The 72,089-nt window shown below is 33.9% G+C and overlaps 5 protein-coding genes and 1 non-coding gene across 6 annotated transcripts; 3 read left to right on the top strand and 3 right to left on the bottom strand.

The window, feature by feature from the left end:
- Positions 1-2,105: 2,105 nt before the first annotated feature.
- On the top strand, positions 2,106-2,178 carry TRNAK-CUU (transfer RNA lysine (anticodon CUU)). The gene has a single exon. It is a non-coding gene; the product is annotated as a tRNA-Lys (tRNA).
- Positions 2,179-4,671: 2,493 nt separating this feature from the next.
- LOC107891053 (transcription factor MYB3R-3) lies at positions 4,672-8,202 on the top strand. Its single transcript, XM_016815697.2, has 8 exons — positions 4,672-4,870; positions 5,268-5,419; positions 5,695-5,746; positions 5,882-5,939; positions 6,190-6,284; positions 6,372-6,475; positions 6,616-6,744; positions 6,880-8,202. Exons 2-8 carry the CDS (start codon positions 5,274-5,276, stop codon positions 7,949-7,951), a joined length of 1,656 nt encoding a protein of 551 aa, XP_016671186.1. The 5' UTR covers positions 4,672-4,870; positions 5,268-5,273; the 3' UTR covers positions 7,952-8,202.
- Positions 8,203-27,842: 19,640 nt separating this feature from the next.
- Positions 27,843-40,388, bottom strand: LOC107891054 (E3 ubiquitin-protein ligase PRT6). The gene is made up of 17 exons (XM_016815698.2): positions 39,828-40,388; positions 38,562-39,671; positions 36,430-37,616; positions 36,184-36,324; positions 35,392-35,635; positions 34,589-35,311; positions 33,747-33,938; positions 32,985-33,661; positions 32,135-32,186; positions 31,414-32,053; positions 30,921-31,129; positions 30,037-30,572; positions 29,842-29,946; positions 29,637-29,703; positions 29,480-29,557; positions 28,438-28,506; positions 27,843-28,335 (listed from the first exon to the last, which is right to left on the bottom strand). Exons 1-17 carry the CDS (start codon positions 39,879-39,881, stop codon positions 28,261-28,263), a joined length of 6,159 nt encoding a protein of 2,052 aa, XP_016671187.2. The 5' UTR covers positions 39,882-40,388; the 3' UTR covers positions 27,843-28,260.
- A 3,593-nt stretch (positions 40,389-43,981) lies between these two features.
- On the top strand, positions 43,982-46,345 carry LOC107891055 (receptor-like cytoplasmic kinase 176). Its single transcript, XM_016815699.2, has 6 exons — positions 43,982-44,248; positions 44,419-44,744; positions 44,864-44,999; positions 45,084-45,226; positions 45,314-45,437; positions 45,576-46,345. Exons 1-6 carry the CDS (start codon positions 44,200-44,202, stop codon positions 45,989-45,991), a joined length of 1,194 nt encoding a protein of 397 aa, XP_016671188.1. The 5' UTR covers positions 43,982-44,199; the 3' UTR covers positions 45,992-46,345.
- Positions 46,346-61,654: 15,309 nt separating this feature from the next.
- Positions 61,655-64,100, bottom strand: LOC107891057 (trafficking protein particle complex subunit 4). Its single transcript, XM_016815701.2, has 3 exons — positions 63,077-64,100; positions 62,837-63,005; positions 61,655-62,089 (listed from the first exon to the last, which is right to left on the bottom strand). The coding sequence occupies exons 1-3, from the start codon at positions 63,134-63,136 to the stop codon at positions 61,893-61,895; spliced, it is 426 nt and encodes a 141-aa protein (XP_016671190.1). The 5' UTR covers positions 63,137-64,100; the 3' UTR covers positions 61,655-61,892.
- A 2,459-nt stretch (positions 64,101-66,559) lies between these two features.
- LOC107891056 (expansin-A6-like) lies at positions 66,560-67,884 on the bottom strand. Its single transcript, NM_001398431.1, has 3 exons — positions 67,665-67,884; positions 67,174-67,492; positions 66,560-67,018 (listed from the first exon to the last, which is right to left on the bottom strand). The coding sequence occupies exons 1-3, from the start codon at positions 67,828-67,830 to the stop codon at positions 66,709-66,711; spliced, it is 795 nt and encodes a 264-aa protein (NP_001385360.1). The 5' UTR covers positions 67,831-67,884; the 3' UTR covers positions 66,560-66,708.
- Positions 67,885-72,089: the final 4,205 nt, after the last annotated feature.

Below are 72,089 nucleotides of genomic sequence, written 5' to 3'. Positions count from 1 at the left end.
ATATTTTTATAAAATTTAAAGTATTCATTGGCGTCTCATATAGATAAATAATGTCATGTTAGCATAAAATACATATAGACTGCCACATGTGTTGTCACAGTAACATCATTTAGAATTTAATATTTCAGTCAGTATTTCTATTAAAAGAGTCTATTTGACTTTTTTTTCTATAATATTGAGGGTTAAATTTAACTCTAAAAAAGATTAAGATTCAAATTTAAAATATATATAAATATCAAGGGCTAAACTTGATATTACGCCTAATATAAATTTTGAAAAGCTTTATGGTTGGCCCACCGTCCACATTAGGTGGTGAGGGATGGCCTGCCTTTAAGTGGACCAGATATTTAGAATGTTCTTGCCTTCCACTTGGAAATCATTTGCTACGGATCCAGCCCATAATTTATATATTACATATTTATTCTCAAAACTCAATTTTCAAGTTTTACAAAGAGTTTTTTTTCCTTCAAAAAGAGTTTATGTACATTTTAACCTTTGAATTTGGTAATTTGTATTTGTTTAATATTTATTTTTTATTTAAAAATTTAATTTGGAAATAGTTAATCAATTTAATATTTTTAAGTATATGGTCGACGGACATTAACTTTTGTATTAAAAGCCAAAAAAATATTATCTATTTTCTTAAAATTAAAAATATATAGAGAATTTTAGAATTTTTTTATATGCATAACCAACCTAGACCAATTAACGTTCATCTTCAATATCCAATATCTAAATGTTTATTTGTTCAGATTCATTTTGAATGTGTATATTTTAATAATTTTATATATTTTTATAATTTTAAAAATAATAATATAAAAATTATATTTTTAGAGAAAAACTCATATTAAAAAAAAACTTTTGGATTTTTTTATTTTTTTTTATTTTACGACATTTTCAAAATTTCTTTGCTTTTATAGTTTTTTTCTTTTATATTCTTATGAGTTTGTTTATAACTTTATATTTTTTAAAAGATCTTTATTTTCCATTTCCAATATTGCCCCAAATCTATGGATTGGGTCCAAATTGAAACTTCTTGAAATTTAAAGTCCAATTTATGACTGAAATTGAAACGATTAATGAAATTGACTCTTATCTCATAGGTTATCCTATTGTCTTGATTGTTAATTCTCCTTATCCACTCTCAATCCCCTGAACGGTGGCGAGAATAATGAAAATGGACTACATCCAACCTCTTTAAAATTCCACAACAATGTAATATTTTCTCTTATATGTATGTTTCCTTCATCTAGTCATAACCCATGTCTTCTAATCATTTTAGAGTAAATGCTAAACTTGTTGTAACCTTAACAATTACTAGATCCATTACATCCATAATGGAATTTGCCCTAATAATCTCACATATTTCATCTTTATCAACCTTGTTAAAATCATTTGCAAACTCATTAACCAAAAGGACACTCATTTTTTGAATGGTCCTTAACTATATATTTCATAAACTTAATGTTGATATTTCTTTATACCTTGAAATTCCCCTTTCGAACCAAAACCTTATTGGCATTAACTCAATAAAAAAGGGTGGCTATCACAAGGATTCCAAAAGTTTCAATAATTGGGTTAAAGATACTCATCAAGATTTGGCATAATAGCAACATAATGATGATGATCCAAACGCATTATCCTTACTTAAGTCGTTCAAGACTCGAGCCTTTCTCACTGCTATTGAAGCTTTGCAAACTCACATCGGTACTTGCATCGACTCATTGCAAACTTTTATTATGAGTGAGGGCTTTAACACCATTGACACATGTCTTACTAGCTTGGAGGATGAAGTTCATACTTTATGACTTCATGCCGCTACTTCCTACTCAATTTCATCCTCCTTCACTACTACCACTGCAACCTCTGTGGATACTCTTTGAAGAAAAAAACGATCGACCATGAAATGTGCTCTTTTTTCATGAGTAAGATTGAACCTCTGATCATATTGTTAAGATATGAGATAAGAAAACACTACATCATACCTCATGGTTGATTTACATGCATTAATTTATATAGGTTTTTAGCTCTCCTTATTGTATGGCTCCTTTTCATGGTAACTAAACGGAATAAGTACTGGGCTGTAGAAACGCATTACAAGCAAAGCCCGTCTAGCTCAGTCGGTAGAGCGCAAGGCTCTTAACCTTGTGGTCGTGGGTTCGAGCCCCACGGTGGGCGTTTGTTTTTCCTTCTCAGGTCTACCGCCACCTGCAAACAGCAAACCCTCGCAACGGTAAATGAGAGATTTTTTTTGTTTGTTTTGAAAGAACAAAGATGTTTACTTAAATGAGAGTAAAAGGCTGGAAATTCAGTTCTCGCACACCTGTCTTTTGCAGAATTTTCGATTTCATAAATGGTAGTCCCATTCTTTCTTCACTCTTAATTTGGGATTGCCAGGCTTGCAGTTTTGCTTTCATATAAAGTTTCTAGCTTTTGAGATGATGGAAGAAACAACATTAAAATATGAGCAGCCAAGTTTAATTAACAATGTGAAGAGATTCTTGGTGCTCTCTAGGATTCTGTTCATAGAACAAAGTGAACATTGAATAAAATCTCAATATTGGGTAAAAAAAGAAGAAGTCACAAAATGATCAAGCAACCATCAAGGTACTTCAGATTTGGTGTTATGTAAGTTACATTTGACAAAGGAAATAAGCACTGGTTTACTATCTTAGCACCCTCTTGGAGACCAATGCCTTCATTACCTGCAAATTAATGATTCAAAATCTGCAGAAATCAACAACCTGGTAGTCTATGAGGTTCAGTTTTCCCATCAAACACAACCCCACAACCATCATTACTAACTCTGTAAACTGCAACCACCATGGGTCCATGCCTTCCTCTCACAATTCCTCAAACATGGATTCCAGACATGGAAAATAGATCTGCTCCTTAATTAGTCGCTTCAATCTCCCCATATTTGTCATCAAATATCGAAATTCCTTTTGTTACATCACGTTTAACATACCTCAAACTATGAAAATCTCAGCTCTGAAACCTCTACTTTGGCATATAGACAAACTTGTGCACAAGGCCTAAGGCATTTTAACCATTCACAGAATGGACTTGGCCAAGGCCTTGTGGTGAAACTTAATTTTAGTAAAAACAGAAAAAAAAAAAAAGGTCATTGTTGAAATACCTAATGATTTAAACACTATACCATTACCATCTAGCTAAAAAGCTGAGAAACTTTTAAAAGAAAGAAAGAAAAGAAGTAAATCATGCAAACAAAAGCTTGTCTTTTTCACCATACCTGCATATGTTATAAGCTTTTCCACTACCAGTAGCCCCGAAAGCAAACATAGTAGCATTGAAGCCATGAAAGAACCCTGGAGTCAAGGAATTCACAACATTCGTTTGAGATTATCGTCTAGCTCTCTCGATCGTGATTTATCAAGGGCTATTATAACAACAGGATAACTTGCTTAAATCAATAGATAAATCCTAAATAAATCTGATATTCATCTCTAAAAAATAGTTCTTTAATCATCAATATATAATAAGACTTTTATACTAATCACATCACTTCAAGGAAGTGGATTGGAAGGGTTAATTTCAAGTCAACCCATACTTTTACTTTTGTCAACTATATCACGTCTAAATAAATCGAACTCGGAACAAACAAATTTATTTAAGGACGAAAAAAAAAATCGTTATAATAGGAAGCAGCAGCTTTTCCAACACCTTTCCTTTCATCAAAGATGAAATATCGGCCGATATTTTTATTATTTTTAAATAGTTTACTTGCCAACTATTTATCTCCCCTAACCAAAGATGATGCTCCCAGTCAACATTGAAATAATCGGTTGAAACGTATCTTTCCATTATCCTCTCCTTTTTAAAGCTCGAACACCATTGGCCCAATCCAACGGTGTAGAAAATACCCGCGAAACCTCATCGACTGAAACTCGCCGAACGTGTTCGATATGTAATCACTATATGGGCCCGCTTTCTGTCAAACCTTAGAGTGCCGTTTGAGGTTTCAAACATTTTGCCAATTGCGACCACGCCACCCCTACGGATTCCTTTAGGACCGTTAACTGCCGTTAACCTATAGGATTTTTGAAGAAAACCTTTAAAAAGCTTAATTCTGCCTTCAGTCCCTATACCCTTCACACATTTAAAATTTAATCCCTTTACTTGTAATTTCAATAATTTAATTTTTCTCCTCTTTTGATTTCATAATTGATGTTCCAAATAATAAGTCTGTCAAAGAATTTTTAATAAAGTGGATTATATGGTACTTTTAAAGTAAAAGATTTACTTATATGGCCAATTTAAACCTGCATAAAAAATCATGCAAGTAAAAAGAAAAAGTATTGGCATTCTGCTTCTCTTAGATAGTGCTGATCGTATTTAAAATAAAAAAACTTGCAATCCCATATTTAGTGACATTTTCATGTGTAATACTAATCATGTAAATAATTTTTTATTTTAAAATTCCACAAAATCTAATTTAATGAAAGTACTTCGCTGATGTCATCAATTAGACTTTACTTATTAAGCAAAAAGAACTAAATTTTAAATATACAAAAACTACATGAACTGAAAGCATAATTTGACAAAACAAAGCACGTCAATTCTCAATAACGGCAATAAACGGAGACGTCGGTGGATATATGTTAACGTTATAATTATAAAAACTTAACCTTTTTATATATTTTTTATATTTATTAATTTTCCCTTTTTTGTGTTTCTGTCTCTCCTTTGTTTCAACGGGCGAGGATATTTCGAAACAAAGGAAGAAACGTTGGAGTTCCTTTTAACAAAGAAACGTTTTAATTCTTTTTTTCTTTTTTTTTTGGTTCTTTCTTGTTTGGCTCGAAAAGGATTTTTCTTGAAGGAGCTGAGATTTTTTCCCGCCACTCAGGTGTGTTTAGCTTAATGAATCAGAATTCTTTGGTTTTTTATTGGGTTTTTCTTTTCTTTTGATTCTTTTTCTTATTTATTATTTACTGTTTTGATCATGTTCCTTGAACCTCACGTACCTTGGATTCGTGAAAGTCTTTTTTTTTTTTGGGGGGGGGGGTTAAACCCTAGAATTATGTTGAAGTGATGTGAGATTTTGGTGCTTTTTTATTTGTTTTTTTATCTGATTAATGAATTTTAAGATCTGGGTTTTGTCTCTTTCTGTGATTGGCGGTGGTGTGATTGGAGATTTTGGTTAAATGATGGGATTTTAAGGGATTGGATTGGTCATTATTGAAGGTTTCAACTTGTTTTGTTTGGTTGTTGAGTATGATATCTGGGTTTTGAGATGATTGTAGAAAGAGATGACTGAGTTAAAGATAGAGGAACGCTGTCTTGAGAATAAACAATTAACCACCGCATCAAGTTCTTCTGTATCAGAAGGCGGTGGCAGTGCAATTGTAAAGTCCCCAGCTATATCCAGTCCAGCGCCAACATCACCAAATCATAGGTACTGTCCATTAATTACTTCTTTAGCTTCTTTTTTTTTAGTTCAACTTGCTTCTTAATATATACTTTGCATCACAATTTGAGTTGGATTGTTATGTTAAATGCAGCATTGCTGATTTTGCTTTTACCTCTAGACACTTTCCTTTCTGGTCGAGTTTATGATTGTAGATTGTATTGAGCAGTTCCTTCTAGTGCTCACACTTTGTCGTTGAACCAATTTGAATTGAGTTTTATTATTTTGAAAGCTGAGAGTAATTGTTTATACTGAATTTTCAGGAGGACCACTGGCCCTATTAGGCGAGCAAAAGGTGGCTGGACACTGGAGGAGGTAATAATTACAATGCTCCTTTCTACCATGGATTCTAGTAAAAACGAAGCTTCAACCAGTGTTTAGTGGTTACTCATTCATTCTTTGCAGCTGCTGCTTTTCTTTAACATCATTTTCTATTTTCATTGATTGCAGGATGAGACATTAAGAAATGCTGTTGCAACTTTTAAAGGGAAGAGTTGGAAAAAAATAGGTTTTTCTCAGAATCTGCCTTATCTCTTTTTTAAATTTTTACTCTTTTTATCCGCTATCCATCCTTTCCAGTGAGACAAACCTGACATTTGATTTTTTGCTAGAATCTACTATATATCCTATCTATGCTTTTCCTAACCAAAAATAAACCTAGGGTCATGATTATTGAATAAATGCATCATGTCAATTGTAGTAGCGCTTTCTATTTGACTTCCTTTAACTGATCTTAACATTTTAATTTGCTTTTGCAGCGGAATTTTTTCCTGATAGATCAGAAGTTCAATGTCTACATAGATGGCAAAAGGTCCTGAATCCAGATCTTGTTAAAGGACCTTGGACTCAAGAGGTAGCCATTTTAGGGTCTTTATTTTATGCTGCTATGCTTGCAGTTCACAAAACAAGCACTAAATTTTCTGTGGCTTTTCTCTTCCAGGAGGATGATAAAATTGTTGAGCTTGTATCAAAATATGGGCCTACAAAATGGTCTGTCATTGCTAAATCTTTGCCTGGACGAATAGGGAAACAATGCCGTGAGAGGTAATTTCATTTTTTACTTCTTTTTATGTTTGGATTCCCTAAGAGTTCTTAAAAGTTCCAAAGATTTGCATATGATTTTCTGCCATCCCAAATGATGCCTGCCGTTTATGTTTATTCCATGCTCAATCAATATTCTGCAGATGGCACAATCATTTGAATCCTGATATAAAGAAGGATGCTTGGACGTTAGAGGAGGAATTGGCCCTTATGAATGCGCATCGGATATATGGGAACAAGTGGGCTGAAATAGCTAAAGTTTTACCTGGAAGGTATCATTCCATTCTAGTCAACACTTCCTACATAGTTCAGATTTGAAAGCTTAGTCCAGTATCGTTGACAAAAGAGTTGATGGAAAATTACTTCTAGATCCCATTTGACGAGTTAGTGAAATTTTTTTTATGCAGAACTGATAATGCAATAAAGAATCACTGGAATAGTTCCATGAAGAAGAAGTTAGATTTCTATTTGGCTACAGGGAAGCTTCCTCCAGTTGTGAAAATTGTTCTTAAAAATGAGATTAAGGATATAGAAACACCTGCTGCAACAGAAAACCTGCTTGTTTGTTCAAAAAAAGAATCAGATTCCACTGCTCAAACATCATCCGGAACTATAGATATATGTAAGCCAGAGGAAGATGGAAAAGATCAGTTGGAATCCTCTACTCCAGTTCAAGATATGGCAGCTACGTCAAGTATTATTCCAAGTGAGTCTGTTGAGACTGAAAGTGCAGAATTTAAGCCCCAATCATTTGATGCTAATCCTTGCAGCTGTAACTCAGTGTCAGTGGTGAAGTTCGAGAGTCGAAGAACCAGCTCTGCTATTGTCAAAGACAAAGTTGTTGAGACACAACTAAGGTCTGATACTCCAACATATGGTCCTTTATGTTATGAGCCACCTAGGTTACAAGGGGGTACTTCATTAGATTCGGATAACTTAAACAAGAAAGGCATGCAGCATGAGTGGACCATTACTCCTATCACGTCTCCCCTAAGTTTCTTCACTCCGCCTTGTGTGAAGGGCAGTGGTTTTGGTACTCAAAGTCCTGAGTCTATTCTTAGAATTGCTGCTAAGACTTTCCCGAATACACCTTCTATATTTCGGAAGAGAAAAACCAGTCCTAATAAAATAGGAAAACCGAACGAGGAAACAACCAAGAATAGGGTTCAATTATCTGGTGAACAGGAAAGAACCGAAAATAGTCGGGAACAGGCTCAATTTCGTGATGGGAGTGCATGCGAGAGTCCGGCTTTTCAAGGCAATAGCAGCATTGGCCCTAATTGTACAGCATTTAATGCGTCTCCTCCATACCGGTTAAGATCTAAAAGAACTGCTGTTTTTAAGTCTGTGGAGAGACAACTTGAATTTGCATTTGATAAGGAGAGGCATGAAGATAGTATGAAATCTTCGAATCTATTAGTCAATGGTAGCTCTTCGATTGAAGATTGCTTGCATGCAACAAAGATGGAGGTCACATAGGGCTTAAAGTGTAAGTTATGATGTTCCAGTTCCCACTTGAAAAGTAGGTTCAATCTTTTGCTCAAAACATACACACAAAAAAGAGAAATTCTGCTAATTTTTTTTCCCGAGGTTTTCCACATTGATTATTGGTAAGTTGTGTTTATGCTGATTAGATGAAACATCAAGGAATTCCCTCCCAGACTTTTCTATACAAATAGATTAAACCAGGAATCATGTTTCTCTATCTAATAAGTTTTTGCTTTGCTCTCTCACTAAGTGTATCTGCCATAACTGTTGCAACAACTCGAAGGTCTGGGGTTGAATGCTCTTATGGGTAGTGTAAGAATTGTTTACTCAACTAAAAGAAATATCATTTTTTTAAAGAATTATAAATTAAAACAGAAACATATATTAGTTATTATATAAATTAGCATACTTGACACGTTTTATATGTATGTCAAAAGAAAATTTAAGCTCAAGAATGTTTTCCAAATATATGATAAAATATTAGATGTTTTCATTAAAAAAAAAAACTAGTTTTGATTTTGTCAAATTCTCTATCATCGGAGGCCAAGATGCATATTGCAAACAAGTTGAATGATTTTTGGCTTTCCGATAGGCCAATAGTTTCGTGTTTAACTCTTACTCATCATCTTAAAGATAAACAGGATGATTTCGTAACGCTAAACGATATAATACTCCTATGTTTTGGAGGTGATATAAAAAAAAAAAACCTACAATTAAACTTTAAAACAGTCTGATACATTTGGAAAAGAAAAGGAGGAGGAGGGTGGCAGAAACAGCATTATTGACAAATATACACCTGTGAAATGTGATAATTCATTATTAGAAACAATATTGGCAAATATACACTGGAATGTGATAAGTGTGTTAATGATAATTTATTATTAGAATATAAGAAAATGGCACGTGGTTTTGTTGCTTGTGAAGTTACACATAGACTAAAACTATGGATGCATTTGGATTATATGAAATTTAACTTTTGATGAGAGTCTTTCTTCACACTTGGAATACGTCAATCTTCCAGAGTATGATTGATCCATAAGGAAAATTAGTATCAATGAAAGAACAACTCATGAAAGGTTACGATTATATTTAAATGACTGAAAACTTTAACTAATTAATTAAGTACTGTCAAGGAGGATGTAACAGTTAATTGCAATAGCAATCAATTCTTGGTTAAAGTTTCAAAATGCGAAGATGTGTTGACATTTGTTCATGGTTTTTTTTTCTTGAAAATTCATATATCTAGTGCTATCAAATGTAAAATCAAGTGGCTTTGTTGATTGGAGAAAGAAGTTAAGAAAGGAAAATGAACAACTTCATGTCAAAGGTGAAGATTATAAATGATAGGATAAGGCGAAGTAGATGTTGAAGATCCATATGGAGGAATGATAGGATAAGGCGAAGTAGATGTTGAAGATCCATATGGAGGCAATTGTCAAGAAACAGTGACAAGTGTTAAGATGAATGAGAGCATAGTACACCATCATTCAATCGTGATAATTCATGATTTTTTTTAATTAATGTGGGCTCAAAATTATTTAAGGGTCAATAGAACCAGTAAAGTCATGATCAAATAATTAGAGAAAATATATAATTGCCTTGAAATTAATAGAACAAATAGTGATGAGTTAACCCAAAAAACTCTTGAAGAGAGTAAATGTTCATAATTTGAAACAATAAAAGCGAAGATTCTTAAAAGAGGTTGAGGATGCATTTTTCTCAAGAGTGACTATTAGAAACATGAGGAATGAGTGCAACCATCGGTTAATAAAAGTGGTAAATACGTGAACGAGTCTCTTACCAATTTTAATATTCAAAATTGTAGGAGAATTTTATGCCAAAAAGAAACATAGGAAAGGCATGAAAGGTCGCCAAGTTCATCGAATTATTGATAAAATGTGATGGTCAATAATCACTAATGAATTGACTAGTCTTTAAGCCAATAACAGAATCGAGGTATGGAAAGTAGTTATTCTACGGGTCTATACATAAAATTTTCAAAGCTAATGTTTTAGTGTTGGATTGCGAAACCATGAGATTCTCCCATTGAACATGAAAAGTGTAAATAGTGAAATTAAGGTAAATATTTTATGAGTGTGGTTCTTTCTTCTCTCAATCTTTGCTTGAGAGAGAATGAGAAGGAGATGTAAAAGTTTATGATAAATGTGTATGTATCATGTGAGAGTACTGCGAAAAAGCTATTGAATAATACATTAGGACAATGTTGGTAACCAATGTATATGGGTTATATGATATTTATTTGATTGAAAAAGAGAAGAATAAAAAGTTTTAATTTTAATAAATTTATTTATGAATTTATTAATAATTCTAATAATTACATCTGACCATAAAAATTATGGAATATGTTTGAATAAATAGATGTTATGCGGTATGAAATTAGTGATACGTGTTGTTATCTATGTTTTATTTATTGTTGTGATTTGCATTAGTTTGTGGTATTTTATTATCTTGTGTCTTTGGTGCTTTTTATTATTATCAAATTACGCCCTCCTGTATATTGCTTATCTTATTTAAAAAAGTGAAGTGTTAACTGAGGGTATATTTGATAAATAATTGAAAATTTTCATTTCATTCAAAACTTTTAATTTTTAATATTTAATTTTTTCATTGTATTTGATAAGATATTAACCTTTTATTTAATATAAATTTTTTAACAAAAGAAAAGTGTCGATTATGATAAATAAATAGATAATTGCTTATTACTTATCACTTAATGTAGAAAATGTTAAAATCTTATTTTTTGAATAAATTATTTTCTCATTTTATTAAAAATTAAAATATTCAAATTTACTTTAACCTTTATTCAAAACTATTCAAAATAAAATAAATAAAAACAAATTAATAAAATTAAAATTATAAAATAATGAATTTTAAAAAATCAAGATTTACTATTATCAGACATAATAATTATATTAATGCTTGATTTTAACTAATATATCAAACAATTTTGTAATATAAATTTTAGTACTAAACATTTAATAATTAATTCTTCAACATTTATTTTTTCAATTTGGTAAACAAACCTTAAGAAAAAAAAAGAATTATGGCTTATTTTATTATTAAAAGCTTCATAAGGCATCCAATTTAAACAGAAGCAAACGAATATTATCATATCTGATACAAATCCCAATATTTGCAACTCCTTCCTTAATTCTTAAGCTAGGATTTTCTATTTGCGAGAATCATGATTATCATAAATCTGATTAATTTAATATTTTAAAAAAATTATCTATTTTTATTATTTACTTCAAAATTATATATTTTATAATTAAGTAAATTCTACACATTAGTTATTTAATTACTTAATAAATTATGAATAAATCTTATATCATAATCTTTAATTAAATTATTATATTTGCATGTATGATGATTATTTGTTAGTACATTTGCATGATGAATTGTTTAAAATTTATAGGATTTTAACAATGTGGAATGCATTTTCCTTAACCAAACAGAAAATCGAAGAGAACCCGGCTATCATCAAAGTAACACAAACACATTTGAAAAACAAACCAAAATCCATAATGATCCCAACCATTTAAAAGCAAACACATATACCAATTTATACTTTATATAGTAGTAGCCATCCATTTATACCATAAACATTGAAGGGAAGAGCTGCTGCTGCTGCTGTCATGTGAAAATGTTAAACCGTCTACAACAACCTACATGCCCATTGAAAAAAAAAACGAAGCAGTTAACAAAGAATTTAACAGCTTTACATTAAAGACGATCATGGCTCCACTCTCCATTGATGAAAATGGAAGCTCTAACCCATTGTCCCCACTATTGTTGCATCTCTTTTGAAACCATTGTCTCCCATCAAGAAAGTGACTTATGCAAGAAGATATTCAACTGAATATTCATCACCGTGGGTCAAGTCTTGAGACACTAACGTCCACAGATTTCATTCCTCAATCTAACTATACATACAATGAACACTATGATATTATTTCTCCAAGAAATCGTTACACCAACACCTCTGATACCAATTCTGGGGGAGAAGATGAGCAGGGTTACAAAGAGTATGAGCGGAAGGCTAAAAGGATATTACAAAAGTTAAAGGAAAACTAAAAAGAAAGCTAAGTTATAATTCATAAACAAAAGATGCCTATACAATTGATCTCTCTTATCTATTTATAGTTGAATTACAAAACTCTATACAATTTTGTTTTGAATCCCGCATAGTATTTCTGATAAAGATCTCTCATTTGTCTTCTAACTTATTTAATTGTATGAACATGGTTGTTTTCACATTGCATAGTTGAATTGATGGTTTCTTCCACGCCATTGAATGGTAGCCTGTCATTATTAATGGTTGCTTCCATCATTGATTATGTCACCATTGAGTAGCCTATCATCTTTATTGCTTACATCATCATTGTTTTGATGATATTTGTTTGTATTTGGATGCCTTGCTTTTCAAGTTGCTTCCTCTCTCTTCATAATAGTCTTTTTGGCTTTATCCTTCTTGGATGTTGTCGAAATTCATTTCTTCGATTTCATCCAAATGTAATGAATTAAATGAAAGTCTTGGTGATGAATTCCAAGTCTCATATGTACTTCTGATTTCTTCAAGAATATGAGATGGAAAATCTTCTATCTCCATTTCGGCTATCTTTTTTAATAGTCGTAAAGATTCTTCATCTCTGTTTTCTTCAATATTTTCAGTATAATATGCCAAAATTCTCCTTCCATCAGTCCATAATTGATAAATTTGTAGTTGGAGAAGATCTTGGGCTTTTGTTATTAAATCTATCCCGTTTTGGGTTTGATAATAACTTGGATCATTGTAACGCCTGTCAATATTTTTTGTCAAGTCTTCTTTGACCTCTTTAACAACTGATAATTGGAGACTTCCAATCATCCTTTGGATAATCCATATTTGATATAGCTGATAAAATTTTTCTTTTTCAGCTATACCAATTAGGCTACTAATTTCAATATGAAAATAGTAATAAAAATCATCATTATTTATAATGTTTTGTAATACCGATTTAACGATTGCAGGAAAATCTTTTAAAAGATGAAAAGAAAAAAATTGTACAACTATTTCTTTAATAAAACCCATTCAATACTGATTATATCAAATGGTTCATGATCTAATCTAAATTTTATAGTTGGATATTTTTCGTCTATATCAGTAGTATAAACATATTCTTCTAAAAAATATTCAGAAAAAGTTTTCTGAAATTGAGCTTGCTGTTTGCAAATAGCTCCATATGGTAAAATATGTCTAGATTTATTATATAAACATATTCTAAACATTTTATTCATAATAGGACTGTTTTTTCCTTAATATCCATAAATTCCATTTGGAATTCATCCCAATCTCTATATAAGATGAATTTTAATAATAAATCATCAGATTCACTTTCCTTAGTTGTTTTTTCAACTAAAAATTGTGAAAACTTTGTAAGGGCTCTTCGGAAATTGGCTCTTTGTTGAGAAACTATATTTCATTAATAAAGTTATAAATTTCTAGCGATAAACCAGGATTGTAAAAAAAATTATTTGTTGAATTTGTTGTTGTTTCAACAAATTTTCTGCTCCCTTAATTATTTCAGCATAACTGGCTTGAAACACTGAATTTGGATCTTAGGACCATTGTGATTGACTTGCTGTTTTTGGTGTCAATGATAAAGGAGTTCCAACTGGTTATTTCACTATTGGATATGACAACTTTTGTTCCAACTAGTTGGTTTACCATTATACATGACACATAATATCATTGGTTAGGATAAAATGTTACTTGTGCATATACAAATCCTTTTTTGAAATTTGTTGTTTTCCTTTTGTTGGGTTTTTTATAAACAGTTGTCCATTTACCAACTGTTTCTAGAGGTTTTTTACCTCCATCCATAAGGCCTGCTAAGATAATCAGCAATAATATTATCATAACCTTTTACATATAAAACTTCAAAATTAAAATTACATAATCTATTCTTTTGGTGGTGTAAAATTTTTATTACACAAAAAATTATTATTTTTTGCTAATGGTATTTCTATAGAATATTTTTCTACAGATAAATTAATTAATTTTTTATTAATAGAAAATGATAAATACTGACATATAAAATTATTTCCTAATAATATGTCTCCATATATTTCAAGAAAACATAAAATTTTAGGTATTATAAATTTTACATTATTTTTGTAGATTGGTATATTCTTAGCTTTATATTGAATTATGATTTTATTACCATCTATTCTCATTGCCTTTATAGTATTTTTCATAATTTCCCATTTTTCTATAGGAATGGCATTTTTTTTCTGCAACTACTGGTTGTAGCTCCTGTATCTAATAAAGCATGTAAAAAATATTTTTTATATCCTCTAAATTGAAATGTAATTTCAATATATGTATTATATTTCCTGGATTGGAAATTATTTACTTCAACTTTCATTTGTTGACTAATCGTTGAAGTTTGTATTTCTTCCATTCTAGAGTTTCTATAATTTCTACTTGGTTCTGTAGGGAAAATAGGAAAACTGTTTTCACTCCTATTGGTGTAGAATTATTACTAATATTATCCTCTTCTTCTTCTATTGAATTATTAGATGATATTTTATCTTTTAGTTGAATTGATGGTTTCTTTTATTTACAGTTCTGTTTGTTTCGTGATTATTTACCTCAAAACCCATATATCTGTTATTATATTACCGTTGAGTCTATGTGAGACCTTAAGCCTTTGAGAGAAGACATTATAGATAATAGATGGTTTTAGGTACCATAGATAAATAACATGGAAGAAATAGAGTGTTTATATAAAGATAAAACTTGTAATCATACTATATAGATTCTAAGAATGAAAACAACATTTCATCTCTGAGTAAAGGGTTTAATAGTTTAGTAGATATTACTTCTGTATATTTTCATAAATTATATAATAAGGTTAGTAACTTAGAACAATAAGTAATAATTTAGGAGAAGTAACTAATTTAGATTTGAACAACGAATCTAAAGAAATATTAACTAGTGTTAATAATAAACTAGATCGAGCCCTTGTTAATAATAATATAGAACAAGACGTAGATTTAGGTCCTTTATATTACGGCTATAGTAATATAATATTAACTTTATCTGAGGAAGAACAAACTTCTTCAGAAGAATCATCTTCTAAAAAATATAAAAATTATAAAAAAAACATAAAAAATATAATAATAAACAAATATATGATTTCTAGTCCTATAAAGAATTTATAGAACATTGGAAAGATAAATTTACTAATAGTACTAATAAATATGAAAGAACAGAATATTTAAAATTAATAGAAGAACTTTATGAAAAACATAAAGATTTATTTACTTTATTTAATTATCATTATATGTTAAAATATGATACTACAAACAGTATTAGTTCTAGTAATTCCGATAACTTAGAAGACTTAAAAGTCACTAGTTATAATTCTGATGAAGAAAAAACTTCAACAGATGAGAAAGAAAATATTCCAAAACCTATGGATACTGAACAAACAGATCTTTATGGAAAAAGAAAAATAGAATCAGATCTTCAAAAAGATGATTATCTGAGATCTTTTAATAAAGAGTTTGAAAAAATTGAAAATACAACTAGAATTTTTAGTAACAAAACCGAAAATATAGCTACTAATGATGTAAAACATGAATACCCAGGAGAAACATCAAGTCAACCTATTCAACAAAGAATAGATGATTTAAATAAAAGAAATGTGGCTCAAGGAGGAATATATTTAGACTTAACTAATATTCTTATAGCAGACTACGAAAAAACCATAGATGATTGGGCACAGTCTATGACTATTATTGTAAGCAACAGCAATACTTGGTCAAAAGAAAATTTCTTAAATTATTTTGTTGAAACATTTCAAGAAAATGTTCTACAATTTCTCAGAAGATGGGAAGAATCTGAAAAAGGTAAAGAACAAAAAGGGCAGTTAATCAACCAGATAGGAACTCTCAAAGATATTTTAAAATAATTAACATTTATTCTAAAAACAGAATTTTGTGGTTATACTGATAAAAAAATCAAGATAATATATCTAATTATATTTTATCTAAAATAAAATTATGTGATATTAAATATTTAGAAGAATTCTCTAAAAAAATTCTTCATGAATATCAGAAACTAAAAAATGAAAATGTAGAATTTTGAAAAATTCAATATTTTCACAAATTACCAACACCATGGGATGAGATATGCATAAAAAAATACGTGTCTTATTTAGAAAAACATAGTCAACTAGCTGGTATGCCAATAGAAAATATAGATTCTATATGTAATAGGATAAACTTTGGAAAGGAAAGAATAACTTTGCATTGCTTAGAAAGTAAAACTGCTAAACAAGTTAAGCATAAATTAAGTACTAATTATTGTACAAAAATATTAAAAAATGAATGAGAATTTAGATGTAAACAAATACATCCTGATGATTATAAAAAGAAATATAGACGTTATAAATTAACAAAATGGAAACCAAGAAATAAAAAATATACTGGTAATAAAAAGTTTGTTAGAAAAAAAACTTCTAAACCTAAAAAATAGATATGTAAATGTTTTATATGTGATGAAGAAGTCACATAGCAACAAATTGTCCTAACAAAGGAAAAATGCTAGGAAAATGATTAAAAATATTGAAGAAAAAGATTTAGAAATATATTATGAAAAGGAAATAAATCCTGAATAAATATTATATGAATTAATATCAGAAACAGATTATGATATTGATGAAGAATATATATTTATGTTTAATATAGGAAGTGTAACACCCCTTACCCGTATTCAACTCCGGAATAGGGTATGAGGCATTACTAGAACACTTACACATGTAAACGTATTAAACCGAGTTACAAAATTTCATTCAAATTTAAACTCTTCAAATTTTTAACATGCTTTTATAATTCTTTACAACATATCTCAAAATATTATATTCATAACAAATAGGGCCTACGAGACCCGATACTTACTCATGTAATTCAAAGCTCCATTTCCATTTTATTCAATTCACAATCTTTCATGTTCACAATTCAAATCAATTTCTCAATCCAATATATATATATATTTCAATACCACACTCTCATACTATGAAACTTTATTTTCCCATATGAGCTTAAACCATGATCATCACATATCAAAGACAAATGTTCTTGACATTTCCATCACATAGACCGAATTAATCAATGCAACTCAATGATATAATCACCCATATATCATTATTATCACATATATATATATATAAATATGTCATGACTAAATTTCTTAAACATTTGATCAATTGCTTTTTAATACCGCAATAGTTCCTTCAGTACCAATATGTATTTACCATTCAATTTAACATTTACCGATTATAATCGGGCATATGACCATTATACACAATTCTTTCATACATTTTATTGTCCTCCTCCTCCTTTCCATTCCACATCCTTTATGTATAAAACATGCTTAAATAGCATTATACATAATTTCACTATTCACTTATATTTAAATTAAAAGCTGTCTATTTGAGTCAGAGTCACTAAATCATTTTTATCCGAAGCTACAGAGCTCCAAATTAAGATCCGTTAATTTTCCTTGAAACTATACTCACATGTCTTCTTACCATACAATTTTCAGAATTTTTTACTTGGCCAATTAGTACAGTTTATTCTTTAAAGTCACCCCTCTTTCACTGCTCGACATATCTGACCTCTCTTCACTAAAAATGAATTATCTAATTGTACAGAACTCGGCTGATATTTACGTTTGTTCCCTTTGAAAATAGACTCATTAAGGATTCTAATCATATAAATTATAACTCATAATAATTTTTGTAAAATTTTTAATTATTTTTCATAGTCAGAACAGGGGATTCCGAAATCAATCCGACCTTGCCTCACTAAAATTAAAATATCTCAAAATGTATAACTCTTTTGCTTTCTATGTTTCTTTTATGTAAAAATAGACTACTTAAGATTTCATTTCATATCTTATTCACCCTCTAATTCAATTTCCACCATTTTTGGTGATTTTTCAAAGCCACACTATTGTTACTATCCAAAAATGTTTTGTTGCTAATTCTACTTTTTCATAATTTCACTTTTTCACTTTTAATCACTATTCAATTCAAAATTCACTTTTCCATTTCAAGTCAATATTCAATTCAATTCCACATATATTCATTATTCAATTACACTTAATCGTTACACGATCTCATGTATTTTCACTTAGTCAATTTCCCGTTGAACACTCGGAATATACACGGATACGTAGAGAATTAGCACATAAGTGCCACACTGATATGTAGCCGAAGCTACCACTGAAATGTAGCCGAAGCTACCACTGATCAATAACACTGGAAATGTCCACGGGCCTGCTCACACAAGCTGTCAGGTGTCTGCAATACATGCTAGATCACCCAGCACCCGGGACTCACTGTAACACTGTAACACTGATCTCTAGTGACATGTCACTTGTATCCACTTCTATTCCTAAGTTCAACCGGGAATTTACACTTAACACTTTATTTTCAGCACTTTATCACTTGAGTAATTCATGAACAATTTTCCGTCCACATTCAATATTGATTCACATATCAAATAAAATTTACAATTTATAAAAGTATATTACTATTATTTACACATAACTTACTTTGATGCAACAATATAAAAATTTAGCAATTTAGTCTTGAATCTTTTCTTTTCTCCGGTCAATGTCGATTCCACTTCTTTCTTGATCTATAATAACACATTTGACTTATCTAGTACTCACATTTATCAAAACAGTCCTTGACTCAAACTTTGGAAAAATTACAATTTTGCCCCTAAACTTTTGTATATTTACATTTTTCCCCAAAGCTCGTAAATTAAACTTCATCCCTTATTCTTATGTATTATGACATGCTGAACATTTTTCCCTTCTATGGCAACATCAAATTCCCACTCTAACACTTACTTATGAACATTTAGTATTTTTATCGATTATGTCGTTTTACTCGTTTTTACTCAAAATCGCTTAGCAAAAGTTGCTTAACATAATTTCTAGCTTCATATTCTACCATAAAACATCAAAATAAACACATTTAACATATGTTTATTTTTCCTAAAATAAACCCTAGATTAAATTATTGCTAGAATAAGCAAAATCAAGTTACCGGGACTCCAAAAACATAAAGAACATTAAAAACGGGGCTTAGAATCACTTACTATGGAGCTTGGAAGCTTAAAAACCCTAACAATGGCTTCCCCCCTTGCTGATTTCGTCCAAATGAAGAAGATGAGCACAATTTGCCATCTTTTTCCCTTTTAATTCATTTTAATTACTGGAATACCAAATTGCCCCTAACTTAAAATTTTCCTATTTCACTTATCTCATGCCCATTTTTGTCTACCAAATTAACCAATGGTCTAATTACCATATAAGGACCTCCAATTTAAAGTTTCATAACAATTGAACACCTCTAACATGTAGAACTCAACTTTTATACTTTTACAATTTAGTCCTTTTGCCTAAATTGAGTGCCCAAACGTCGAAATTTTCGAACAAAATTTTCACAAAATCATTCCGTGAAATCGTAGACCATAAAAATATAAGAAAAATAAATTTTTCCTTGTCAGATTTGTGATCCCGAAACTACTGTTTTGACTAGGCCCAAAATCGGGCTGTTATAGGAAGTAGTTCTAATAATCAATTAGAAGAAATTCCTAATACTGAACAACATGATATAAAACTAGAAAATTTGATTGGAGAAGAAAAAGACTTTTCCGATGAAATAATAGAAAAACTAAATAAAAATCATATTTCTAAAGAAGAAATTTATAAAACATCTAAGTTCAAAATATGGACTCAGTAACATATAGAAAAGCTAAGTGGAAACATTGTAGCTAAGGATATGAGAGGAGGATTAATAGAAATCCCATTATTTACTAAAGAAAAAATTAAGAGGATTAAAAAGAAATATCCTCAAGTCATATATATCCATTTAGGGATAATAACGATAACTATTAGAGCTCTATTTAGGAAAGGTCATGATATTCCTATAATAACTGTTCTTTTAGATAAAAGATTTGAAAATCCAATAAAAATACTTATTGGAGGAATTCAATCTAATTTACAAACGAGTGCAATAGGATTTAAGATTGAACCAAATTATTTTATATCCATTACAGATCCTCTAATAGAAGAGTGTCTATGCCTTATAATTCAAACAAAAAATTCTGATATTAATGATTTAGCAAAAAATCTAGCAATAAGTTGGGCTTTTATTAATGAATATATAAATACTGCAGAGGTAGAAATTAAAGAGATAAATAACAAAATTATTAAGCTCTTTGAACCTAATAAATTTACTAGAGAAATACAACCTAAATTATTAAACTTAAGGGATCTATCAATTTCAAAAGACTTGATGATAGAAAAAATAAGTAGTGTAAGTACTTCTAAACCGGTAAGTACTATAGAATATATGTCATCAGAAAATAAGTTATATTTTAAAAACCTTGCTATAACTAATACAGATGAAAATTTAATTTTACCTTCTAATAATTCAATAGAAAAAGAAGAGGATAATATTAGTAATAATTCTACACCAATAGGAGTGAAAACAGTTCATATTCCTATTTTTCCTACAGAACCAAGTAGAAATTCTAGAAACTCTAGAATAGAAGAAATACAAACTTCAACGATTAGTCAACAAATGAAAGTTGAAGTCAATAATTTCCAATCTGGGAAATATAATACATATATTGAAATGTTTCAATTTAGAAAATATAAAAAATACTCTTTACATGCTTTATTAGATATAGAAGCTATAACCAGTAGTTGTAGAAAAAAATGTCATTCCTATAGAAAAATGGAAAATTATGAAAAATCGCAATAAGAATAGATGATAATAAAACCATAATTCAATGTAAAGCTAAGAATATACCAATCTACATAAATAATGTAAAATTTATAATACCTAAAATTTTATGTTTTCCTGAAACGCATGGAGACATATTATTAGGAAATATATGTCAGTATTTACCATTTCTTATTCATAAAAAATAAATTAATTTATCTGTAAAAAAATCTTCTATAAAAATACCATTAGTAAATAATAATAATTTTTTGTGTAATAAAAATACACCACCAAAAGAATAGATTATATACTTTTAATTTTAAAGTTTTATATGTAAAGGTACAGATGATATTATTGCTGATTATCTTAGCAGGCATTATGGATAGATGTAAAAAATCTCTAAAAACAGTTGGTGAATGGAAGACTGTTTATAAAAAACTCAACAAAGGAAAAGCAACAAATTTCAAAAAAAAATTTGTATCTGCACAAGTACCATTTTATCCTAACCAAGGGTATTATGTGTCATATCTAATGGTAAACCAACCAGTTGGAACTCTTTTATCATTAACACCAAAAACGGTGAGTCAATCACAATTGTCCCAAGATCCAAATTTAGTGTTTCAAGCCAATTATGATGAAATGATTAAATGAACAAAAAAATTATTGAAACAACAAATTCAAGAAATAAAATATTTTTACACTCCTGGTTTATTGCTAGAAATTTATAACTTTATTAGTGAAATATGCATAAACCATGTTTCTCAACAAAGAGCCAATTTCCGAAGAGCTCTTACAAAATTTTCACAATTTTTAGTGAATCTGATAATTTATTATTAAAATTCATCTTATATAGTGATTGAGATGAATTCCAAATGGAATTTATGTATATTAAGGAGATAAACAATCTCCTTGATATATTTCAGTACTTTATTCATAAAGGAAAAAACAGTCCTATTATGAATAAAATGTTTAGAATATGTTTAGATTTATTATATAAATATATTTTACCAGAAGAAATATTTTATAAAATAAATGGAGCTATTTGCAAGCAACAAGCTCAATTTCAGAAAACTTTTTCTGAATACTTTTTACAAGCATATGTTTATACTAATGATATAGATGAAAAATATCCAACTATAAAATTTAGATTGAATCATGAATCATTTTATATAATTAGTATTGAATGAGTTTTATTAAAGAAATAGTAGTACAAAATTTTCCTTTTCATCTTTTAAAAGATTTTCCTGCAGCCGTTAAATCGGTATTACAAAACATCATAAACAAAGATGATTTTTATTACTATTTTCATATTGAAATTAGTAGCGTAATTGGTATAGCTGAAAAAGAAAATTTTTATCAACCACATCAAATATGGATTATTCAAAGGATGATTGAAAGTTCTTGATTATCAGCTGTTAAAGATGTCAAAGAACACTTGACAAAAAATATTGACAGGTGTTACAATGATCCAAGTTATTATCAAACCCAAAACGGGACAGATTTAATAAAAAAAAGCCCAAGATCATCTCCAACAACAAATATATCAATTATGGACTGATGGAAAGAGAATTTTGGCATATTATAGCGAAAATATTGAAGAGAACATAGATGAAGAATCTTTACGACTATTAAAAAAGATAGCCGAAATGGAGAAATAAGATTTTCCATCTCATATTCTAGAAAAAATCAGAGGTACATGGGAGACTTGGAATTCATCACCAAGACTTTCATTTAATTCATTACATTTGGATGAAATCGAAGAAATGAATCTCGACAGCATCCAAAAAGGATAAAGCCAAAAAGGCTTTTATGAAGAGAGAGGAAGCAACTTAAAAAGCAAGGCATCTAAATACAAACAAATATCATCAAAAAAAAATATGATGTAAGCAATAAAGATGATAGGCTCAAATAATGGTATTGAATTATTTCCTTCAGTAAGACAACTGGATAAGCCCAGATCATCTAGAAATCTGAAGATAGAATTTCCTCCTCCAGAGAAAAAGAAAAAACCAAGTACGTATGATCTGTTTTTACATATCAAAGCCAAAAAAAGAAGCAGAAAAAAGAGATAGACAGAGAAAAAGTCTGGGGAAAAAGACCAGTAGAGAAAGAGGAAGAGGAACGAGAAAGTCCTCCTCCATCCCCGCCAAGACAAATATCAAAATCATTGATGATTCAAAAAGAAAAATAATGTTGTAATAATCTTTTAACAAGTTTTTTAAGGGATTATAATCAAGAAATAGTTCCAAATATATCTGTCTTACACAAGGCTGAAGAGTCTTCATTTGGAGACTCAGTTTCCTCAAAAACTATCTCAGAGGATTCAGAGACATCAGAAAGTTATTCCGAACCAGAATCAGAGGAACCAATAATAATGGCCACAACACAACCAGAGGTTAAGATTAATGAAATGTCAGAAGAAGAAACAACTGAGGCAGGAGAGCCTTCAAATTCAAGAACTACATCTCACATATCAGGAGGAAAAATGATCTTTACTTTAGATGACATTCCAACAAACAAGTGGCCAAAAAGATTGTAAGAATTTCATGCATGGCTTGAAACTAGAAGATTGACAGAGGAAAGCCATTAGAACATTCTTGTAGAATTTGTTTCTCGATTCACGAGAATATTAAAAGATTGGTGGAATTCCATAAACCAGGCAAACCAAATGTAATTTTTGGTGTTAACAGATTTATCACAAGCAATTAGGATTATCCATAATCATTTTATTGGAAATCCTAATTATCTGTTAACTCTAAAAAGAAGAGAATTTTTCAAAAGATGTTCTTACAAGAAAAAAGATTTGTCAATGCATTTTTATGCAATGACAAAGCTTTTTTGTGCTCTTGGATTAGATCCCAGTCTAAAGCAAGCAGTTGTTGCATCCATTCCAGATTCGCTTCAAGTAGCGATAAATCAAAATCTTTATAGGCAGAACAAGAATATTCTTAATCTTACCATGAGAAAGATCCATCAAGAAACATATATTGCTCTAAAAGACTTATGCAATAGAAGAAAAGTTTTCAAAGACTATTTCCATGGTGATAGAAGATTAGATAGAGCCTGCAATGAATCGCATCTCAAAATCAAGTGTGAAAATGAAAAGTCATGTTATTGTCTTACCAAGAAAAAAACACATTTCAGAAAGATGAAGAGATTTTCTCCAAAAATGCCCAGAAAGGGAAGACACAAATTGAGATATCTCAAGAAAAAGAAAAAGTTCCCTAGAAGAGCAAAATCTACCCGTTGTTACATCTGCAATCAAAAGGGTCATTTTGCAAAGTTATGTCCAAACAATAAAAAAGGGGACAAAATGATCTAGCAAATACAACAAAAATCTGGAATCAAGATTGATGAAGAAGACGATCTTGAATTAATATTTTCTATTGATGATGAGCCTATTGAAAAATCATTATGTGCAACTCAGAGTATTGATTACAGTGATTCTGAAACTTCATCAAGTGAGATATTCATGATACAGTCCTAAATCCTATCAAACTCTCAAATTTTTTCAACCTCCCAAGTTTCGGTACCACATATTCCAGTTTCAATTTACTTAAGTAAATACAGTAAACATATTACTGTAATTGGTTTTACTGATACTGGAGCAGCAGAAACAATCATGAATCCAGAAGTTTTGCCAGCGGAATGGTGGGAACCTCATACCCGATACTTTAACTCAGCAGCAAACAAAGTTTTTGCAACACATTGGATAAGTAAGCCCATCAAAGTTTAATTTTTTCCCAGATGTTCTGTTATTACTACAGTTTTGGGGTTAAAGATTCATGGTAAGGATCTTATTATAGGCTTTGATCTTTATCCAAAAGCTAAACAATTAAGAATTCAACCAGAAGGACTAAGGTATAAACAAATGTTTAAACCCTATGTCTAGATCCCTAAATTGTTTATAGTTTATTCGGAGAAAATTCAGGAAGTTGTGGAAGAACTAAAAGAAAACTCATGTGCAGAGTCCCATTCAGAGTTCTTACAAAAATGCAGAAACCCTGTGGAAAAACTCTAAATTTTTCATCAAACTCCCTTTTAAGAAGAATGAAGATATTAACCCTACCAAGGCTAGTCATATGGGAATGAACACAGAACAATTAAAACTAGCTGAAGAAGAATGCCAACAGTTGCAGAAAGGATTGATTGAAACCTCCAACTCAAAGTGGGCTTGTGAAGCATTAAGACTGGTGATCAACTACTAGCCTCTTAATCACTTCTTACGAAACGACAAGTTCTATTTGCCTCATAGAAATTTCATATTCTCAAGCCTCGTAAAAGCCCAAGTTTTTTTTTAAAATTTGATCTAAAAGCAGGATTTTGACAGTTGGGAATAGATCCAGATGACAGGCCTAAGACGAGATTCTGCATCCCAAACAAACATTTTCAATGGACAGTTATGCCTTTTGGACTTAAAACTGCTCCATCACTATTTCAAAAGACCATGATAAAAATCTTCCAGCCCATCATGGATCAAGCCTTGATCTGCATAGACGATATTCTTCCTGAAAGTTATATTTTTAAGGGATAATTCTGTTTATCTGACACAAGTGCTTCTGCAAATCCTTATAGTCGTAAGGATTTAAACTTCTGAGAAATAAGTTTTGTGAATCCATGCACTAGGAAATGCTCTCAACTGTGTTGTTGGACCATTTTGCATAAAGTACTGGGGTTTATAATAGGTAATTAAGATCCATTGGGCTCTTTTGTTTTTAAGGAATTCAATCTTGATCATATCAGACCATTGTTCTAGAGGATAAAATCATTTGAAAAATGTGGCTAAGTTATTCATTTCTAGGCTAATTTCGTCTTGGATAGCCATTGTCAGAACGTACTGGAGGTCTTCAATAAAAAATTCTATTCCAATAAAGAACAAGTAGGTTAAGTACCAAAGCATCCATTTTAGTTAATAAGGGAATTTACCAAACTGAAATTTTAGTGGATGAATAAATGGGTACTTAGGATAAAGACCTAATGGTTTTAAAAACAATCCTCCAAAATTTCAAAAAATGCTTAACTGGTAGGAAAACATCATATTCATAGCTTCTCTATGGAATCTTTTTTCTATTATCAGGCTCAAAACTTCTGGAGGATGATCAGGGTGAGAATTTGGCTGGCAAGGTATAGAAAAAGGCGAAGGCAAATTTTTAAAAATTTTCTTTTTACCTTTGCTCTTAGAAGAGGATGAAGGTTGGATCATGAAGTTCTCAACGGGTCTAGTAAGGATGTCAGCAAGAACATTGGTTTTTTCTTTTATGTGTTTGACATTAAAGGAGTATTTGAAAAACCATTCTGGCCACCTAAGAAGTTGAGGATTAGGTACCTCTTTTTGTTTAAATTTCAACATTTTGAGAAATGAGGACATATCCATTTCAACAAGAAAATGATATCTTACTAGATGAAACTCAAATTTAGAAATACCTCTTTTAACAGCAAGAATCTCTCTGAAGGTGGAATGATAATGAATCTCAGCATTTGTGAACCTTCCACTTTTGTGTCCACATAATTATCTTTTATCATCATTTTCTTCAAATAAGATGGCTCCCTAATATTTATCACTTACGTCTGTTTGCAAGATTCTTTTTCCCTCTGAAGGGATTTGCAAATGTGGTAAATGTACTAATCTTTCTTTCAAATTTTGGACTGCCTGGGACTGCTTAGAGGGAGGATCTTTTCTCAGCATCTTTCTCAAGGGATTTGTAAATCTTGAGATTTTTGAAACAAAATCTCTAAGATAATTAACAATTTCCAAGAATTGTTGGAACTTGTTTTTTGGAAAAATTTTCAGTTGGAAATTTTTTCAATTCTTCAAACATGCTTGCATTAGGCTGATACTTGCCATATATGATAATCATGCCAAGGAACTCAGGCTGATACTTGCCATATATGATAATCATGCCAAGGAACTCTATTTCTTCTTTGTTGATCTGCATCTTGCTTTCAAAAAGCATGATTCCGTGTTGAAAAAAGCATGATTCCGTGTTGAAGGATTATTTGCTTGAATTGGGCCAGGAGATTAGCATGACTTTCTTGATTTAGGATGTATAGAAAAATATCGTCTATGCAGATCAAGGCTTGATCCATGATGGGCTCGAAGATTTTTATCATGGTGTTTTGAAATAGTGATGGAGCAGTTTTAAGTCCAAAAGGCATAACTGTCCATTTAAAATGTTTGTTTGGGATGCAGAATCCCGTCTTAAGCCAGTCATCTAGATCTATTCCCAACTGCCAAAATCCTGCTTTTAGATCAAATTTTTAAAAAAAAACTTGGTCTTTTGCAAGGCTTGAGAATATGAAATTTCTATGAGGCAAATGGAACTTGTCGTCTTGTAAGAAGTGATTAAGAGGCTGGTAGTTGATCACCAGTCTTAATTTCCCTCTGGCCTGTCCTGACCTTTTGTTGATATAGAATGCTTCACAAGCCCACTGTGAGTTGGAGGTTTCAATCAATCCTTCTTTCTGCAATTGTTAGCGTTCTTCTTCAGCTAGTTTTAGATGTTCTGGGTTCATTCCCATACGACTAGCCTTGGTAGAGTTGATAAGATGAAATCTGATTCATGACTTATACAGACAATAATGCACAAGAGGACTATGACTCATTAAACTTTATCAAAATTAAAGTTCAATAATTTACAAGAGTACGATGACTCACTTATACTTTAATAAGTAAAGCACAATAATTTATAAAAGGAAGAAACCATCAATTCAACTATACAACGTGGAAACAACCATGTTCATACAATTAAAGAAGTAATAAGACAAATGAGACGTGGAAAGAACCACATCATTGAAGAGACATGATCCTTACCAGAAACACGGTGCGGGATTCAAAACAAAATTGTATAGAGTTTTGTAATTCAACTATAAATAGAGAAGAGAGATCAATTGTATAGGCATCTTTTGTTTATGAATTATAACATAGCTTTCTTTTTAGTTTTCCTTTAACTTTTGTAATATCCTTTTAGCCTTCCGCTCATACTCTTTGTAACCCTACTCATCTTCTCCCCCAGAATTATGGAATATTTATAAGTATGATCCAGGAATAGCATTAGCAACAAACAGCAGAAGAGAATGGCTAAATCCGCCATATCAAATTAGCAGCTGAACCAAGAGATAACAAAGACTAAAGGCTTTCAAATGATCATACAACTCTAAAGAACTAAAAAGGAAAAAAAAAAGGGGTTACCATCTAATATCACCAATAAAATTCCCCTAACTGACCTGATTATAGTTAAGTCCAGTCATAATGGCCACATGCTAACATCAAAATCCAAGATCCTAAGTTTGGAAAGTGATTTGGGGATATACTGGTAACCTTCAGTTTTGCAGAACCATTTTCGATGCACTTGATGTCTGGGTCAAATGCACCGACACCAAAAACCAATAAATTAACCGAAGTGAACAAAAATTATCACGATCCCGAGAAAAATCGAAAAATAAAAGCAACAAAAGATCAATCACCAGCTTGATCATAAAACCAAACTAAACCATGAAGAAGGCGCCAATGGTAGTTTGTCCAATAACCTTTGAACTCCGATCAAGGCCATGAGAAGCAACCTATTAAAGAGAAAATAGATTATTATGAAAACCACAAAAATTAAAACGCTCAGTTCAGTGTCATGGGCAACGAAGCAAAAAAGAAAAAGTGCCCCAAATCACCATGTAGCTCAGAGCAGCATAACGTTCCTCATTCAAGTACAGTGGTTTTCCTCTATGCATTTCAATATCCTGAAATAAGAAAATGTAGAATAGTACAAATAGATCATAAGAAAACCCGTTCATATAATATGAAAAAAAGTAATCCAGAAACACAATGAAAAGCAAAAATTTTAACAAGTGGCTTCCATAACATGCCAATAGTATGGAATACAAATTTGAATTCTGACATAGTTCCAAGGAAATACATAATTTCCAAACAGCACTTAAAGCTTTTATACGTCTTTTGACTGCAAGGGAAATAACCCAGCTCCAAATTTCTAATATTTTAAGAAAATTAAACTCAATTATAGTATCAAGTCATGTAGGTTAGCCTTCAATAATCAATCATCCAAAATTTCCAAGTCAAATAGAATTGAATAGTAACCCAAGGAGTATTAAATGTTTTCTTGATTGACCTGAGGTGGGTAGGGTAAGATTATGCCTTCCTTTGGGGTCCAAGAAAACACCAATCCTTCATTGTCAGTAGCAATACCTAATTTTGTTTTGTCAAATCAGTTATTCAAATTTCCTTTTCAGGACAGGTCGCCATAAGAGGGTCACCCAGATATGCAGAATAAAGTTGCCTGATTTTCTGTGTGTATTGTGGGATATTTGACTCTAATAGCTGCTGCATTGGACCATCATGCCATCATGAATTATTCTCCAACTTAATTTACCTTAAGCACCACTAGGTCTGAAATAAGTAGAAACCAAGGCACAGCAAATGCTAAACCATTATTTCTATCCTCTTCTTTAACTTGTAACAAATAGCAAGGTCCAAAAAAGGCTCATTAACTTCCAAACCTACTTGATTAAAGACCTTATGTAGCTGGTATGTGTAACAATCACAACCATCCATCACCATAAAGTAGTACAAGAGGCTGCAGGTACAACATTATGATCCTATAACACTCTTAGTAATAAGTATTTTATTTGCTTTACCCTTGAGTTTCCAAACAACATCATTATTACAAACTTAGCTAATAAAAGGCCAATGCTTTACCTCTTCACCAAATACATCCAAATATGGAGATGGCCAAGGAGCTTGTTGTGCACATCTTTGTAGCAGGATTGTTGTTCTCTATCACAATAATAAAGACTATTAGGCATTTTCATGAAATAAAAATAAAAGTTCCAGACAGTAACTAGGAGATCAATACCCTTATCAAAAGAAATACACCAGTACCAGCACCGCAGGTCATTACATGAGCTGTGCATCCACTCTCACTAGCAAGGAAAATGTTGAAGAAAAAGGTCAGTGCTTATGATCTAGTATAGAAGCTTAACCATCAGAATAGTGAAGAATCATGGATAAATGCATGTGTAAGCACAAAATCAGCAAAAGAAAAAAAGTTGAACATTCACCTGCAGCATGTTTTCCGACTTGGAGAGCATAGTCTACCACACAACAGGCATAATGCAGGCTCATCAAGCACAGTTTTGCAGTCTGGGCAACATTGTTTTACATAACTGTTGGAAGAAAATGCTTTCTCATGAATGAAGATATTCTTGAAAAGGGTCTAATATTATAGCATGTCTAAGGACAAATTTTTAACAAACCGTTGCAATAGGTCTTGATAAGCATGAGGCAAGGTCATCAACTTAAAGGGAACTGCAGGATTGCAGTAGAAAACATTTTGGAAACTGCAGGTTTCATATGCCTTTTGGAAATGATGAACCCATTTTAATGCAAATGATCGTGACAGTTCATCCTCAAGAATAACATCTATAGGAGGAATCTTAAACATTGTCTCCAGTTCTTGTACTTCATTCAGCTCCACTGAATTACTTTCAGTTGTATCCATCATATCAGTTGTCACATGAAATGACTCCCAAATAGTATCCCTATCACAGAATGGTGATGTGGCAGAAGATTTGAGCAATTTCCACAACAATGCACACCTCCGCAAATAGGGGAAACTCAATCTTCGAATCATTTCTTTAATATGACAAGAATGGTAAATATCATTTGATATGAAATACGAGCGAGCACAATCAAATCCACCAAGAGCGCCATAAACATCAGTAATCAGACAATGATGAGAACCTAACTCACTGATATCATAATCTTGTTTCCGACAACATGAAATTACAGCCTGAAATCAGTATATCACATTCAGAAATTTTGTAGTGCCAAATTAGAGTTACTAGTAGTTTTTTTCATAGAAAAACAACTGCTTTGAGGAAAATTCCGTACAGAAATATGATCCTTAGAACAAATCCGTAAAAGAAAACATCTTTTACTGTTTGGATAAAGCCATAGAAATATCTTCCTAGAAGTTTAGAAGTTCCATCATTATTTCATATTGTTTCATTCGACTAGAAACATTGTCCATAACCAGATTTTGTTGTCTGCATCAGACACCAGACAATCCAAAAGAATATTTTTTTTCTAAAAATGTGTAAATAGACCAAAAGGTATATGAAGAGAGGTAGCGGCAAACCTGAACCACAGAGACAACATAGAAGAGATGCATAAGGGATAACAGGGACTCCTCACATGACATAAATGGGCATGGAAGACAGAAGAGAACCCACATCAATGATGAGAAAGGGTCACGAGCAAGAATAGGATCAGATGCCTGATTCCAAAATTGAATATCGGGATATAATGCTTCCTTATCATCATGTTTCAAAATACGAAGGAGATCATCTGTCAACACACAATCATGAGTCCAACATTTAAAATAGGAATCCAAACCTAAGCCAGGTTATCTGCAGTTTGATAATTTTATATACACTTTGTGATAGGCAAATCATCAATTAACCAGAATAAATCCTTCATAACACATCAGGAGTTTATCAAGAACTTGGATAACCATGGTTTCTATTTTAAAAATATCTCTAGAACCTCTAGAATTTTTTATCAGGCATTCTGCATAAATATAAGTGCCAAATTTTCAAGTGAGTCTAGTAATAAATAGTGAAAAATCATACCTTCCTGTTTATGTTTGGTGCTGCGGTAATCAAAGGAAACCCCAGAACAAATAGACTCTGCAAGTAGTTGAAGACCTCTGAACCTTTGAAGAGCATGAAGAGAGTTTGTACTGCTAAGGTTCTGGACAACTCTTAGCAATAAGGAAAATATAAATTCACTAGAAGAATTAAATTCCTTATATAAAGAAGCAAGAGTATAATTTGCAGCCATAGAATTCTTTCCACTGCGTGCTGCAATTTCAGTTGACATAAGAGAATACTTGAGCGTATCCCATAAAATTATCGGGTGGCTTAACCTTGGAGATCCTAAGAACCTATCATGCTTTTTTGAAAAATACATTTTAGACAGCACACGTGAAACTGGTTTCAGATTGCGAATTGTTCTTTCTTTTCTGTGAAGAGAAAAAGCTTCAAAGAAATCAGACCTCCTAACCACCTTTGCAGCAGTTTTTAGAAGAGATAACCCTTGCTGAAGTAGAAGGGAACATGTAGCTTTGTTTGATGCAGATGGAGAACCTAACGCATGCACTTGATCAACAGTTGCAGTCCTAGGCAGCTTTCCAGCCTTCTGGAAAGTCCCATTCACTGCAGGCAAGATTGAATTTGCTAGTCGACGGCACACAGGACACAAAAATTCTCCCTGAAAAAGCAAACAAGTATAGGATTGACATCAAAGGTAAGATAATGGTTTTTCAAAAGAACAATTTTTGGGAGCTTGTACCTGATCAGGATCCACATTATGTGCCCCCTCAAAGAGACTTCTCTGAACATATCTGTGATACAGAACAGAAGATATATTAAGCAATTTCATGCAAAAGAAATGCTATGTGGACACATGCATGGACAAACACATTATGCCCATTCATAGTTGCCGAGTTAAAAGGCATTTCAGCATGTTTGGATTCCATGTTAAATGGAACTACAAGCAAAATTCAAAAACCATCCAAATCCTGAACAAGATTCCTCAAGGTGTTTTAGAGGTTCAACTATCAGAACTCAGTCATAGAAAGGCATTCTGCAGTTGAAATTAACCAAGGCTACAAAGGTAGGTAGTAGATGTTTGAGGATTCAAAGGCTCATAAATACCTTATCTGCCACTTGAAACATGATATTTACACAAAAACTTGTTACTTTGACAAAGATCATAGAATACTTTTGTTTCCTTTAATTTCTCACATATATTCTTTCATCTAAGATATATCTGAAATGCAACTGAGTTTACAAATTACGATGAAAAAAATACATAAACTTTCCCAATTGTCACTCTTTTGCATCAAATTTCAACTCAAAACTATTTTAGGCATGGAAAGCTCCAATTTCGTGATTCATTTGTGCTAACCATAGGTTTGTGAAGACATTTTGAGTTAACCCTCACAAAAGGACAATATGAAGTCCAAAAGAAACAGAATCGAAGTATGAATTCAGACCACATATTTGCTGCAAGAAAGATAAATCTTATATAGTTGCATGTGCTTTTTAAATTTAATCTCTTACTGAAGTTCAGAATTATGTTAAAAATAGGCAAACATATCCAATAAAAACTAAAAACGGTCCTTCTTAAGAAGACTTACCTCTCTTTTAGTGATGATAAATAACGATCAAGACAACCCTGATGTACAGCATGCCCACAGGAAGAGAGATAAATTCCATCACAATCTAACGGGCCAAACCCGTCATAAAAAAGAGGCTGCAAAGTGGACTCTGTCAAACCTCTGTTACTATTAATCTTTTGAGAAGCCAAAGAGTTTTCACTAGCCTCACGTGAAAGGGCAACAATATATTTCCCAAGTATGTCAGATTCCGCACCCCTGCCATTTTCTGGAGAACTTTCAGCACCAGAGGATATTTCATCCTTTTGAAAGCTTGAAATTAATGAATTATCATTCATTTCCTTATGAATACATATGTACATATCTTCTTCCAGCGTCTCCAAATCATATGCAGTATTGTGCCTATCATTGCTAGGTGCAGAAGGTGCTTCATTGCTCCTCACTGAAGGAAACCGAGACTTGACAAACTCAAGAATGACATTTACTTCACTGCTTTGCCCTTGCTCATTATTGGTGAACTCAACAACTGGATTCTCAGTCAGCTGCAACGACTGAGAAGCCAATCCAGAACTGCTGGAAGAGGCATTTGATCCAGATTGATAGGTCACCCTATTTGTTGGAATAGAACCTTGCTCCTTGTCTGACCATCGATCCCATGATGGGGGACCTCTATCAACAAAACTCAAAATCCTAGATTTCTTTTTTCAAAAATAATTAAATGTTAATTCATGTAGCAGGAAAAAGATTCCATCAGAACAGGTAAACTGAAGAGCAATCACTTACTTGGAGAAGAATCAAGAAAGAGAGAGGACTTTTGGAAGTAGTATCATGACAAAGAGAGCAACTCTGTTGCACGTCACCTTCTGTTTCGTGTTCAGCATCAGAATTGGACATTTCAGAGTCAGATTTTGAATCATCATCAGCAGCAGAAGTGATGCTTGACAGAAATTTAGATTGCTCTGCTTTCATTTTAGCCTACAGGAAAGATTACAGAATACAGAAATGATTCAAACCCACTAATGAACTAATATACCGAGATCATGTTCCATCAGTTCAACTTCAGCAATTTTGATGGGATCCATGATTACCAAAATAGAAGAGTGCAGAATTGACACAGTTAAAGGGTGCCATTCAGTTGGTTATTCAATAGCCAGGTTCCACACCTAGCACTTAAACGCAGGAAACTCTCAGATTGACATTCAATACAAGTTTTTTTTTTTTTTTTTACTAGACCAGTAAATAAGTGACACCTTTCATAAACCAACAAGAGGAAAACTCCTGTAATGAGGAGACACAAGACCACTTACATGAGAATCCCCGAATCAGAAGAGAGATATTGACCTCTGACTTAGAGGACCGCACATATGAAAATTTACAGTGTCCATGCATAAGCCTTTGTAATCAATGTTAGCAGAGGAGCAAATTGCTAGAAGTTGAGATTGTCTAGATGTTTTACCTGCACCTTACTAATACTTTCATTTTAAAATTTCTCACTGACACTTTAAATGCACTTCAATTTTTGTCCTACTCCATACAATTTAACAGCATTTCTCTTTCAAAGCGCTAAATTCTTTCACTTTTATTCTCAACATAAATTCAAATATAATTCTAAGGCAAAATCTCACCAATATTGCAGCTTGTTTTTCACGAGCCTTCGCCTTGTGCAGTTCACCATCAGAGGCTGAACTTGTTGTAGTCCTATCACTATTCGGGGTAGATTTTGATAGATGGCTGATCATTTCGGGCACAAGTTCTTGCAGTTTGGTCATGCACTGGGAATCAACTTCAGCAAACTTCCTCAATAAACTTTCAATCAGAGGAGAAAAACTGCAGTTGCTGGATTCTAAGTAGCTTTTTTTATTCTCTTGCCGATGCATTCTCAATAATGCAACAAGAAGCGATAACAAACTTTGTTTCCCAGCTACATAGTTTAATGATTCACTAATTTCTTCACTAGCAAAAGCTAGCATAGAATTTGAATCTCCAATATGACATTCCATGCCACTAGATCCATTCAGCTGCAAGTAAATGTCTAAAGCTAGTGAAAGTAAGTGCAATGCTGTCATCAGGATACCATCAGGAGCACGTGATTCAGTGAATTTATCAGTGAAAACAGAATAAAATAACACTGCACGAATAATCTGAAGAGTAACTCTGCAAGTAGCAATTCTAGCGACACCCTCAAGAGGAGGATATATTTTAGTCCACCGAGGCAGCTGAGTAGTCATTGCAGAAACACCACAGAAACGCAAGTATCTTTCTTCTGCAACTTGTAAATCCCTCGAGTTCCAACGAGGGTGGTACAAATCCAAATCCTTCCAGAAGGCCCAATGCAATGAATACATTCCCTGACATACATCAATATAAAAAAATTATTATTTTTCAACCCATAGACATTGAAAAGATGTTTCAGACCACAAGCTCCAACCTGATTAAATCCTGATGGATTAGAGTATACAGCAACCCTTTCTAAGATTTCTTGAAGCTGATCACACTTAGAAAGATCTCGGGGTAGAGAATTCACAAGTTGACTGCGAGTTGCATCTCCAATAGCTAACTTATAAATCAACTCTCTTTTCAGACTGTCAGCTGTATTGCGTCCACAGAATCGCCTTTCTTGTAAAATTTGCATAATCAGAGTGAGCATTTCCCGAACAAGAACTGGCTCGTACCTGAAAGCAGCATCATTTAGCACAGTAACAGTGAAATTATATCAAAGATGAGGTCTAAAGTGTGCATAAACTGTTGGTCCATGTGCCATTTCTGCTGTCCAAAGAAAAAGCAACATTAGGGGATAGAAGGAAATAAAAATTTTTTTTTAAATTGTAAATGGCAGAAAGAGTGATTTCACATTAATAAGGGTTCATCATGCTTCCATTCCAGTAGTGTATTAGAAACATAATCTTGCTTCTTGTATATTTATTTTTACTTTATAGAAAATTCTGAGGAACTAAAATGTAGGCTCAAAAACCAAGACGCAACACTGCAACCTAGTCAATCTTAAATTCCTACAAAATCAGTGCATCCATACCTTGAAGACGTTCATTCAAATGGACAAAGCAAGACTAGAAAAAGGTATTTCCATTATCCTTACTAGTAAACCATGTTATCCACATTCAACCACATAAATATCTAGTAACTTAAGCATTTCTTCAAGGAACTAAATGGCATTAAAGCACTTCAGTGATGTAAAGTAGGAGTTATGGGGATAAATGCATACTCGTTTGATCTTTCAAGACTTAGAGAAAGGTAATCTAATAGCCCAAAGCGCTCTAGAATTCTCTTAACATAGAGATCCGGAGGAGCTAGTGCAGCACAGCACTGCAGCAAAAATAAATCAAGCTCCAAACCTTGTTCAGACCTGCAAGCAAAGAATACCATAAAGAACTTGGCAACTAAAACTTTGAAAATAGAGGGGAACCTTGTCCAGCTAGTTACATCCAACATATAAAGCACAATCACCTACCAGTGAACTGAGCGATACCATTCACAAGATACTAAGGCTGCATCCCCATTCTTCCGCCACATCCCAGCAATAACTTGAGCACAAAATACCCTAATCCTTAAGGGATGCTCCATAACAGAAGCAGAGAAACCAAAAGGGTGGCAGCCAACAAGGATGTGATCAAAGAAATCTGCATAAATTGCTGATAATGAACTAGTCGAACAAGAATTAGTTATATTTGGCATTACACGTTCACCATAGCACATTCGTAGTGCCTTTTGAAAAAGTAAGGAAAGTAATCGATGTAATGGGATGTGAACAGATATCTTTTGTGAACTAACATCATAAATAATATCAGGCCACTCGCGTAAACTCAAAACATGAAGAGTGGGTAGTCCTACGCCACTGTCTGTCTCTATGGCACTGACATCCAAACCCATATAACCACATGCACCATCTGAATTTTTAGCTATCTCTGTGCCATCACTGGCTTGATGTCCACTACATACAGGTGAAGAATATGGTGGGCAATGATTTTCACTTGAACTAGTTAGTCTTCCAAAATGTTTGCCTTTCCTGATTTTGTATAATGTCTTCTTTATTGCAAACAGATTGCTACCATAAATGTCACTACTATTTGAAGAAGACATACTCTTAAGTGCTGCAGAGGTACCATCATCAACTTCCAACCATGTCTCCATAGCCCTTAAGCACTCCTGTATTAACCAGATGACAGAGGAAGGAATTAGAAGATGGAATATGGAATTGGATCCAACTTCAGTAGCCTCTGACACACTCCTCCCTGTTACACTACAAACAGAACTTTCTTGGGATAACTTTCCTACTTTTGCATGCCTCATACCATCTCCATCATGCATATCCTGCTTGTAAATATAAGGAAGGATATTTTCCCCTTCACTTGTGATAACAGAAAATGCCCCGTCTACCAGAAGGGAGTGAATATTAGCAATAGAATGGCCTAAATAAAAAGGCAAATGCGTAGACTCATTTTCTTCTTCAATATGGATGCCAGTTTCCCTCTGTATAGAGTTCATCCCTTGCACAAAAGCCAGAAGCTTTAGCCATGTTCTTGAGATGTCCTGCTGCTCATGAGTTGCATATTTGGAGACTACATCATGGCTCATAACAAACCGAATATCTCCAATTACATGGTTAGTGGTGTCATACAAACTTCCCCACTTAGCAGCCTGAAAAAGAATAGAACATAACAACTTAGACCAAAAGAATTTTATTGCATTAATATTAAGATATAATTTCTTCAGTAAACATTATCATGAGTTATTGTTTTCATAAACAACATGACATAGATTGTGAGCAAACCTCATCACTACTAGGCTCTATTTTTCTTTTTATGCCAAAATTGTATAGCATTCTAAATTATGCTAATTCACCTACATTTATATGAAACATGTCGCCCAAGTTTATTATCATTTTCAGGATAAAAGAAACTCAACAATTGACCAACATACCAATTTTTACTTGTACATGACCTTATAGCATCAACTATGGTTAAAAATAATAGTAACTTTTTGTAGAATTCCTAGGAATAGTAATATTTTACTGTTGACCAATAGACCTATTTCACTCATATAGGACCCTTTAGCATCAACTATTAACCTACATACCTATTTACTATCAAGCCAACAATTTTTTTTTTTTGACCAAGACCAAAACCTAGGCCAAAAATCAAGGCTATGCAGACATCGTTAGTTGCAATCACAACCTAAAAATTATCATAAAGTTTCTACAAAGGTTCATACATCACAAACATTGAGATTGTCTTTGTCTTTTCTCTATGCTAGCTTCTTTTCTTCCCCCCAACAGCCAACAGACAATCTCAAACTTTTGTAGCATTTTGCTTCAAGAATAGAAGGCGCACCAATTAAAAGCATGAGGAGCACCATGGTAATTTGCCCATAAGACTGAACTACTCATGTATGCCTTCACTTTTCACAGTTGGCACTTGGCACAAAGGAATTAAATGCCTATCCAAGAAGCCATTCATGAAGCTCATCTGAGCGTGTGAACAATTAATTAACAAATTAGAATAAATTATGAAGGTTGTAATGGTGCTATGTCCTCAAGCAATTTTGGCCCAGTTCATAGGAGGAAACAAGAATAACTGCATTTACCTGCAAATGGGCATCTTCACGAGCACAAGAAATAAAAATGTCTCCCAAGCATTCAAGTAGCATGCCCAATAGGTTCATCTCCTTCACGAGACGAGGAGTTAGTGTTGCCACTGTGAAGATTTGGACGGAGAAAGTTGAGATTAGTGAGTACTTATCATTGAGAATGCTGCCACTGCCCTCTTTTATGGCGTCATTTATAACAGTAGGGTAATAGCTTAAAAAAACTTTAGAAAAATCATTTTTGAAGATAGGCTCTGCCAGAAATTTCAGAAGCAATTCATGGAGTTTCTTCACAACATCATCACCAAGGAACCTCTCTGCTCTGACCAGAATACCCAACAAACCATCTAAAGAAATCACCCTCCTCGACACAAAACTGAGCAAACTCTCACTACATTCACAAAATTCTAAAAGCGTCTCAACAATTACGTATGTTAGCTCATTCGCAGCCTTCCTTTGCTGAGTACCACGATTACTTGCTCTCATATTTTCCTGAAAGCTACCTTCTGCGGAGAATAGCTTACGTTTCCAACAAATATAGAGTGCATCAAGCGCCGGCCCAACAGAATTTGCTAAATTCTCAGGAAGTGGTTGAATCTGTTCAGCACCTTTATGCTTAGAGCAAAATCCCTCACGTTTCCATGCAGTTTCGTCCCCACAGTCACAGCAACCACCACCCGAGTAAATAATAGAGTAATCATGATCCTTGTGATTCCCATTCTGGAAACAAGAAACACAAATAGCACAAGTCGGATCATGCTCACATGTCCTGCACGTATAAGCAATGTCATTCAATCCCCAAACCATACCACAAACACCACGTTGACCAATACTTGATTCTGCCAGGTTGTTCAAAGCATTCGCTGGCTCACCTAGAAACATCAGCCACTGTAACCAAACCATGCTCTCGCGAAAATGATCCTCCATAGTTATAGACATCCTTTCAGACTTGAACTTAGCAGATTTTGTACACTGAGCCACTTCTTCATCAGTAGGAAAAATAGCAGAAACTACCTCAGGCAACGATGACCCATTAGTGATAACAAATTCAACTATCCCCTCATAACGCCTATCGAGGTACTCCGCTGGAATCCCTAAAGCAGCTAGCCTCTGATTATGAAATCAATAAAACCTCTTTTAGATATTAAATTCCATTTTAACCAATTCACATCCTAAGAGATTAAAGAAAACAAATCCAAAACTTCAAGGTTTTTCACATTTAACCAAATTGAATTATCAGAATAAAAATAAATAAAAAGAACATACCCCTACGACTCGATCACTGGGCTTAAGCGGCTCAGGATCGGTAGTCGATTCCATTTTACGACGGAAAATTAAGTGGAAGCAACGAAGCAGCCAATTGGCGCAAGACAAACACGGCCCTAATCTGGAGCCTTCTTCACTCCCCAGGTTTACTTCTTCCACGAAATTTATCAAATTATCCCCAACAAAAAAAAAACCCTAATGTCACGAGTCCTTAATCATTCCCAATTCCCAGCCATTTCACTGGTCGTTCACTGTCAGTGGTGAGTGAACCAAACAAGCCTTCAAGTTTCTCACTAACTATTTTTCTTCACTTCTGTTATTTATATAAATGAATAACAAATATCTCTCCCTCTTCGCTTAGCTTTCCTTTCCATGCAGGCCGTGGTTGAAAATCGTCTGTAATAAACTAATCTCTGAAGGAATAGAGCATCTGGCTGTTCTCCGTTTGGATAATAATCTCATTGCCTCTAAGCGCTTTTTTTTTTTTTTTTGGCCAGACTTCTCCGTGCCGTGCTTGATAATAATAGCGTATAAACAGGAGGAAAAAAAATTAGACTTCTTGCTAATTTCCACTAGGAAGTCCAGAATTAAAAGCGTGTTTATAGTTTTGGATAAATTGCACTATTAGTCACTAAATTATGGGTATATTTTCGTTTTGGTCACTTAACTAAAAAAGTTACAATTTGGTCACTGAACTATTCGAAAGTTTTCATTTAAGTCATTGAACTATTTAAAAATTTTTATTTAAGTCACTAGGTTGTTAAGTTTCTTTTAAAGAATAAGTTTCACAAGCGAGCTCCAAACAACGATTCGACGATCGGTACGGCAGATCAGTATCCATTGACGAGTAGAAAAACATATTTAAGATCCAAGCTAATCCGACAATCAGTGTCGAAGATCGGAGAAAAAAATTGTTTAAATTTTAGTTTGCAAATCTGTGACATCCAAAGTTGTTTCATGAAAAAAAATTGAACTATAGAAGAAAATGGGAAAGAGTGCGTTCAATAGATGCAGGCAATGCAAACAAAAAAAGTCATATAACATCGATTTTAACAACTCAGTGATTTAAATGAAAAAATTTTGAATAGTTCAGTAACCAAATTGTAACTTTTTTTAGTTAAGTGACCAAAACAAAAACATATCTATAGTTTAGTGATTAATAGTGTAATTTACCTTACAATTTTTTTCATTCCATTCTAATTAATTAATTAATAGTAAATAGTAGTTATTATTGCAATAATCACTAAAAATTAGTTTAAGCAGGTTTAAACATATTTTGAGTAAGATTTAACGTTTGGGATGGTAAAAAAAAATTAATAGCAAATAGTAAATTAATCTACTAAATAACATAAAAATTAAAATTTATGATAAATTTTTAGTTATATGATTTTGAAAAATACATTTCAAAGATGTCATTAGCTAGATGTCACCTCCGACACCTTAAACTTGATAGGCAACTTTAACACCATAAAAAAGGTTTCGTTTATGAACCACAAACTCTTAATAAAGAAACTATCGTAATCTTCCATACAAGTAAACTTGGTGAGTAGGTATCCTAAACCTAGTTCAATCAACTCTATTTACCAAATTCTTTGCTTCTTTCTTTTTCCTCTCCCCCGTCACTTTGATGACATTATCCCCTCCCTCATAATCAATTTCCATACTCTCTTGATCCATATGTTCAAAGAAATGGGTCTCTAACCCCTGTACCTGTAAGACATCATTGGTATTCCCTATGGTAGCAACTTTGCCTTTGCCAGTTCATCATGGGTTTTGCTTCCTTCAAGTTCTTTCTTTTCCTCAAGCCACAGCGAGCCTTCTGTTATAGCACAAACATTTACTTTGTGTGAACTCTTTTTTGGCCCATCATCCACTTATTTGATGCCACCTATCATTATATTTAATTAAAGTTTTAATATAACAAAAAGATACTATAAAATAATTTAATAATTAATTGAGTTCTCCATAAAAATTAATACTCAATTAAATCATTAATCGAATATAAACGATCAATTAAGTCCTCAAATTATCAAATTTCATGTAAGTCCTAACAGTCATTATATTTATCATGTGACACGTTACATGGCAAAAGTATAAAATAAAATTAAAAATATATTCCAAAACTCTTCCACATAAATGTCATATCTATTATAAAATGTAATGTGGTATATGAAATGATTTGTGATCTATCTACTTATGTAGGTCTCATGTGTATAAGAGCTACTAAGCTTCTAAAGAATTTCCTTTATAGTCATCTCCACTTCTACTCTAAGTATTATGAACAATAAAAATGAAAACAACTAGCTGTTTAGAAATTTGATAAAAATAAATAAACAACTCTCTTTCAAGTATAAAGTAAAAATCAAAATGGAAAGAGAAAAACATAAAACCAAAATATTATCTAAACTTAACAGCCTTTGAGCTGTTTCCATCTAAAATTGAAGGTAAAAAATTGGACGAGTACACACACTGTTTTAGTTTAAGGTGGAAATATTTAAGATGAAAGGTTTGACGGGATGGATCCGTATAAATCATGAAATAGAGAAGTAGAGAAGATCGAACATAAAAATTTTACATGGAAAAGCGTCAGTTGAGAGGATAAAAAACTACGGGTAAACGGAGATTTCGGCTTTTCACTAAACAAGCAAACGAACGAGAGTACAAAATAGAGAAAATAATTCTAAAAGAACAAAACCCAATATCTGAATATAAAACTCTCTAAAAAACCAACATTAAAATATATATTTTACCCTTCTTCGATTGCTCATCGATCATCTTTCTAAATGCTTATGAAGAGTCCGATAAATAAAGGCACACCCCAGATAAACCAACATTAAAAGAATATGATCTGGAATCTAGAAAATTTTGGGTTTTTTAATTTTTCATATATTTATCATTAATTTTTTTATAGCTTTAATATATATATTTTTAATTTCTTATTATTTTTTAAATTTATATTTTTCATAATTTTATATGCTTTCTTATATTTTTTCCAATTTTTAATTATTTTTAGTAATTTAAAAAATATATATAACATTTTTACAATTTTCTATATAATTTTATGAAATTTTAAACAATTTAAAAGAGTATCGACTTTTGACGAACATAAGGACTTTTAAGGGTTTCCATGGAACTTAATTGTTTCTTATATTCAATAATGGTTGAATTGAGTATTGTTTTTTTATTAGTAACTCAATTGAATTTTGAATTAATTTATAGGGACTTTGTTATATTAAGTCTTAATTAAAATCTTAAATATTTATATAATTATATATAAATTATTCAATTTTGATATAATTATATAATTATATTATATTTTCTACTATTTTATCATGTTATATAAAATTTTCAAAATTAAAATTATCAATTTATCTTGTATTACTACACAGTCAAGTGTTTGGAGAAAGTGATGTTTTTCCTTTATCTGGTTACATGCATAATGCTTTCCAAATAAAAAATATAACATTTTTATCATATTTACGTTCAATTTTTTACTTAGATTTAAAAAAATTATTCAATAATGAAGTGGTAAAAAACTAATGTATAAATAATACTTTTATTATATCTTATGGATGTAATAATTCCAGTAAGAATCTACAAACAGGAATTACCGGATTTAGTAAAAGAGAAGCTTCATGATGCCTTGGCATCATTGACAAGAAGAGCCCAACTGCCATGGCGCATTTTCACACTGGCAAAGCAACATGTTTTTTTAAGGTAAATCCAATGGTGAAGACAAAGGTTCTTAACAGGTGTGGGGGAAGAGGGTTGACTTGACTAATCATTGAGAATCAAGAGGGAAAATTTAACCAAAGGAATCCCATATACAGCAAACCAAGTTTGATTATTAAATTAAATCTCTCTATATCTTAATCTTATTTTGATTTTTATGCAACTTGTTAGTAGTTTTCTATTGGTGTTTTTGGCTCATGGGTTAAAGAAAATAGTTTATTGTTTAATAGTACTATAAAATTGTCTTGTTCACATGGTGAATTTCTTGGGGGAAAACAAACAAAAGAAGCTGAAGGAGTCAACAGTCTACGATATATGGTTGGCTGAGGTCTAAAAAGGGCTCCTCTTAAAAGGAAGGTAGGAAGAAACACAGAAAGCAAGCAAAGAAGCTTTTATTTTTTTTCCACCTTGCCTTGTCGATTTTGCTCTCTTCAAGCCAAACCCACCTTCGGAAAAAGGACATCATATCCAAAATCTTGCTACCCTATTACCACCTACTGCCATCTTTTCTTGCTACCCTATTACCACCTACTGCCATCTTTTTTGATCTTCATCGATTTCCCTTTTTTTCCATTAAGAGGAAATAAAGCCAAAAAGAGAAGATTGAAAGAAAGAAAGGTCTGGGTTTTACTCTGTTTTGATGGGAGTTTGCTGGAGCCATCGTATCAAGTCTGTCAGTCCTAGCACGGGTGAGTTCATTGTTGTTTGGTTTTTTTTTTTTTATCCTTTTGCTTAAAGCTTTTTTTTTCTCCTTCAAATTGTAACATGGATTTGTATGGAGCTTTAAAAAACTTGGAGTTTTCGTTTAGAGTTGAGAGAATTTTATATAAAGCATGTGAAATGAACTATTTTATTACAGGGGTTAATTCAAGGAATGCCAGCAGAAATGGGAACAATTTGAGTAGTTCAAGCAGCAGGGAATCTTCAGCTTCTATTCCACAAACCCCTCGGAGTGAAGGTGAGATTTTGCAGTCTTCAAATTTAAAGACTTTCACTTTCAGTGAGCTGAAAGCAGCCACCAGAAACTTCAGACCAGACAGTGTCCTAGGAGAAGGTGGATTTGGTTCTGTCTTCAAAGGATGGATTGATGAACATTCATTCAAAGCCACCAAGCCCGGTACTGGCATAATAATTGCTGTTAAAAGGCTCAACCAAGAAGGATTCCAGGGTCACAAGGAATGGCTGGTTAGTATTTTTTTCATTTTGACTTTCTCAAATGGCTGCTTCCTGTCAATAATTTCACTTGCCATGTTTGAAATTTTCTTAAATTTGGTGAAATCATGATGTCATAATTTGGTATGCAGGCTGAAATCAACTATCTTGGACAATTGCATCACCCCAATCTTGTAAAGTTGATTGGTTACTGCTTAGAGGACGAGCACCGGCTTCTTGCATACGAGTTCATGGTACGGGGTAGCATGGAGAACCATTTATTTAGGAGTGAGTTTCCTTGCATTTATGAACCATTCATATAATCATATCTATGAAATCCTATCCACTGTGGCTAATTTGATGTTGAAACAGGGGGGTCGCACTTTCCACCACTTTCTTGGGGTATACGGATGAAGGTTGCACTTGGTGCTGCCAAGGGACTTGCTTTTCTTCACAATGCCAAAACACAAGTCATATATCGCGACTTCAAAACTTCTAATATCTTGCTCGATTCAGTATGTGTAACTTAGCTAATGCTTCCCTTTCCATTTCTGTTAATATCTTTGGAATTTCATCCCTTCTGTTCCATTCAATTTTTGCAGAATTACAACGCCAAACTCTCCGATTTTGGGTTAGCTAGGGATGGACCAACTGGTGACAGAAGCCATGTTTCCACTAGGGTCATGGGAACCTATGGATATGCTGCTCCAGAGTATCTAGCCACAGGTATTGGTTCCCGCTTAAAAACTTGGTCTATGTTTGGCTGTTATATGTATCTACTTGATTCTCATTGCAATTAGTTATTTGTTATTGGATCATATGAGATGAAGGTATTGATATCAATTGAAATTTTCTATTGGAAAGGTCATTTGACTGCCAAGAGTGACATATACAGTTTCGGAGTTGTTCTACTAGAAATGTTATCCGGCCGACGAGCTATAGACAATAACAGACCATCTGGAGAACACAATCTGGTTGATTGGGCAAAACCTTACCTGACCAACAAACGTAGGATATTCCGTGTGCTAGACACCCATCTCCAAGGCCAGTATTCATTGACTCGGGCACAAGAGGCTGCTAACCTTGCACACCAGTGCTTAGCCGTAGAACCCAAGTTGAGGCCAAGCATGGATGAGGTGGTAACAGCACTTGAGAAGCTTCAGGAGACGGGAGACATGCCAAAAAGAAATCAGAAAGAACGCCGTGGAAATGCTCACAACCGTTCCAATGGTAAACCAACCACTTATCCGAAGCCTTCTGCTTCACCTCTCCATGTTTAGATCAAAACCTTTTTGATGCAGCTGCAATTTTCTTCCTGATTTGAATATCCATATGAATTGTTTTTGGGATTTAGGCAGGAAACAAGAACATGGTTGTGTACAGTTTTTTCGGGTTAAACTTTTTAAATCTAGCTCTGAAATTCATCAAGCTCAGACCCAAGAGCATGCACGAATATGATCTGGGTTTTGCTATATATCATACCATCATGATTGAGAAAAAGTGAAGTATACATGTTTATGTTTTTATGAAAATGATATTGTGCTTAGCATATGGTCTTTGCATGCCAATGTAACTAAGTTCATTTGAAACCGTGTAAGAATCCTTGTTTTGTTATAATCCATATGGTATTTTGAGATGCATGTTGTTGGCACCATTTTTTTGATGAAAACGGGGTCGACTTGGATTTTGAAAATGAAAACGGGAGTCGCCACCAATCTTTTATTAAGGTGTGATTGGATCACCTTGAAAAGTAGTTGCTTTTAATAAACGAGTGGATTTTATTAAAACAACAATTTTGGTCTGCGAAATTTAGAAAACGGGTTCGGGAGTCGGTTACGTACGGGGAAGGATTAGCACCCCCGTAACGCCCAAAAATTGGTACCTAGCCGATTACCTGATGTCTTAGTGTTGAACATTGATAACTTTTGAAGATACGATCCTTTTGCTATGCGTTCAAAATTTTAAGAAAAATGGGGCATATTTCATGCAAATCGAGAAAGAAAACCATATCCCGTAAGTTAGGACACAATATTTCAATTTTACGATGAATGAATGCCAAAACTGGTCTATTTTCAAAGATATTTGATGTTATCGGGATTAGGGAAAAGATCGCGTCCCGTGAGTTAGAACACAACCCCTTTTACTAAACCGAATACATTAAAATATAATTTAAATCACAAAAAGGCAAAGGATCCGTTCTACGTCGAAAGAAAGAATTACACTCCGTAAGTTAGGACGCAATATCTCGGGCTTTCAATACGTGAACGGACGTCACAATTTGAAAAGTATTTGATTATCTCGGGTTTAGGAGAACGATCACATCCCGTAAGTTAGAACATGATCTTTTGTTAATCCCCGAGACTATTTTTAAAACTTTGTTGAAAAAGGGTTCGCGTATTTAAGAATTATCGAAGAAATCAAAACCCCGTAAGTTAGGGTACGATTTCTCGATATCTTAATATGAAAATCGGGTTTACGAATGTTGAATAACAAATTGGCAAATAAAGGTGAAACAGTCGATAATAATAGTGACTATTTGAATTTACGAATAAATACATACGGGAAATATAAAAGGATACGCGGAGGTTAAAATGCATACAAGTATATAAACGTAATGGTATGAAGGTTTTAAATATTTGTAAAATATATGTAAATACGTGTATAATATAATAAAATAAAACAAATATATATGGGTATATAAAAAGAGAAATGTATTAGAGTATGAAATATATTTTAGGGTGAGAATGTACATATAAATGCAAGTACACATAGGCATAAATATATATACAATAGAGAATAAATAATAAGTAAATAAGTATACGTATATGTATTAGTATTAGTATATAATATGTAGGCTCATAAAAATAAATAAAATATGTAATATAGGAATATTAGACAGGTATATAATAAGTACATAATATATTAAGGTTAAAATAAATATATGATGAATATATTTACAATATGCATAAATAGATATATATATATATAAGAATTAGGAACATAATAATATATATAATAAATATGCATAAGTATTAATTAGTAAAAATAATAATAATAAAATAATTATCAAATTTGAATAAATATACAAGCATGTCACATTAAAGATTATAATTAATTAGCAATAAAACTAGGATCTATTTGAATAAAAACTTTAAATTTAGGGCAAAAAAAATGCAAATAAAACGAAGAAGGATCGATTTGCAAAACGCGCGAAAGTTTTAGGGGCCAAAAGGGAAATTTTCCCTCGCCTGTAAAACGATGCCGTTTTCTCGGGACTAAATTGAAATCCCGAAAAATCAGTGGGCAAATTTATAAAATGACAAGGGTTAAATTAAAAATAATTAAAAGTGCGGAGGGGCTAAATGCGAAATTAGCCCATCCGCAAAAACACGCGGATCCTCCGGGTCAGAGCGGGTCGGGTCGCGGGTCGACGCGCGGACCCCCTTTGCCGAAACGGCGCCGTTTCAGGGGGGTATAAATACCCCCCTTTTGCGAAAAAAATCATTTGTGCTGCTGAGGGAAAAAAAGGAGGAGAGAGAGGGAGGGGAGACCTCTGGGGTAGTCCAGAGTCCGGCGAGCTTCGGTCGCCGTCCGTCGAGCCGTCCGTCGTGCCGGCATTGCTCCGGCCACCGTACACGGTGGCCGGAAGTCCAAAAGGCAGGTAATTTTCCCCTCTTTTTTTTTGCGTAAATACGTATCTATATTTTTATGGTTTTTTTTAAAAACATACATTATATACTTAATTTATTCATTAGCCATTGTATTCGAAAGAAAAGAGAAGGTGAGATGAGAACCTTAAGATCGGCCTGCTTGCTATTGATTCAAATCGTTTTTTCTCTGTGTATTCCCTACTGCCCTTTTTTACAAAAATCGAAGAAAGAAAAAAAAAAAAAAAGAATCCCCCTTGTTTACATGCTTGTTTCGGCTTTTATAGCCTTATTTTTGCTCTCTGTTCTTTGTTGTTTTGCAGGTTTTGCAGAGCAAGTGGGCATGGTGGAGTTGGTGGCGGTAGATGGCGATGGGACGTGCGGCTGACAGAGAGCAGCGGCAAGTGGGATACTAGGGTTTCAGTTTCTGAAACCCTAGTCTGATGTGGGCTTGGCTGTTGGGCCAGGGTGCTGGGCCTTTTATTTCTTTCTTGGGCCCGGGCAAATGGGCTGTACAGCTGCCCCTCTTTGCTCATTATCGTATAACGAGAACAGAGCAAAGACTAAGAAAGGCCCATTTTGCCTGGTCTCGCCGAGTCTTGACTTGTTCTGGTACTTCTCCATTTCAAGTAGTTTCATTCCAGTCCACTAGGTCTTGTTGCTTCGATCCATTCCACTGCATTTTAGAGAGATGCGTCCTGTAGCCTTTATCTTCTTCGTAGCAACTTCTGGGGGACGCGGTTTGTGGTTTTCAATCTATTCCACTGCATCTTCAGGGAAATAAGACTTGATGCGACCTACTCTGCTGTAACCTCAGAGAGATAAGATCCTTTATTTTAACCCACTCCACTGTAACTTCAGGGAGATAGGATAGTGTCTTCGATCTGCTCCGCTGTAATCTCGGGGAGATAAGATCTCTGGCTTCAATCTGCTCCACTGTAACTTCAGGGGGACAAGATCTGTAATTTCCAATCTATTCCACTACAGGTCAGGGATATAGGACTTGTGGTTTGAATCCGCTTCCTTACACTTGAAGATAAGATTTGCTGTCTTTGATCTGCTCCGCTACGGCTTAGGGAGACAAAATCTGTAACCTTTAACCAGCTCCAATGCAACCGATGGAGGCAAGGCTTTGTTTTTGATCTGCTTCGCTGTTAATGCAGGAAGGCAAGATCTTTTTCTTTAACTAGCTCCACTGCAATCGATGGATGCAAGGCTTTGTTTTCGATCTGCTTCGCTGTTAATGTAGGAAGGCAAGATCTTTTTCTTTAACCAGCTCTATCACAACCGAAAGAGGCAAGGTTTGTGTCTTCGATCTGCTTCGCTGTCAATGCAGAAAGGCAAGATCCTTTGTCTTCAACCAGCTCCATCACAACCGAAAGAGGCAAGGTTTGTGTCTTCGATCTGCTTCGCTGTTAATGTAGGAAGGCAAGATCTTTTGTCTTCAACCAGCTCTATCACAACCGAAAGAGGCAAGGTTTGTGTCTTCGATCTGCTTCGCTGTTAATGTAGGAAGGCAAGATCTTTTGTCTTCAACCAGCTCTATCGCAACCGAAAGAGGCAAGGTTTGTGTCTTCGATCTGCTTCGCTGTTAATGCAGAAAGGCAAGATCCTTTGTCTTCAACCAGCTCCATCACAACCGAAAGAGGCAAGGTTTGTGTCTTCGATCTGCTTCGCTGTTAATGTAGGAAGGCAAGATCTTTTGTCTTCAACCAGCTCTATCACAACCGAAAGAGGCAAGGTTTGTGTCTTCGATCTGCTTCGCTGTTAATGTAGGAAGGCAAGATCTTTTGTCTTCAACCAGCTCTATCGCAACCGAAAGAGGCAAGGTTTGTGTCTTCGATCTGCTTCGCTGTTAATGTAGGAAGGCAAGATCTTTAACTTCATTGATCTGTCCCTTGGGGAACATGACCTGTATGTCCTATTTTATGAACCTAATTGTGCCTAGTGATTAGGATGACATAATCAGAATGAATCAAATGCTCCTAACTAGATATGTATGAATGACATTTGAGTGAATGCAAAATGTCATGAAGATGATTCCTTAATGCTTAGGTTAACATCACGTAAAAACTTATTAAGGTTTTATCACTGACGTACTACAACGCCTTTTTGCTCGTCTGGTATATCCAAAGAAACACTTAATCTGGTTGCCCCCCACTGTAAACCTTAAAGTTTAATCTATTAGGGCACAAAATTTGTACCATCATTCTCCCTCCACAATCCAAGGGTAGAAAGGTATGGCTTTTCTCAATCTTCTCCTATCGCAATTCAATGATATTGAATGTGAAACTCTTTGGTCATTTACCTCATTCCCAAGGTGTCATACCAAATGCTCATGCACAATTGCAAAATTTTCTTCTCCCAGAAGACCTTTTCCTTTTGCCTGGTAAATATCGCTTGTTAGCTCATTGAAGCTTTGCCACCAACACGACATCTTGTCATTTTGCTCAATCAATATTTGGACAACAAAATCTGAAAAGATAGCCTTTAACTTAAACTATTCCCTCTTAGATATTTCACCCTTTCAACTTGGTGCGTTCTAAACGATAGTCCTGTTTCAGGTTCCTATATTATTTAGAAACTTCTAGAGTAATATGCAAAACTTTCATTGTGAAAGTATCATCATTCCAATGCAACATACTTGCAAAAAAGAATATAACAATGGATGAAATAGAATTGATTTGAGAGCAAGCTCGAAATGAATGAATTATCAAGGGTAATAAAAGAGGAATTGATTGGAACACGTATCTTGAAAAAGAATGAAGTATTCCAAGAACAACAACAAATTCAATATATAAATAGTATGAAGGTTAGGTGCCCCAGATATCGCAGCTTGAACTTCTCTGTACAAACTTTCTGAAGACTTTCCTGAGTTTGACATGTGTTTAGGAGATCTACAGGACTCTGTCGATGCCCCCAAGATGTCGCCTATCCTTTCCTGTTGATTCAGGCATGGCAAGATCAACACATGCCTCAACATGAACAAAACTTGAGCAGCTTATATCACCTCATGCCCCATTTTGATCAGTATTTGAGCCGCCCTTTACGGGTTTTCAGCTCAGATCCCCTTTGGCCTAAGGCGCCCTTTGCGGGTTTTCCCCTTAGCCTCTCCATTTTTACTCTTTTCATTTTCCATTTTCATTCTTCATCTTTTTCTTTCTTTTTTTTTTTTTTTGAACTTCATTGTCTTACAATACAGTGACAAACTGTGATGTCTGATTTTGAACCGATTACAGCCCTCAACTATCATGTTGTCATTCCAGTTCAATACATTTTCCCATACCATCATCTTTGGAATTCTATATTGGCATATGATGACATTGACGCATGCTGTAGCCTTTCTCCATTTGATGAAGTAATTAATGATCTCAATAGTGAAGCAATGCCCATTAGAAGCCTTCGATAATGGTGATGTCCATGCCCCATTTTGCTCAAAATTTGAGTCACCCTTTTTGGGTTTTCAACTCAAAACCACTTTTGGGCACAAAGCGCCCTTTTTGGTTTTTCGCCTTGGCCTCTTCTTTTCTTTTCTTTGCTTTTCATATTTTTATTTTGACTTTGATTAATTTCTCTTTTTCTTTTTATTTTTTTATTTTGATTTTGATTTTGTTTTTTTCTTTTCCTTTTCCCTTGTTTTTTGAATCGGATCTAAACTCTTGGGATTAGGCAAGTCCTTGTTATCCCCTTCAAAGGATCTTCTCTGATATCGAATTTCCTTTATAGAGCCTTTTAGGGCAAAACTACAACTGGAAACTTTTGATCTTCTTCTTCCATCGGGATAAAATCCAGCAACATCTTAAAGGAATAGAAACTCGACTTCAAACGGGCAGAGCTATGCTGAATTGACGAGAACTGTAACACCCCTTACCCGAGACCGTTTCCGGAGTCGAGCACGAGGCATTACTTAGCTTATCTTACCAATTCGGAGCATAAAAACTAGGTTTGAAAATTTATTTCATTATTCGCAGCAAATCTGTCCAATCGCGCAGAAGTTACTAAATTAATTATAACTTGAGCTACAGAACTCAAAATTTAATTCTGTAAATTTTCCCTGAAACTAGACTCATATATCTACTCAACATAAAATTTTTATAATTTTTGGTTCAGCAAATTAGTACAGTTTATTAGTTAAAGTCTCCCCTATTTCACCACCTGACTGCCCTGACCTCTAGTCACTAAAAATAAGTTTTCTCACTGTAGGATTTTCATATGAAGTTCTTACTTGTTTCTACAGAAAATAGACTCATTAAGAAATCTAACCATGTAAATTTCAACTCATAACCATTTTTGTAAAAATTTTAATTATTTTCTAAACTCAGAACAGGGGACTCCAAAAATAGTTCTGACCCTATCTTACTAAAATTCACATATCTTAAAATATAAATTTCCTTTTTCTACACCGTTATTTTTCCATGAAAATAGACTCAACAAGCTTTAATTCCATATATCATTCACCCTCTAATTCATTTTATACTATCTTGGGTGATTTTTCAAATTCACGTCACTGTGCTGCCTGAATTCTGTTTCTTTGCAAAATTTTATCCTTTCATGATTTCCATGCATAATTTATCACCTAATCTTTCATAACAACAAACACCTTCATCCTTAATCATTTTAATAACCATACATCATCAAATATTTACACATCACTCATTAGCAAAATCATCATTACAAACATACAAAATAACTAAATCCCTATACATGCCATAACTCAAACGTGTTTCGATATAAAATACCGAGCAGTTGTAGTTGATAGTGTGGACGATCTCCGACTTCTTTAGGATCCTTGAAGTAGCTTTGCAATACTATAAGAGAAAGAGAAATAAAAGAAGTAAGCATAAAGCTTAGTAAGTTTACTAGCAAATAAATAACAATATTTAACTTAAATAATTAAACTCAATGTCTATATCTCTAGTTTACTCTTTAGTTAATCTCATACTAGTTCTCTTACTTGTTTACTTAGAATACTTGTGTGCATAACTTACTCAATCCTTGCTGCATCGTTGAACATCAATTGATAGTATAATAAGTTCTTAAGTCTTACAACTTACCTGAGCTTGCCATTTATGCTTTAAACTGAACTTTCATGAACATGATTCGTTTACAAGCCCGTTGAGCTACATTGGAATAATAAGGATACTCGGGTCTCTTCTGATAATAACATGCCAAAGCCATGTCCCAGACATGGTCTTACATGGGATGTTCTCGTGATGGTGCCCATGCCATGTCCCAGACATGGTCTTATAGGGGACCTCTCATCTCGGTGCCAACGCCATGTCCCAGACATGGTCTTACATGGGACCTCTCGTCTCGGTGCCCATGCCATGTCCCAGACATGGTCTTACAGGGGACCTCTCATGATCTTAAGGATGCCAATGCCATGTCCCAGACATGGTCTTACATGGGATCTCTTTACCCAAATGTCATGACATTCGTATCCAGTACCATCCTTATGTATCAACGGGACTTTTAAATTTTAATTCTCTATCATTTCATGCTTGGATCATCATCAAATAAATTCATAAAATAAATTCATAATTGCTGGAAATTAACAGCATTAATAATAAATATTGAAATATTGCATTTATTTACCGTAAACTTACCTCGGTACCAATTATAGCCAAATTCACCAACTTAGTCTTCAACTTTATTCTTCCCTTTGTCTAACCTCGAGTTTCGTACTTCTTGATCTAAAATAGTAAATTTAACTTATTTAATAATCACATTCATCAAAACAGCCCTCGACTCTAACTTTTTCAAAATTACAATTTTGCCCCTAAACTTTTACATAATTACATTTTTGCCCCAAGGCTCGGAAATTAAACTTCATCTCTTATTCTTATGTTTTATAACATTCTGAACATTTTTCCCTTCTATGGCAACATCAAATTCCCACTCTAACATGTACTTATGAACATTAGGTATTTTTACCGATTATGTCGTTTTACTCGTTTTCACTTAAAATCGCTTAGAAAAAGTTGTTTAACATAATTTCTAGCTTCATATTTTATCATAAAACATCAAAATAAACACTTTTCACCTATGGGTATTTTTCCAAATATAAACCCTAGGTTAAATTATTGCTAGAATAAGCTAAATTAAGCTACCGGGATCTCAAAAACGTAAAGAACATTAAAAACGGGGCTTGGGATCACTTACTATGGAGCTTGGAAGCTTGAAAACCCTAACTATGGCTTCCCCCCCTTGCTGATTTCGTTCATATGAAGAAGATGATGATTTTTGCCATCTTTTTCCCTTTTAATTCATTTTAATTACTAGATTACCAAATTGCCCCTAACTTAAAAATTTTCTATTTCACTTATCTCATGTCCATTTTTGTCTACCAAGTTACCAATTGTATAATTACCATATAAGGACCTCCAATTTAAAGTTTCATAACAATTGGACACCTCTAACATGTAGAACTCAACTTTTGCACTTTTTACAATTTAGTCCTTTTGACTAAATTGAGTGCCCAAACGTCAAAATTTTCGAACGAAATTTTCAAAAAATCATTTTGTGAAATTGTAGACCATAAAAATATAAGAAAAATAAAATTTTTCTCATCGGATTTGTGGTTCCGAAACCACTGTTCCGATAACCTCAAATTTGGGCCATTACAAGAACGGTATTGCCCCGGCAAAGAATTGCATCGTTCGCACTGTAAATTTCTGACATCGTGCTGTTGTGCAGGTTTTATTATAAGAATCGAGGCATACCCTGGTATGATCATACAAAGACATCTTTGAATTTTTCGTCTCTGTAGGCAGGTCAATTCTAGTCTTCATCGAGCTCACAATTTCTAATGATTCACTGAGAGGTAGGATATGTTTATCCTTTTGTTCTACCATCCTCAACAAGTTTGGAGATAAGCTACGATCTGTGTCATCTTCAAAGTCGTGAGATCCCTCAAAACACATATCTCGCTCAAAAGGAGGTTCTAAGTCTGTAGCAGTGTCATTCATGTCGTTGATATCCAGGGACCTATTGTAGGTACAAAATAATATATAAAGAATGTATGAATTTAAGAATAAGTATCTGCACAGTATGATTATGAATGAACGAAAGAATGATTTGGATGGAAGAATAAAAGAATGATCAATGAAAAAATATTAGTTCAAAAGATCGCAAAGATGCATTCCATTAAAATAATGACGTTCAGACATAAGCCTTTTTCACAAAAGACTTCTTGTTGCTCTAGGCTGAAAGCAACAAGTGTGTTTTGAATATTACTCTGAGTAAGCTCTAAATACTACAAAGGTTTCTTTAGAACACTCCCAGGTTTTATAAGGGCGAACATCTAATAAGATCCCTTTTCAATTATGCCTTCATATATGGTATTGATGTGAAAACTTCCCAACACTTTCTCATATATTGCGTTCACCCCATTGTTAATCATGATTGGGTGGCGAATTTTCTGCATTAGATGAGTCACCAAACTTGACGACACCCATGTTGATGAGCTTTTCAACCAGTTTCTTGAAGGCTATGCAGTTCTCTATGGAATGCCCCGTATTTCCCGCATGATATTCGCAATGTGCATTTGCATCGTGCCATTTGGGGTACGGTGGCTGTGGAGGTTTCGTGTAGAGAGGGGCGACAACACGTGCGTTGAATAAGCTTTGATACAACTCCTTATATGCCATCGGAATTGGCGTGAATTGAAGGTTCTCAGTGCCTTGCTTCACATACGATTCTTGTCTAGATGAACCTTGCTGACTAGTAATCACCTTTCTTGGCTGTGTAATCGATTTGTTGTAGGTGTTCACATTGCTCACATCATTTTCCTTCTTCTTTAAGTCTGACCTTCTATTATTCTCCCCAGCATCAATCTTTCCACTTCTCACGGCACTTTCAATCATTTCACTGCTCATGACTATGTCTAAAAAACTCATCGAAGCACTTCCCAACATGTGAGTGATGAACGGGGCCTTCAATGTGTGGATGAAGAGCATCGTCATTTCTTTCTCTAGGAGTGGCGGCTGAACTTGAATAGCGACCTCCCTCCACCTTTGTGCGTATTGCCTAAAACTTTCATTAGGCTTTTTCTCCATATTTTGAAGGGTAATTCTGTCAAGGACCATATCAGCTACATGACTGTATTGTTTCATAAAGGCTTGTGCTAAATCCCTCCAAGAACTAATCTGGATACGCGTCAATTGATTGTACCACTTAGACGCTGCCCCTGTGAGGCTATCTTGAAAGCAATGTATGAGCAGTTGGTCGTTGTTGACGTATCCGGCCATACGCCTACAGAACATAGTAATATGAGCTTCTGGGCAGCTGGTCCCATTATATTTCTCGAATTCCGGCATCTTAAATTTGTAAGGAAGCACCAAATCCGGAACTAAACTTAGATCTTTCGCATCTATTCCATGATAGCCGTCGATACTTTCTATCGCCCTAAACTTCTCTTCAATCCATTTCCATTTCTCCTCAAACTGCTTTGGTAACTCCTCCTTCATCTTGTCTTTCTCCGCTACTTCATCGAAGTCCGGGACAACCAGATTATCGTCAGGACTAGAACCAGATCTCCCCTGAAGGTTCTTCGGTATTGAAGCGTTACCTTGAAAGTGCTGAGGCCTAATCGAAACAGAAGATCTTCGTGGATGTGGTTCAATCTGAATTTGCGCTTGCGGAGGCGTGTATCCTGGAGAAAAAAGTGGCTCATCATTGTTTCCTTCTTCATCGCAAACCACAGGATTTTTCCCTTTATCCACTCCCTTGGTTATTAATTGCGTCAATTTAGTCATTAGTTCATCCTGAGACTCCTTCATCTTTTGTGCCATGTCTTTCTGGATCTTTTCCATATGTTCTTTCATTTGCACCTGTAACTGGTCTTGCATCTCTTTTTGCGTTTGCTCCAGTTTCTCTAATCTTTGATCCATTTCTTTGGCTTTGCGACGAGTACCGTAAGGATGTTTGGTTGATTGGTTTTCCAGATTAGCTGAAATAATTTTACATAATTAGGGTCACTTCGTGAAAATCTAATGCATATGATACAATGTAATGCAGATGCATGAAATGAATGCCTAAAGAGACGTTGATTCTAATTCAATTACATTTAGGAAACTTTTCTAGAAAGCAAATTCCCTTACATAAAACGGATACATGTACGACCTTACCCTCATATTCCAAGAAACAACATCGATTTTTTCTTCATCCGCATGTTTGAGGTAATCTCACCAATAGATGCCATTGCTAGCTCATTTTCTTGATCTTGGTCGCGATCCATCATCTGCCCATCTTCATAAGGCTCGTCAGCTTGTTGAAGGCTTTTGGACAATCGTCTCGAATCCCCAGGCCACCAAGCAAGGTCACGAACTCTTCCATCGCCATTCTTGTGTTTCTCAGAATATGTTTGGGAAGTCGTATTGTTTTCCACTTTATCAAGGAATTCGTATTCCATGACAAGCTTTCTAATTTAGTAATTGGATTTGAATCCATATCTCTTTCCTAAGATGCAAATGCAATGTAATGCAATCATAATCAAAACACAACAAGAAGGGTTAGTACAAAACATAAGCAAGCACAGAAACAAAAAGTACCTAATCGGGTAGATACTAGGGGTTTGGAGTGGCTCTACCTAGGTTAAGTTCCTAAGTCTACTATATGAGGGTTGGTTCTAAAGTAAGGGTACCCGAACCAGCAGATTCCTCGATCCTCACCCATTATAGGCTCATACGGACTGAGTTCAGTTCAGGGGAATACATTTCCCTATGGCCATGCGGAGATGAAAATCTCACGAAGACATAGGTACGGATGTATCCCGAAAGCGATTCACTATCCCATGCGGAGGTGAAAACCTCACGAAGGCGTAGCTTCTCACTCCCACTTAAAAGGGTATGACCAACGGTCATGCAATGCAATGTGCAAAAATAAATCTGAACTTAAACACAGCAATTATGAATCACAATGACGAAGATCATAATAAAGATAAATAAAAATACAATGAAAGGATCATATATTTAAACTAAGTTTTTGATTTTTGACAAAAAGACAAAAAGTAATCAACTCATGGCTTGACTCTCGTGTTTGGTCCCCAGTGGAGTCGTCAAGCTGTTGGCACCATTTTTTTGATGAAAACGGGGTCGACTTGGATTTTGAAAATGAAAACGGGAGTCGCCACCAATCTTTTATTAAGGTGTGATTGGATCACCTTGAAAAGTAGTTGCTTTTAATAAACGAGTGGATTTTATTAAAACAACAATTTTGGTCTGCGAAATTTAGAAAACGGGTTCGGGAGTCGGTTACGTACGGGGAAGGATTAGCACCCCCGTAACGCCCAAAATTGGTACCTAGCCGATTACCTGATGTCTTAGTGTTGAACATTGATAACTTTTGAAGATACGATCCTTTTGCTATGCGTTCAAAATTTTAAGAAAAATGGGGCATATTTCACGCAAATCGAGAAAGAAAACCATATCCCGTAAGTTAGGACACAATATTTCAATTTTACGATGAATGAATGCCAAAACTGGTCTATTTTCAAAGATATTTGATGTTATCGGGATTAGGGAAAAGATCGCGTCCCGTGAGTTAGAACACAACCCCTTTTACTAAACCGAATACATTAAAATATAATTTAAATCACAAAAAGGCAAAGGATCCGTTCTACGTCGAAAGAAAGAATTACACTCCGTAAGTTAGGACGCAATATCTCGGGCTTTCAATACGTGAACGGACGTCACAATTTGAAAAGTATTTGATTATCTCGGGTTTAGGAGAACGATCACATCCCGTAAGTTAGAACATGATCTTTTGTTAATCCCCGAGACTATTTTTAAAACTTTGTTGAAAAAGGGTTCGCGTATTTAAGAATTATCGAAGAAATCAAAACCCCGTAAGTTAGGGTACGATTTCTCGATATCTTAATATGAAAATCGGGTTTACGAATGTTGAATAACAAATTGGCAAATAAAGGTGAAACAGTCGATAATAATAGTGACTATTTGAATTTACGAATAAATACATACGGGAAATATAAAAGGATACGCGGAGGTTAAAATGCATACAAGTATATAAACGTAATGGTATGAAGGTTTTAAATATTTGTAAAATATATGTAAATATGTGTATAATATAATAAAATAAAACAAATATATATGGGTATATAAAAAGAGAAATGTATTAGAGTATGAAATATATTTTAGGGTGAGAATGTACATATAAATGCAAGTACACATAGGCATAAATATATATATACAATAGAGAATAAATAATAAGTAAATAAGTATACGTATATGTATTAGTATTAGTATATAATATGTAGGCTCATAAAAATAAATAAAATATGTAATATAGGAATATTAGACAGGTATATAATAAGTACATAATATATTAAGGTTAAAATAAATATATGATGAATATATTTACAATATGCATAAATAGATATATATATATATATATATAAGAATTAGGAACATAATAATATATATAATAAATATGCATAAGTATTAATTAGTAAAAATAATAATAAAATAATTATCAAATTTGAATAAATATACAAGCATGTCACATTAAAGATTATAATTAATTAGCAATAAAACTAGGATCTATTTGAATAAAAACTTTAAATTTAGGGCAAAAAAAATGCAAATAAAACGAAGAAGGATCGATTTGCAAAACGCGCGAAAGTTTTAGGGGCCAAAAGGGAAATTTTCCCTCGCCTGTAAAACGATGTCGTTTTCTCGGGACTAAATTGAAATCCCGAAAAATCAGTGGGCAAATTTATAAAATGACAAGGGTTAAATTAAAAATAATTAAAAGTGCGGAGGGGCTAAATGCGAAATTAGCCCCTCCGCAAAAACACGCGGATCCTCCGGGTCGGAGCGGGTCGGGTCGCGGGTCGACGCGCGGACCCCCTTTGCCGAAACGGCGCCGTTTCAGGGGTATAAATACCCCCTTTTGCGAAAAAAATCATTTGTGCTGCTGAGGGAAAAAAAGGAGGAGAGAGAGGGAGGGGAGACCTCTGGGGTAGTCCAGAGTCCGGCGAGCTTCGGTCGCCGTCCGTCGAGCCGTCCGTCGTGCCGGCGTTGCTCCGGCCACCGTACACGGTGGCCGGAAGTCCAAAAGGCAGGTAATTTTCCCTTTTTTTTTTTTGCGTAAATACGTATCTATATTTTTATGGTTTTTTTTAAAAACATACATTATATACTTAATTTATTCATTAGCCATTGTATTCGAAAGAAAAGAGAAGGTGAGATGAGAACCTTAAGATCGGCCTGCTTGCTATTGATTCAAATCGTTTTTTCTCTGTGTATTCCCTACTGCCCTTTTTTACAAAAATCGAAGAAGGAAAAAAAAAAGAAAAAAGAACCCCCCTTGTTTACATGCTTGTTTCGGCTTTTATAGCCTTATTTTTGCTCTCTGTTCTTTGTTGTTTTGCAGGTTTTGCAGAGCAAGTGGGCATGGTGGAGTTGGTGGCGGTAGATGGCGATGGGACGTGCGGCTGACAGAGAGCAGCGGCAAGTGGGATACTAGGGTTTCAGTTTCTGAAACCCTAGTCTGATGTGGGCTTGGCTGTTGGGCCAGGGTGCTGGGCCTTTTATTTCTTTCTTGGGCCCGGGCAAATGGGCTGTACACATGTCTTATTGTCTTTTCAAAGCTATCTTTTCAAAGCTATTTACTAAGACCATATTCTTCTTTCTAAACTCTTATCGGAATTTGTCCGTCAATTGTTTGTCCATCTAATTTCCAAAACATCGAAAACCAACTAATTGTCATAAACAACCAAGCAAATTAAATGCATCTTTTGTTTAATTTTTTAATACAAATTTAGCATGAAACAGTGCGTTAAAGAAAGGATTAAAAAGTCAGGAAAGAGAAGTCCAAATGCAAAACGATAAGTGAGATATGGGTTAGTAAAGTGAATGGTGATTGATTGTCAAACAACAATATTTCGACTGAAAGTTCAGGTTGAACTGTAAGACCAGCGCAAGACTTGAGAAATCACCTTTTAGGATAAGATTCAAATGAAAAACAGGGAGAGACTATTCAATAAGTTGAAGAGATTAGACTAACCTTTCAAAGTTCCCTACTCTTCAGCTTTCTTTTCCAACAATGCACATGAATGAAAGAAGAGACTGAAAAAGCTGAAGCTTTGACTTGGCAAGGATAGAGACTTTAATCTTGGTAAAATCTATGCAGGAGAGATTTCACGTACAGTATCTTTCTCATTGAATTTCTCATTGAATGAATGCAAATGATTCACTATGAATGTTTCATTCATAAGATCTCCACTGCTGTAACTTCTTCCTAGATAAAGATTGAAAAACAATAGCAAACAAATAATTGGGGAGCATGCCTCTAAAAGGATTTTTTCATTAATTTTATAAATGTTAATTGGGAAAAACAACTCCAGAAATCATTATATGTTGTAAATGATTCAGCACTTATGAGCTAAACAAAGGAGCTTGATGATATCCCAATACACAGGTTGATACAAACTTGATAGCAATCTTCCATCAAAAGTGTACGGATGAAGATAAGAGATGGTGACATTTTGGTAAGATAAAGGTTCCAGGACAGCTTATCGCCCCAAAAGCACAACACGATCCTTCTGTACTGCCTGTGTTAGGTTGATGTCAAAGAGTTCGCATCGTATAGGCATCTCCATCTCATAGAAGGGGTTCTTCAAAACATAATCTGTGTAGAGCTCATAAACAACTTTCAAGAGAGCCTCCATGTGCTGTGTCCCAGGTTCGCAAACTACAAAGAACTTTGTCCCTGCAAATCATAACATGCATATTTGCAAAATCAACAGTGTAGAGAACATAATGCCTAGTTGTCTACAAAATCATGGTTTCAGAAAACATGCACATAAGACTACCTCCCAAACAACCCATGTCTGGAAAATGCCATTCCATGTCAAATGCAAGAACAAGAGATTTATTCAGCACAATTTGTCAGGACTAACAAGGAGAAATAAGTAAACCACCTGTCAAGTTTGTCAATTTTCCGATAATATGGTCTCAAGTGTTATACTTATCATTAATGGCACAATTAGACTAACAGATATTTTGATACTATCATCCTATCTTCAAGTTGAAGCATAAAAAACTGCTCGACAAGCATTAAATACAAAGTATTTCACTGCCAACAGTTCTTCTCTCGTAGTTTCAGGCTTCGAGAAAGTGTAAAAGCAAGCATTGCCAACAGCGTCCGTAACAAATTATTCAAGCTTCCTATATTTATATAAAAATAAATTTCCAGAAAGTTTCATTTTCTATTCATCATCTTACATGATATGAACTCCCAATATTCGTATTTTAAGCAGGAAAAAGGGCAAGATTAATTTCCTTAATCGAATCAACGAACATCCAAACGATGGCAGACCAATCCTAGTCTACAACTTTCAGTCAACCGAGTGGGAAAATCAGATCTGCAAATCGGTTTTCTCCAATTCTACTTTCGCACTTCAAATTTCCCCAGTATTCAAAATAGTACAATAGATATTTTTAAACAAAAAATTACCGGTAAGAGATTGAAAACAATGGAGATCAAATGTATCAGCTTCAAGTAGCTCAATTCCAGAACAACCAGTGGTAGGCGATAGCTGCTGTGAGATAGCGTGCATCGAATGCCATAGACTAGCCACTCTCAAGCTATCATTCGTATCCATGCGCCCCTTGGATCCATAATCCTTCAGAAAAAGAAAAACTTTACCAAATATTCTCGAGAAACAAACAGAAAAGGGTTTCAAAGAAATGATACCTTATAAAATATCAAACCTCCTGATTTGTTGATTATGTAAAGACTGTAAATCGCAGCCATTGTCAAGAGAATAGAACTCAAAACCCTAAAACTTATCGCTTGGAAATGAATTACTCTGATTCTGTGGGACTGGGAATTGGGAAGTCATTTCTTTTCTTTTTCTTCTTAAATATCCAATTGACGTTTTAGACCTCACTTGAAAAGTTATATTACATCAAGCTTAGCTCATAGTGCCACGTACGGGCACATGGATGCTTTCGTAAATTTAAGGAAAAGCTGGTCCGTTTTGGAAGGAAACAAACAATAAAAAGTAGAAAAAATTCAAAAAAAATTTCGGTAGGGAGAGGGAGAAGTGAGTGAGTCAGAATCAGAGAAATGGCGGTGAGTGGAAACTAACAACATTCTGAGGATGTATCCTGGAATCGAGGGTCATCCCATTTTGGGCTTCAGATCGGTATTCCCTTGGATCCAATAGCTCTGCTTAATTGGTTGGTTAATAATATTACGTGAACGGAGAAAGTCGATGTGTGTGATAGGGGAAACTACGATTTGTTTCGATGATTGCCGAGTTCTACTCCAATCGAATCACACATTGTTCGAGCGTTGCGAAGATCAGCTTCCCACCACATCGTTTCGGCTTTCTTCCTACTTGTTTTTGGTTATGGATCGAGGAAGGCGGAATAGGTTCAAATGCTTCAAAATTCTTGCACACTAAAAGTGATTTAGAGTGTTAGAAATTATGCTTCGAGATGATTTTCCATACTTATGTCAGCATATATATATATATATTTACTCATAGAGAAGGCAAAAAGAAGATAAAAAATGGATGAGAAAAAAAGTGAGAGTCGATATGCTTGATCCCAAGAGCTTGTTTGTACTATATTATGATAACTAGCTTAGTGATTGTAAGTACGGTGAAAAGAAACCAACATAACAAATCTACAGGGTAAAGTTGTAGAGGTTATGGGAGTAGGAACCGTAGAGCAGAGCTACAAAAGTTACAGAGATAAAACCTAAAATACATATGACAACAGGAGAGTCGAAGTGAAACACAAAAACGACATGGAAGAGAGCTAGAGCTCTGCTGAAATGAAGCCCGAAAGCGTTAATGGATTGGGCCCTGCTTGATACCAAGCCCAAATGCCGCACCCAATCATTATAGTACTGGTACAAATTGATGGTAGGTTTTTAAGTTTCAACTTTCACGCATTGATTCAATGAACAACTGTTTTTTCCAAGCTGTAAACAAATGAAGATGAAAAATAACAAGTTTATGACTTCCTCTAATGCATCCCGTTACTAACTAAGCTCTGCCAATTACAAATAACAGAACAGAAGTCTTCTCTTTTTGTTTTTCGTATTAAGTACAGGGACTAGCTGTCCCTTTTTCAATTACCAATTTTGTAGTTTAGACATAGGAATTGTAAGTGCTGAACAACAAAAAAAGATAGAAGGAATTGTAAGTAATTCAATGTATTGGTTGATGGTCTATTGATGTAGAATTTTTTAAGTTAAGCTACTGGAAGCTGCAGTACGTGTGCATTGAACAATGGTTGGGGTGGTGAAGAGAATTTTGACTTCAGCTCAAACAGAGATCAATCAGGTTCGTGGTTTCTTGCATTATTTCTCATAGTTTTAGCCTCTGTATTGCGAATGTATAGGTCAAACATTGCTAATATCAACCTGATAGGCCGAACCTTAATTTTGATTGACAGAAGAAATTCCCATGCAAAGTTTTGAAAGGATTCCTAAATTAAGCAAAGATAGTGAAAACTTTTGGTACATATTCCATTTCCATTATAGCCTGTCTGCCTTTGCAAACCTCCCCAATTGTAAAATATATATATCACTGTTTGGCCAGCATATGCTAAAAGGATAGCATAATCCAGCTTGAGATTGAATTTTATTAACTAGTTATTGGATTCTTCTTGACTAGTTTTAACAGAAGACTATATTGTTTCGACCCCAGGACTGAATTGCCATAGATTGTGAGGAGTGGCCAAATTTGAAGTATCCATTTGCTCTACCAAACCAAATTTTATCGTGATTGGAATCTGAAACCTAGGCCGAGCTTCATCGTCCTATTATTTTTACCTAAAAAGGCATACAACTTGATAATTTTCTTGGGAAAAAAAACAATGAAAGAGATGCCATTTGTCTGTTAAAACCAGCCATCTTAAGTGGAAGCATCTTTGAAGTCGGTTAAGGCCAAGGAACGGCATAGAGTTGGGTCAAAAAATTCGGATGGTAATGCAATTTTGAGATGGCCAAAGCCCAAAGCCACGGCGCTTTCATTGCTTTATTCAATTTATTTTCCTTTCAAAGCAAGTAAGCAGAGAGCATATATATCGATAACAAAAGAAAAGGATGTCTGTTTGGTTAAAAATTAGATGCATTGTTATTGATAGCCGATATTTCACAGAAGAGGAAATATAGTACCTTCAGTTAGACAGGACCTTTTTCTCTATTTCTGGGATGTGATGTGTATCTGTTAATCACACTTGCCATAAAAACCATTTTAATGTATCAAAATACTCGTTTCCCTTAGTTGTTATTGGTTAATACTACGGTACTAGTTAATTAATACAATGAATGATGTGCCGTTTTACATTTGCTCATTGTCGATAGACACCCTAATCATTAAGACTTTTTAAGAAGTGTACTCTAAAGACGACATATTTGGCGGCTGAGGGAAGACGATGGTGCTAACCAGATATGCTAATTTGTGTATTAACATTTAGCGACATGTTTATTTCTTTTGCGTATCATCATAATACTCATTGATTCATGTTTGTATCTGCTATCTCACTTTCAAGGCATCAAATAAAGGTAAAAAGGCAAAAGGGGTTGTGGGGGTGGAGCCATGGAAGCTGAAAACATAAAAAGAAAGTTAAATGGACGGCAAGGGCGAGTGCCAGACTAGCAGCACATGGTCTTCTGCACCATAAACCGACATGTGGTTTATGGAAAGCCCTACTTTGCAGTCCCCTCCTTCCTTTGATATTTACCAGTATTTCTTGCTTTGAAGCAATGGCCAGTTGAGCACAAACCAAAACCCCCCATAATAAAGGCTACCTAAGATTAAATACATCCTTTAATAGCTCTTTTATTTGCTTTGAGAGTTAGATTGGAAGCTCTTAAATATCTTTTAATGAAAAATGAGAAAGCTAAATGAAGCAAGATAAATATAGAAGAAGGTACAGTATTAGAGCAGTAAAAATAAAAATTAGTATATATATATAATGACTAAGACCAAGAGCTGCGGGCTACATTTTTTGCCTTGATTTGCAGCCGCTTCAGCCCCCTTAACAACATTTTACCACTAGCTGGACTTTGTACTAACTATTAGCACCACCTCAATCACCAACAAAATAAAAGGAAAACGCCGACCCAAGATTACGGTGAAAAACAAAAGTTACTACATATGCTTCACTTTAATCACTTTGCTAAACTATCTATCACCATTTTTTTTTTTGTAAATTCCACCGAACACCCCCCAACCCCCATTTTTACTTTTACCCAACTACCCACTACTTCAAAATTTCCTGGGAAAATAAAGGAAATTTGAAGAGCTGGGTTAAAAAAGGAAAATAATAAGTGAAGATATTACTAAAAAGGGGCAAGTGTGAGATTCAAACGCGGAAATTCTTTCCCGTGAAGGTTTGGCCGAATTGCCAATTTGCAGGTGCCACGTTCAACGAAGTGGAGGTTCGCCTGTCACTGCCCGTGACTCTGAACGAGAGTGCCTGACCCACCAAAACGGCGTTTGACTGCCAGTTTTGACCCCAGTTACGGCTCATGCTCAACCAATTGGTGTTAGTTCCCTTCACCTTCACCTTCACGATATCCCCTGCACCCGCGACGTTGGTGACCAAAACCAAGTTGAAGTAACGGAATCCATTAATGGTGAATCGTATCCCCCCTTGCTTTCGGCATGGCACTCTGTCAAAAATAAGCAACAGTTAATTAATCGCAGTAAATATAATCTGTTTGGTTCCTAAGAAAACTGGGAACAAGAAATTTCTGTAGAAATCGTACGAATATAACAATGGCAGAAAACCCATTGAAGTAAAAGGGGAAAGATTTTGGGGACTCACCTACGGTAAGAGACGGGGACAATACCAGCACGGTACTCGGCGATTTTGAGGAACATAGGCATGGCAAGGTCAAAGTGAGGGCGTGGAGGGTTGCACCAGCCACCATTGTCATTTGGGAGAGCATAGTTAGGAGGGCAAAAGTTAGTGGCAGTGATAATAATGGAAGGGCTGCCGGAGTGACACCATCTGGGGTCGTTTGCGCACTTAATCTCAAAGCAAGCACCGCAGCTAAGGCCATTGTTAAAAAGTGCAGTGCTTAAAGCTGCTGTATTCACGCCATAGCCTTGACTGTAGAGATTCCCGTACCCACATGCACCGCCTAAACAAAGGGACGAAAAAAATCCAAACACCATTTTAATGGTTTTAGGGAAATGCAATGCAAAAAATCATGGTTTTAGGGAAATGCAGAACAAGGCCTTGTGCAAGACAACTGCATTAACTAAAGAAATTTATGGTTAAAGAAGAAGATTAACGGACTAAAAAATAAATACCCATTGTTCCAGAAGCATCGCTTCCACCATAAAATGTAGCATGGGCACTTTCCCAAGCTCCACCAGTATAAACTCCAGGGATTCTTGCATTCACCACAGCCAAAAAGGAGAGCAATGAAGCAAAACAGAGCACACTCAAGGAAAAAGAAGGAGCAACAGCGGACATTGTTAATTTTCTTTAGTTTTAAGATGGGGGAAAATTGATAAGAGAGTAAAGAAAGAGAAATGCTGATGTGTTGAATGCGGGAAGATGGTGGGGGTACTTATTGAGAAGCTGAAATGGGGGGGAGGGGGTTAAACTGTTGTTGAAAAGGTAATCACAGACATGTTGAAAAGGTAATCAAAGTATATTAATGTATTAAAATTTTAAATTAATATGGGATACGATTACTTTAAAACACATCCATCTTTTGTGCAATTAATTCAACCCTCACCACTTTCTTTTTTTTTTCCTTTTTTCTTTATAATAAATGTTTGGCTTTAGGTTCGGGTTAACTAAATTTGGAACACCATGTGATGTGCCTCACACATGGGCAAAAAGTTGAAGACCTAATCAAAATAATTGGACATGCCGCACATGCATCTTTGAACCAAATTACTAGAGAGGATATTAGTGTGAACTCCTCGGGTTCCTATCTCATATTCATCATTGAGACTTACCTTTGATTTCAGGTTAAACCCTTTTTTCTTTTCTATGTATCCTTGAACCATTCTTTGATTTCGAAGCATTCAAGTGGACTTAGAGTTATAATACTAAATTATGACAATTTTAGAAAAAATATTTATGTGAAAAATATATGAGTGAATTACACCCAAAATTTTTAAACTATTAGTAAGTTTATATTTTGTTCACTCAATTTTAAAAAGGTTATAAAATAGTCATTGAACTATTTGAGAAATTATATTTAAGTCACTGGGTTGTTAAGTTTTTTTTAAAAATAAAATCCAGCTAGCGATTTTCAAGCGACAGTTCGACAATCAGTACAATGCATCAATAGTCAATGATGAGTAGAAGAACATACTGAATTGATCTGACGACCAATGCCTGAGAAAGGAAAAGAAAGATATTTAAATTTTGGTTTGTAGATCGTAATATTCAAAGCTATTTCATGAAAAGAAATTGAATTGTTGAAGAGTAAGGGAAGGAAAGCTTTTGATTGGTTCAGACAGTGCGAATAGAAAATGTCATACAATAGCGATTTTAACAACAAGTGACTTAAATGAAAACTTTCGAATAGTTCAGTGATCATTTTGTATCTTTTTTGAAGTTGAGTAACCTAAACGTAAATTTAGTGACCTTAGTTGTACAATTTACCCAAATATATATATTTTTAAAAAAGTTACATAAAATATAAATGAGGCTTTGTTTAGAATAATGACGTAAAGTTTTAAGATGTTAGTGATTCATTCTAATTTTAAAAAAGTTTTTATATATTTTATATAAAACTGTAAAAATATAAAAACATGATCATAATATTTTTTTATACTTTTAAATAAAATAGATTTTTTTTTATTTCTTAAGATATCTACTGAACCCAATAACTAATCTTCCGCATTATGTAGGCTCATTAAGGAGGTAGATGTTGGCCACGAGTTTTAAAGCTGCTCCATACCCAATGCAAATATCGAACCCTCGACCACTAATTAAGATAAGAGAAACCCTTACTATTTCACCTAACTCCCGGGACTAAATGAAATGAATTTTTAATCACACCATCTAAAACATTTAAATATAATATAGATAAATAGATTGAATACAGTATAATTAAACAATAACATATAGCATAAATATATAAAAATTTACATTTAATGGATTGATGTTATATAACTGCAAACACTATCAATTAAAAAAATATAATAATGATATTTATTCTAAAGATGTTTGAAAGTATTTTTTTAATAAAAATAATAAAGAATATTTTAAGCCTAACCATTAGTATTTTTAACTCTATATGTCCCCGTAATAATATTCTTTTTAACTAGTGGAGATAACAAACAAAATATAGGAAAATGCAAAGGGAAAGCGCGTAAGCTGGTGAGAAGTGGGACCAAAAATCGTCCTTTTTACGCGTCTGTAAATCAAATTGAAGCCATGATGGAGCTGAAGCCAACAGAGGCCGTTGCTGCATCTGCATGGCTACTAAGCTTTAACCGTGAAACAGGACAGGGATCCCCTTCTCATCTCCATTTTCCCCTCCTTTATTACCATCCACCGCAACACCAACAGCAGCTTCTTTTTTCTTTTTTTTCTCCTTTTCCTTTTCTTTTGAATGCATTATTTATCACACCCAAAAATTAAGAAAGAAACAAGAGCCACAGTTGCTGTTTTTCCTACTGGACCCTATTGAATTTTATCTGATCTGATGATCCATTCAAATATATATATAATAATTTAAATTTCAAACTATTTATTAAATCTTTTGTCCTCCACAATTGGGATTTTACTGGTTTATTTTATCTTGTAGGGAGGAACTTAGGGATGGAAAAAAAATTGTTACCATTCGGCTTTTCCTTGGTACATGTGATAACTAATCAAACTATTATTCCTTATCATGTTTTGGGTTTGAATTGACTTTTTCTTTTTAAGTTTTAATAAAAAGGTACATTTGAACTTTTTCTTATCATTGTGGTCCTTTTTTCTTTACATTTAAACTTGAGATTTTAAATTTAAGTCTTATCATATATAAATTTGTGAAGTGTGCCTTGTATTTTCGGTCAAACAGACGGCAACATCGTGACAAGAAACTTCCTGATGTTGCGACGATGCGAATGGAGATGTTGCGACATGGCTACATGTTCCCTACATAAATCGAGTTTCTTCTCTCAGTTAAACTTTGATTACTCATTGATATTTTAGTATGATTAGACCTCTAATTTTAGCCTATTTAAAGGAGCATTGTATCCCTGTTTTAAAAAGGCAAAAAAAAAAGCAATTATGGAGGCAATAAGATGTAGTCGCATATGAGTTTTGGTGAGAGTTTCGATGGTAACTATAGAGAGAATTCCGTACTCCTTTTGAGAGGGCTCTATGAGAGTTAGGGCTTTGTATTTGGAGTTTGGGTTTGTACGTTTTGTACATTTAAGTTTATTTTTTTCATATTGTACTCTCGTTTATTTTTTCATTTAGTGAAAAGTCGACGCCTCCCTTGCCCATAGTTTTTATCCTCTTCAGATGAATTTTTCCATATAAAATTTAATTTTTCGATCTTTTTTTATTTTTCTCTTTCATTATTTACACGGGTGGATCTCTAATCAAATTTGATCTAAATTCAATCCAGTTGAATTATTTATTTTTGTCTTCAAAAACACTCATAATAATTGGGTTAGGAGAAGTAAGAGGTTTCAAAAATAATTATCCAAAATTCTGCATTTATTTAAAGATAATATTAGATAAATGTAATTATGAGTTGAATCAAATAATCATTTATATTGATAGGTGATTCCATAAAATTAAAGGAGTGATTTAGGCGTTGAGAAGGTGGGTTAGGTGGAATAATCCGTAATATTCAGTCACATACCATACCATTAATACAAGTGCATGTTAATAAAATTGGAGACGAAAATTATGTCCCAATCTGACGGACCAACCAGATCTAGGAAATCTGCCATGCAATCCCGGGTATTGAAGATTTTAATCAAAAAAGTACTAAAGTGCATGATGTTGGAGCTTCTTCACCAACACATACCATAAAATACTACGTGGGCGTGGCTTGGGGTTGGCATGTGAAGGTGCCACCCACTGGATCTAACGTCTTCTCTAATCTATTCTTCTTTGCGTTTGGATCCCCTCATATCTCATGATGCCATGCCCTATTTCTTATTTCCTAAATGGCTTGATTTCAATTTTACTACTACTTACAATCATCCTGTTTTGCTGTAGTGTCAAACTAATAAATTTGAATAACTTCTTAATTGTTTTAATCATATATTTTGTCACATCTCAACATTTATTCTAACAATTTATGCCTATTTTAATACTAAAATTCAATTTTTAATATTTTAATACCCATATATATATACACTTTTTTTTTTGCAAATATCAAAAGGGTCATTATTATTGAACAAAAAAAGAGTCATTACTTAAAGGTAATTATTTGGTCACAAGCACCGAAAATTTTTCACATTTACTATTTAATTATTTATTTTAAATTTTTTTTTTTTGCTTAGCGGCGGTGTCAATATCCGAGCTGACTATCAATTTCTTTTTACTCCCTCTCACCAACTCTTTCTTTCTTTCTTCTTTCCATTCACTCCACACGTCTTCTCTTCTTTTTTTTTAGTTTGCAAATCTATTTTGTAGGTATTTTTCTTATCTTTACAAGTTGTGATGGATAGATGATAATGTCTGTTGTTCGCTAAAACTCCACTGACCACCAGTAATTTTTCTTGGAAAGTGGGTGGCTCTTTGTCAGTTTCTTAATCTAT

The sequence above is a fragment of the Gossypium hirsutum genome, chromosome D09 (genome assembly GCF_007990345.1).
Source record: "Gossypium hirsutum isolate 1008001.06 chromosome D09, Gossypium_hirsutum_v2.1, whole genome shotgun sequence".
Classification (NCBI taxonomy): Eukaryota; Viridiplantae; Streptophyta; class Magnoliopsida; order Malvales; family Malvaceae; genus Gossypium; species Gossypium hirsutum.
This window is presented reverse-complemented; position numbering and strand designations above follow the sequence as displayed.

What these genes read in the sequence shown, in the direction of transcription:
- LOC107891053 (XM_016815697.2), top strand. Translation starts at nt 5,274, where the DNA reads ATGACTGAGTTAAAGATAGAGGAACGCTGTCTTGAGAATAAACAATTA. An exon ending in CCAACATCACCAAATCATAG is followed by an intron (nt 5,420 to 5,694) that starts GTACTGTCCATT and finishes CTGAATTTTCAG; the next exon opens with GAGGACCACTGGCCCTATTA. An exon ending in GTGGCTGGACACTGGAGGAG is followed by an intron (nt 5,747 to 5,881) that starts GTAATAATTACA and finishes CATTGATTGCAG; the next exon opens with GATGAGACATTAAGAAATGC.
- LOC107891054 (XM_016815698.2), bottom strand. Translation starts at nt 39,881, where the DNA reads ATGGAATCGACTACCGATCCTGAGCCGCTTAAGCCCAGTGATCGAGTC. An exon ending in GTGAAGATGCCCATTTGCAG is followed by an intron (nt 37,617 to 38,561) that starts GTAAATGCAGTT and finishes ATTCTTTTTCAG; the next exon opens with GCTGCTAAGTGGGGAAGTTT. An exon ending in AGTCGGAAAACATGCTGCAG is followed by an intron (nt 29,704 to 29,841) that starts GTGAATGTTCAA and finishes TTTCCTTGCTAG; the next exon opens with TGAGAGTGGATGCACAGCTC.
- LOC107891055 (XM_016815699.2), top strand. Translation starts at nt 44,200, where the DNA reads ATGGGAGTTTGCTGGAGCCATCGTATCAAGTCTGTCAGTCCTAGCACG. An exon ending in GTCTGTCAGTCCTAGCACGG is followed by an intron (nt 44,249 to 44,418) that starts GTGAGTTCATTG and finishes ATTTTATTACAG; the next exon opens with GGGTTAATTCAAGGAATGCC. An exon ending in AGGGTCACAAGGAATGGCTG is followed by an intron (nt 44,745 to 44,863) that starts GTTAGTATTTTT and finishes TTTGGTATGCAG; the next exon opens with GCTGAAATCAACTATCTTGG.
- LOC107891057 (XM_016815701.2), bottom strand. Translation starts at nt 63,136, where the DNA reads ATGGCTGCGATTTACAGTCTTTACATAATCAACAAATCAGGAGGTTTG. An exon ending in GAGGTTTGATATTTTATAAG is followed by an intron (nt 63,006 to 63,076) that starts GTATCATTTCTT and finishes CTTTTTCTGAAG; the next exon opens with GATTATGGATCCAAGGGGCG. An exon ending in TTGTTTTCAATCTCTTACCG is followed by an intron (nt 62,090 to 62,836) that starts GTAATTTTTTGT and finishes TATGATTTGCAG; the next exon opens with GGACAAAGTTCTTTGTAGTT.
- LOC107891056 (NM_001398431.1), bottom strand. Translation starts at nt 67,830, where the DNA reads ATGTCCGCTGTTGCTCCTTCTTTTTCCTTGAGTGTGCTCTGTTTTGCT. An exon ending in CGATGCTTCTGGAACAATGG is followed by an intron (nt 67,493 to 67,664) that starts GTATTTATTTTT and finishes CCCTTTGTTTAG; the next exon opens with GCGGTGCATGTGGGTACGGG. An exon ending in GTCCCCGTCTCTTACCGTAG is followed by an intron (nt 67,019 to 67,173) that starts GTGAGTCCCCAA and finishes TATTTTTGACAG; the next exon opens with AGTGCCATGCCGAAAGCAAG.